Source organism: Aythya ferina (genome assembly GCF_964211825.1).
Source record: "Aythya ferina genome assembly, chromosome: Z".
In the NCBI taxonomy this organism is placed as follows: domain Eukaryota; kingdom Metazoa; phylum Chordata; class Aves; order Anseriformes; family Anatidae; genus Aythya; species Aythya ferina.
Window position 1 is genome coordinate 66,903,260 of NC_140299.1, and position 72,089 is coordinate 66,975,348.

Sequence of the window (72,089 nt, forward strand, 5' to 3'; positions counted from 1 at the left end):
GAGCTGTTTCTTTTTAATCTAAAAGTTATAACCTAAAATGTTACCTGATTTAAATTTCAAATTCACAGGTCACTATAAACTTTTATAGTGGTGAACAGATGTTCATGTGAGCTGTACTTAACTGTAAAGCATGTTAAAAAATAAATAAATAACATTGTGGAATGTCAAAATTAAATCTCTATAGGAAATGCCAGGGGGATTTCAAAATATTTCAAAAATATTGAAGTTTGCTATTAGTTTTGCCGTAACCCCTTTATTCTTTGTCACCCTTGCTTTTTATGAACCACAGACTACTGCTGATTGCTTCAGAAATTTGTATTCACTCAGGATAGTTTCAAGTCCCAGAGGTAAAGCAGAATTGCAACACGTGTGACTATACTTATGCTATGTGTTTCTGCACATCTGTATAGGCAATATCTTGCTTAAATGTACATACTGGTATCTGCTAAGATGTCACTGCGACCATATTTTTACCTGATTCAATGTCTTCTGAGGAGACATTTAATTGTCAAGAGATTAATGTCTCCAGACATTGCTGTCTCCTGACAGCAATGATCACAAATAAATCAATGAACAAAAATAAATAAATAAATACAAAGTAAATTGTCAGTATCTCACTTTTTAGGGGCAAATGCAGATGTTTCTTAGTTTTTCATATAAAAAGTGAAAATAGAAAACTATGTGAAAATGTATCCTGAAAGTTAGTTACAGCTCTTCAATTTAAAAGCAAAACAATTAGCTACAAGACCTTGTGTCCAAATTCTTCCTTCAAGATTAGTGTAACCTTAAGTAACTTCATAAATGTCTGTCATGAGACTTAGGGTTTATTCCAGTATTCAGTAGATCAGAGTCAAGTCCTCAGGGTTTGGTTCATTCATTTGGCTACAGGTATTTTTGGTCTCAAAACTATGCATAATTTCACAACTTGAGCTGGAGTATCACAGATTACTCTTATCTCTCACTGAAACATGCAGGTTCAAAATTATGCTTTGTTTCAAAGTCTTTGTATACATAGTGGTTTATAAAACCAGTCTGATCAACACTTCCATATGTTGAGAATTACTTAGGGCCTCAACATTCCTCATTAGAGGAGAAAAGTTTGGCTTTGACAGTCTTGAGTGCAGATTCAGAACTCCCTCCCTCACACCACAGCCTACTTAGAGGAGAGCAGACTAGCACTCAAGTCAGCAGCATTATCACACCTTCTCTGTCTTTGTCTTTTCAGATTGAGCAGGAAAATATCACAAGGAATGTGCAAGGATTTGTGAAGGAATAACAGAAGGAATAGAGAGCATTTTTCTTGGGCCCAGTGATGTGCATGCGCAGTGCAGGGCTGCCTGACTGTAGCATGCTCATTCCATCTGGAAGGTTTCCGAGAACAAGCTTGGATTTTGTTTGGAACGAGAATATTCCAGCATATGAAACATCTTCACAATGTGCTCCTCCTAATGGATAAAATTCCTAATGGACAAAATTCAAGTATTTCTGAACTAGCATTCCTTTTAAATTCTGTTCAGTCCAAATCAACGTGTATTTGGGTGGCCAGAGCCAGATGGAAGTCACTGGTTATAGAAGGCGAGCTCATGTTCCTACTTCAGTGAAAGCAGTGTGCAGGCTCTAAAGTAGCAGAACCTACACTGCCAACTCACAGTGTCTTCTCTGGCTCAAGGTTGTTCCCTGCACACACTAGGTAAAATAAAATGTTATTTCTTATCTCAGCATATTTTTGTGTGTTAGTTTTAGGGCTGTAAACCTTCTTATTTTCAATTCCTGAAGTCGCCGTTTTTTAATGTTAGCGTTGGAATACAGGTAGCATTCTCCCATTCCTAATTCTGAGATGCTGCATCATCATCTTTCTAAACCATTTTGTACCATTGCAGCTTGCCTCCTTGCGTATTGATTTTATCCTATAGAGTTTACATGGGAATCACAGTCCAAATATCATTTGATTCTAGGTGTATTAAGCACAGGCACACTGCTGTTTAGATTCTGTAATGATGGGGGCAACGCTTCAATTATTCTACTGACATTTTTCCTGTGATCAGCATCATCTCTTAGACTCCATTTACTGCCTGATCACCAAACATTTGTGCCATTGGGAGGAGAGGGTAGTATAGAGAAAATAATGACTAGTGGTTGACAGTGTTACACCATGACACTGAAACACTTTTCATACTGTGATAATTGTTAAATAGAATTATATTGCTTAGTAACATCATAGGCAAATGAATTAGCAAAGGCCTGTTGACATGATCCAAAGAGGTATAGCAACACATGTAGCACTGCTGTCCTCTGAAGATTTTATTCTAGATTTTATTTTAGGCCTTTTTCCCATTTTGCGTTTGCTTTTAGGTCTTTTTTGAAGTAGCTTTTTCTCTACAAGAAGTAAAGGAGAAAAACAGAACTGTCCCCTTCAGGTATGTATATGCTGCTGTCTGGCTTCTCACTGTTATTAATCATCACGTCATCATTCTGTGCATATAGCTCCTTTAACTGTTTCAGTTTCTGACCATTTTATTTATTTTCTCCTCTTTCCTCAAGTCTCCCCTGTCCATCACATTTTATTTATTTATTTATTTATTTATTTTATGAGTAATGCTCAAAAGCACTGTATGGTATGCACACTAGAGCTTAACATTAAGGATTGTTTGGTATTTGAGTACACAATTTTGCTTTTAAGCTGACATTTGCAACTTTTCATCTGAACAAGTCCTGACTCTCCTTTTTAACACGTGCTGACAAGGGGAGCAAAACCACAAATGAGGCCAATAAAACAGGCGTTTCTTTAGAAATGATTGGCCTTGAACTCTGTCACCTCGTCCCCTCTTTATTTCTGCCTACAGCAAATATTGTAGAGAAGATCACACTTCCAATCAGTTGCTCAGAGTGGTTCTTGACTTTAGGTTGCAGGTCAGAAATAACCTCTCATTTACAAGAAATGTCTTTCATTATTCTAGTAGACACCAGTTTTGGTGTCACCGAATAATGGGACACTGAAACTCCAGTGTGCCTATATGTAGTACGTTATGGTTGGCATTTTTCATTAGGGTTGTAAATTGCTCTGATGGGAAAGGCTGCCACAGGCCTGCATATACAACCAGCATCAGCACTATATTAACTAGTGAACTCTGCATGAGCATCTTAAAAGTTACTGCTCCATTTCTTGTGCTCTAGACACTAGTATCAGATGCTTGGTGGCATCAGCACCCTTGAGCACTACAACATACCTCTTTTAACCAGACTTCTTGAGGGAGAAGAATTTTATTATATAACATCTGTTTTCTCTTCTCTGTGCGTCTTCCTGAAAAGGTAATGCTACCATTTTTCACTAAGACGAACCACTCTGGAGACAGTGCTCAGATATATTTTCTAGATGTAGGATTAGTTTATTTTCTAGTTTATTTAATGATATCTTCCAGACCAGGGTGTGTGTGTTTTTCAGGGTATGTACTCAGGGGGTTAAACTACGCTGGAATGATCTCCTGCATAACAAACAGCAGGTAGCCTGAGGAGAAAAGATGAGTAAAGATATGTACCTGCCACTTTCCTTTCTCTGCTGCCACAGGGCTCATGGCATTAACAAAAACACCTTAGGGACCAGTCTCAGTTACAGTAGTCTGCTAAGTGTGTTGGAGATTGTTCAGACAGATCAAGTCAAACCAAATGTTGAAATCACAGCTGACTCCTAGTCTGCTAGCTACAGCTTGCCTCCAGAAAGTCCTGTTCTGGTTATGTTTGTGTTTCTTGGGCCAGTTTCCACTCTTGGATTAACAGGACACTCCTCCCAGACAAAACATTAAGCCCCCTTCAGCCAGGACACAGACATTCCTACCTTGCTTTCATGATGCACCTCACATGTTCTGCTGTACCTGGCACAGCTCTGCCTGGTCTCTCCACACCATGACTATGTGACAAGGTCACTCTGGTGCTGCTCCAAACAAAGGGATCTTCAGGAAACAGTTTTGCAGCAACTTTGCATGATCTCTTTATTAGAGGGTCATTTTCTTAATTAGCAAAGCTTGCAGATTTTTACATATTATTAAAACATTCTTCCTACTAAAAGACACTGAGCAGAGCAAATATACCATTCTTTTTCTCAACACATTTCTTTTAGAACTGCAGAAGAACTAATAAGGTCTAATGTGTTAGTAGGAGGCTGGAACCAAATTCTCTACTCATAAAAGGCTTTAATCAACATGTCAGACATGTCAGGAGTTGAGTCTGCATAGTCTTCTTTCTACAATCCTTCCCCATGTAAGGAGCAGTGTTTTCTCATGCAAATAACCTCCAAAGTCTATTTGTTTTCCTGAATGAAGTAATACCATTCAAGACTGGCCGTGATTCCTCTCACAGAAATCATGACTCATATACCAAGATAAACTTTTACCACTTTAATGAATAAAAGGCACAAGTTTCAAAATAACTTATGCCAGACTCATATGCTGAGATAAACTTTTACCTCTTTAATGAATAAAAGGCACATTTTTCAAAATACCCTATTCCAGTTCTACAAACATTTGAGTCATAAAGAAGGATGTAATTATGTACTTATACACACTTGCTAACAGCTATTAATCTCTAACTTAAAAAAAAAAAAAAAAAAAAAAAAAAAAAAAAAGCAAACTGAACAAGTGCAGAATTGTTATATTCAACCATAGATTTCTGAAAATTGGTTAAGGCTAGAAAAATAATCTAATTTAATTAAAGCACATGGAAGCGATTATAAATCAGACATAAATTGTGAAAAAGAACTTGTCAATAGATGGAAAGGTAAATTCTGACCAATTGCAGTGCAATAAAATGGACTGATAGCCAGGTAATGGAATCATAAAACACTAGCTCTATTTTTCTAGACATTTCCAGGAAAGGAAGTATATCTTTTTTTTTTTTTTTTTTTTTTTTTTTTTTTAACCAGATTCCCAATTTTTATATTTTTAATAGTTTCTGTCAGTTGGCAAAAGAGCTTTAGAAGAAAAAAATATCTGAATTCTGCCTTTCTTCCTCATGCAAGTTCATTCAGTGATTAAGACAGAATCTAGTAAGGTAAGATGTAGAATAATTAACACAAGCTGCATGGGTCAGGTCACTCGGTTCAAGAGAACAGGACTATGACTTATTTTTTAATCAAAGGATAGCATTCATTCCTGATCATATTGGCGATGAGGAGCGATTGTATGCTATTTAAACAGTATCTGGACTTTACTCAGAATTTACTGTCTTTTGAAGTAAACTTCTGAATGGAATTTGAATTTAGATTAGCACATTTTGTTAATTTAAATAAATAAATAAATGAAACAGCTTATTTAAACTACCTACCAAATAATGGAAAATAATAATAACTGCATGGTTCACTGAAGCACTAATTCTCAGAGAAATTATCTCATAACTCATTTCAGTCAACTCATCATACTGTTACAGAAGTGTCACTGTCACAACCTTGCACTATGACACACACACACCTAGCACACTGAAACAACAATATTAAGGCTGTGAGCTTAAAGGGTACTGGGCTTACTTCAGTCATTCACACCTGAAGTGCTGGAAGTCTTAAGATAATTTCCATACATTGCGCTTTTGTTGTTGTTGTTTGTTTGTTTGTTTTTGTTTTGTTTTGTTTTGTTCTTTTGTGGATATTTTTAGACTGCTTATGTATTGGTTATATGCAGACACATGCATCAACTCACCTACTCAGCAAGTGTCAGCTTAGAATGAGGATCATTTGTTTTAGTTCAATCTAAATTAATCTGCACTGGTATTAACTGAGAGAGGGAATATAAGCAAGGAATCTCTTGTAATCTGTTAGTCTCACCAAACAATAACAAAGAATTCTAAATATCTATTTAAAAATAAAAATATAAAAAAAAAATTTTTGGAAAGGGAAGATAAAGTATTTTGCCCAAGGGATATGACTTGACACCATCTTTAGATAATATGAAAGAAAAGTACAAATATCCAGTCTATAACAATGAAATTTTTGATCTGATTAATTTTGACTGTATGGTAGCTAGTTTTTAACTTTTCTTCTACTCCCAAATACCTAAGATTTCTCAGAGATCAATTTTTCTCTAGGGTTTTGTTTGTTTGCTTGCTTCTTTTAGGCTAATATATTATAAAGATATTTTTTTCAGGCAGGATAATTTTTTCTAGCTCTTTATTTAATATTTTCTAGAATGGAAAAAGTTCAAACTGTAAATCATAGTACTAAATTGGGAATGAGAATTCATCTCTTTTGTAGGATCACAGCTTCACTTTTCAAACTTTAAGATCTGGAATTCCACCTATCAAACATAATGCCTTAGTGCTAAGAAAGCAATTCATAATTCAGCTTATCTTGTTTTAATAATTACTGAAGTTTATAGAGGAAAATTATGGTTTTGTCAAACAAAATATTCATCAACAACAACAGTGAAGAACTAGAGGAATTTTTCTCCCCTACAGACTTTTTTTTTTTTTTTTCCCCTAATATCAAGTCTTACTTTTTCACATGCATTAAAGCTTATATTTTATGTTTACCATATATAAAAACCTTAAATACCAAATATAAAAACCATATATACCTTAGTGGAGTAGCTTATTTTACAATATGACAATAGTTTTCTGGAGAAGACTGTAAGATTTTGGTCACTGAGTCTGCAGAATCTTTTAGCACCCAACTTGAAATCTGCTGTAGTGAGTGGGAAAAAAAAATTGAGTTAGTCAAAGCATGGAACTGCAAGTAATGTTGTATGGGATCTAGACGTATTCTGATGGTACCAGAGTCATCTTTCTCTGTAAGTAATTGTGAGAAGCACCTTTGGTTCCATTGTTCATGAATGTCAGAGAGACAGCAATGCATGGAGAACATGGATTGTGTCAGTCGTGCTCTGATTTTTGTGTCAGTCACCACCACAGACCAGCCAGCTCCTGCCAGACACCTCTTCTGTGTTCCTTGCCATATTTTCTTTAGGCATTGCTCAGCCCATGCACACAGAAACAGCAGCAGGAGGATAACAACACTAGGTGTAGTATTTCCTGCTCTATCGTTTGCACTACAATAATAAGAAAATTTATCCAAGTAGAGAGGTACCACATTTTTTCACAGCTTTTGGTGAAGAAAGTCACCAAGACAACATGTGAACTGCCAACTAGAAAACATTCTGTTCAGAGCAAATAAAAGGTAACAAAAATTGTGGAAGACACAAGCTGAAATAGCATTGGTACAGTCATTTGTTATGAAGCATAAGGGGCTTTGATTTTGACAGAAAAAAAAAAAAATAATGAGGATCACATCTTGTTCACATTTATTTTAGGAAAATTCCACAGACTTTTAGAGGAATAAAAACCAGTAATTTTCCAAGGAAATGTTCCATGATTCTATAACAACTGAAGATTTCAGTAAGTATGGCTTCATTTCAGTAGGTTTTGAATCTTTTAGAATTTACAGAGCATAAATATGATGCTTTAAAGAATTTTATTTTTCTAATTTACTATAAAGTGATTAAGAAGCAGTGGGAAACCATTATATATAAACACAGACAAGATTTGACCCTATGTTTTGATTTAAATGAGTATTTTAAAAACCACATACATAGTTTTTAAAATAGAATGAAAAGAAAACAATACATATATACTTTTAAAACATTAAAATATACCCTTGAGATAAAAGTTTGCCAGCCCAGTCCTGTAAAGAACCCACATCTCCCACTAAAATCAAATGGGCACGTGCTTAAACACTTTCCAGGAGAGAGACTTTTTCCTGAATTAGTCATAATGAGAATGAATTAATTTTGGTCTTCTTCCCAGTACCCTCCTAGAGTCATGGGTTTTACATTTTCTTCACAACTGCAGTTGGAGTGAGATGTTGTGCCTGGAGTTCTTGAGCTGTAATGTTTAGTAGTCATTAAAGCCAATTTCTGCTCGGTGCCACCTCCAGCTTTGCCAGACCAGTCTTAAAGAAGGGAAAAAAAATAACTGTACCACAATACTAGAGGAAATGTTTTCACGTGGATATGCACATGAAAATCAGTCTGAAACAGTTAATGTCTCAAAGTATATTTTCTAATTTCTGTGTACCTCTTATAAGGTTGTTATATTAATAAAGATGCAGCATTCCTAGAATGAATGATATAGGAACAGCACTGCCACCTTGCTGAAGGAACAAAATAATGTGATTTGTGTTACTCTACATTGTTTGGATAGCCTAGAATTACCAGAATTAAGTATGGTAATAATGTGGTAATTAACAGTAATTTTTTCTATCAATGTGGAAATGACATTACAGAAGCCGCACTGACCTATATTTTTTATGAGTTCTGCAGTTATTGTCACTATATTTCTAATTGCGCTTGCAGTCACTGAAATTATTTTAGAGTAGTTACTGAGATGATGCAAGAGAAATCCCTGATCGTGTTATTTTCTTGATCCATTGATTAAAAGGTCATAAACAGGGTAAAAAATAAATAAATAACCATGATGTGACAAACATGGTGCATTGAAGAGGTAATTAGAACTAACATCTGCCGTTAAATAACTTTTGGGAATATAAATGTATGTGAATAGGCAGAATTTTAAAAAGAAAAAAAGTCAGAAGATGAGAGAGTGAGAGAAAGAAGGAAAAAGGGAGAAAAGAGAGGAGAGGAAAGAGGGATGGAAGAGAAAGCAGAAAGAGAGAGAAAAAAGAGAGAAGAAATAAAAAGTCAAAGAAACCAGAGAGAAATAAACTATAGGGGTGGAAAGAAAAGAGAAGGACAGAAAGAAAAGAAAACAGAAAGAAAGAGGTGAAAAGAGAAAGAGTGTATAATCACCTTAGACTGCTCATCTGTCATTAAAACCATAATTAAATAAAAAAAAAAAAAAATAGTGAAGAGTGAAAATATAGAACAGAATGCAAAACAACTGCATAAGTGATTTGACCTGTGCATTAATACCTATTACCATCAGTACTTTAAGTGTCTTCCCCACAATAGAGGAGAGAACGAAATCTTAGAAGTTCGGGCAATAGCTGGTAGCAATTCCATTTTGATCAATAATTTTCCATTCCTTCTCAGCACATAAATGCTGGGAGTATCCTTGCAACTGCAGATATTGGAGACTGAATACTTCCCACCAGAGGCACAGAGGACAGGCACACCAGGAACTGAACAAACACACACCTCCACATGGTCCTTTGGGAACTACGGGAAGCTAATAGAAATTTGTCCCTAAACACAGAAAAGAGAAAACTGTGAGAGTAGCTAAAATGGTCTTTCTTTCCTCCCTGCCCATGTTTTGTGCCAATGACAGATAAGCAGGAACATATGTCCTGACTATGGTAGAAACTAAGGGAGAATAAACAGTTTCAGCTCAGGGTATTTCAACACAAGACTGTCAGTGCCACAATGGGGTAGTCACTTTGATAACCTATCCTATTAAAATGTGTTTTGGTGTTGAGTTGAAGGTCACTTTGCATAGAACTTTTTAATACTTCAGAAAAATTTGACCATAAAGTGTTTGTATTCTCCTAGAAATGGACTGTCCTTCCCGTCATTTGGAGAGTAAGTCCTACTTAGAAAGGATCTGATGGGTGCATCAGGAAAGGTTATAAAGGGTCCAGTCAGCTAGTATGCTTGAGTGGGATTAGATACTTGGGGCATAAATTAGTGTGTGAACATGTAACAGGGAAAAAAAAAAAAAAAAAAAAAAAGTAATAGGGAAAACAGAAGTGGCAGAGAAATAAAATGGCTGAGTATTTTTTTTTTTTTTTTAAAGGCTCTTGTTTCATCACTTTGTCAGACCCTTGCCTCTGTGGTTTTCTACCCCATTCTTTGCCTCCTCCCACTCTCTTCTTCTTTCCACCCCTACACTTCTCTTTTTCATCTGGAAAGACAGATGATTCTCAGCACTGGCCTGTGAATCCCAGGATAAAATCCCAAGCTGTCTCTGGCCCTTCAGTATGAGTGGGTTCTGGTTTAAAGATGCTCAATGGGTAGTTTTGGAGATCTCATGGCTCTAAGGGACCTTTCTGTTCCTGGTGTCAACAAAAATTAACTTTTAATATGGGTTGAATGCAATAGAAATTGTTATGCCTATGAAATCTGTAATAGTAGGCTTGCAGTTTCAACTGCAGCAAGATGAAGAGATTCAGTATTCATAAATTAAGATGATTGTGTACTAGCTGTACTTGGAAAGCAGTGTTAAACCTGTGATTTAGTTATATCTGCATGGGTTGATTTCATTAAGCTTCTTCCAAAGACTCGTCTTGCAACCTGTTCTTCTTTCAAATTCTTTAAAGGTTACTATGGCCAACTTAAATACTAGACGTTGTTAGAATGCCTGTAACATATGGCTGGCTTCATAGCTGTCACTTCCCAGCACAGTCCCATTTTATGAAATGTAGTCCTGTACTGTTTTTATTTGGAGTTTTCAGACTCTTTAAGGACATAGGTCATCTTTAAATACAGGTTTTCTTGCCAACACTTCTCCTCCCCTACATGATCACACAGACCAGACCTTCCATGTGGAAATGATAAAACATTTTTTTAAAAACACTTTCTTCCTTTTAAAAAGAAAGATAAAATTATTTTTATACAAAAAAAAAAAAAAAAAAAAAAAAAAAAGCAGCTGGAAAAAAGGCAGCTGGATTTCAGTGCAATCAGGAAGAGACATATGAATGTACCCCCACACGCATCTCAGTAAGTCGTAGACACTGCTTGGTGGAGAGAGCCTATGCAGGGAATCTCTGCTTTAATTTTATCAAAAATAGTTGGCTTTCTAGGAGAAATTCATAACAAGAAAGGCATGAACATTTAGGTTAAACATTTTTTTCTCAGTTCTTGCTTACATAATGGTGCTTTACATTGCTCTCTATCTTCAAAGCCAGTGCAGGTAGCCAGGAGAGGAATTATCTATAAGTGGGAGGTCATCATCAGAGAGCACTATATCACCCAAATAGTAGCTTCTGCCTCCTGTGCCCTGAGACATTTCAGAAAAAAAAAATAAAAAAATCTGTTTCTGGCAACCCTACCATGTTGCATGGGCCCAGCAAGGCTGAATGTTGATGTCTTAAATTAGAACAGCCATTACACTTTCCTAATTTATGCTAGTTTCCTAGCAGCCCCTGGATCAAGAGGTCACAGCACTAACTGGGCTGTGAATTCTTCTTTCTGCTTTGAGTGTCTCTTTGCATTTGCTGAACAAACTACCCAGAATATGAATTTTTTCTCATCTTGGTTAAGCACACCTGCAGAGAAGACAGTGAAATTACATTTGTGAGACGTGAAGCAGAGTATCTGCATCTTGTGTGTGAACTTTTTTATTTACAGCACATCTATAAGTGGTTAAGATTGTAACATCAACATGCCTGAAGATGATTCTTTTATTTACTTTTGCTTATAGCTGTTCATGTATTTAAAACATTTTTTGTAACAACTAGGGGAAAAATATTACATAGTTAGTGTCTCACCACATGGAAGACTTAAGTAGCCTATGATTTCTTGAGGTTTTGTTTTTTCCATATTTTTGGGGTGGGGAGGGGGAGAAGGAGAGGGAGGATATTTTGCATCTTAATCATTCACAGATAATATGAGAACACATGACAATCATTCTCAAAGAATGCAAATACACATTGCTGCTTAACAAATGAGTGTACAGATCTTAGGTAGAGTTCTAATTGAATTCTGCAGGCAAAATTAGCAGGGTTTTTTTCATCTGTGACACCTTATACATTTCCTCACATAGAATTTTTATACCTCCCCTCCCACCAAGACACAGGTTTTGCCCTTTATTTTCCCTTGTGGAATTAAAAACATGAATTTGGAAAAAAAAAATACTACTGTTGGAAAAATATGATAATGAATGTCAACGTTGCAGTGGCCTATTGAGTATATTGATTAATATTTATACCCATTCATTGTAGAATGTCACACAATGGTTATTATAGTTTTCACAAGTCTCAGTCTAATTATATGGTCTCTAATTTTTCAAATACAAATACAACAATTCTAGCGCCTGTTGCTTTGTTATGATAAACTTCATATTTAGTTCAAGATTTATTACTTTTTTACTTCTTGATCTAACGACACTTTCTGTTATATTTGAGAGAACAGTGGGACATGTAGGAACTAGTTCTCATTCCTGAAAATAATATTTATTTGCACACATATAAATTTCTTATGAAGTCTCTAATGTTACAGACACATGAACTTTATTTGGTTTAGACAATTAACTTCAGAGAAGAGGTTAAAAGTAATTAAGCATGATAGAGGCTCCTCAGTCTGGAGAAAGAGAGGCTGAGGGAGATCCCATCACTCTCTACAAGTTACTGAAAAGAGATTGCAATGAGAAGAGGGATGATTTCTTTTCTCAGGTGACAAGTGATTGGGTGTGAGAAAACAGTCTTATGTTGCTCAAAGGGAGGTTTAGACAGGGAATTAGGAAAAAATTCTTCACAAACAAGGTGGTCAAGCATTGGAACAGGCTGCAAGGGGAAGTGTTGGAGTCCCCATCCCTGGAGACAAGTGACAAGGCAAGAGACAAGTGCCACTAAGGGACTTGTTTTAGTGATGGGATTTGGCAGATCATATTAATTGCTAGACTTGGTGACCTTGAAGATCTTTTCCAAGCTAAATGATTTTATGATTCTATGAACAAATATTTTAAATGTTAAGCATAGCTTAGAGTTCTTGATTTTATGATCAAGATCTTGTATTTGTGACCTGTAAATGAGGCATAGCCTGTATGTGCCTCAGTTTCTTTGTCTGTAATGAAAAATTCAGAGGTAAGATTTTTTTATATGTCTCATAAAACTGTTGAGGATTCTACATTTGCACAGGTCCAAATCAGTAATCCAAAAATCAGCCTAAATTTATATTTTGTCTAGTTGTTGCATGAAAGGTTAAAGCAGCCTGTTAGTGATGCCCAATTTGTTGCTATTAGTCCAGTCGTGGTCAGTGTACAGAACCATCATGATTACAGATGCACAAATGACATAATACACCCTCAGTCTACTCACGTTCCATGAACTAACACAGCCACACTTACAGAGTTTGGTTTTATTCAATGAGAAATACCATGGCTAGATTAATGAGTAGGGCATGACCTGTGCAATTTATTAAAGCATATACACAGATTCTTTGGATTACTGGTGCTAAATTCAGTCTGTAAAGCACATACAAATAACAAGAGTATGGGTAAGAGAGCCTGGGTAGAAATGCATTAAAAGATATAAAGTATCTGTATAGAAATTTCTAACATTCCTGGGGAGGCACTTGGCATAACCAAATGTTCAAATCTTACCCAAAGACATTCCAGTTAGGGGGAAGAGAGGCTCAGCATGTCGACTGATCCCAGAAGTCAGAAGGTGTCTTCTCTAACACAGTAACATCTTTGCTAATATTTTCTCTCCGTTAAGCTAATTTTACCTTTTAGGTGGACCTGGAGTACTCCATATCATTCCTCTTAGAGTCAGCACACCAAGTTCCCCTGGTGTGGTCACCATCTAAGGTTGGAGGCCTAGGGAACTTTGTAATGCAGCTACACCCCACCCTGAAAGTTTCTTCAATGCTGTACCTTTTCTTATAAAATGTGAATATAAGTTTAGTTTCTATGCCACCACAGCAATTATTCTACTGTTCTGAGGAGACAAAATAATAATAATAATAATAATAATAATAATAATAATAATAATAATAATAATAATAATAATAAATAATAATAATAGTAATAATAATAAATCTGGTTCTGCATCTACTGCTCATGGAAACAAGTTTAAAGGCTGACTAGAAACTGATTCAAGATTTCCCCGAAATTACACAGATTTGTTTAAATCGTGTTGAATCTTTCAGGCTAAAAGAGTAAGTGTGAGAAAAACAAAATGAACAAACAAAAAAAGACTTCAGAATTTTATTTGCTTTATGTTCATTACAAAAAATGCAATGAGATTTGTAAGCAAAGTGGAAAGCTTTCCTCTAAATGCTGGATCACCTTGTACGCTGCTTCAGCATATAATGTATGTCTTTGAGTCTCCAGAAGTTTAAAAAAAAAAAAAAAAAAAAGGAAATGGAGAAAATGGAACTGACTAATCTTGGATATCATCAGTTTAAAGTTATTATTTTGATAGGACTTTTCCCAGCTATGAGTTCATGTATGCTTTTCAATAACAGTGTCTAGTATATAGTGGTTAGTTTTGTATAGTAATAAAAATGTTTGGAGATAAATCTTTGGCTAATTCAAATCCCTGTTGACTCAAGAAGAACTACACTTCCGCTTAAGTCTCTCATATCTCTTTTCTCTATTGTATGTCAAAATGCATTATTAAAAAAAAAAAAAATGCTCTCAACACTTCTGCATGAAATGACTTGTTATACATCATAGAAAGTCATCCATTTACTTAAATTTTTTGTCCATATAAGTTAAGCCTATACACTTACATTAACCTCATAAAGGGATGACTTTCTCCAGGTTGGTAAACAGAAGGCAAAGAGTTAAAATCCTATTATCTCTATCCAGAACATCTGCAGCTGCTACCTGAAATCCCACATTTGTGTTTAATAGTTATTGGGAGAGCCTTTCAGAATATGGGCTCATCTAATTGGTTCCAGGTGCTTGATTCCCTGGAGGGCAAGTAAAGTAAGGAGAGTAGCAGGCAGAAGGAAAACAGAGGAAAATGAGTTTCTTCTACATGTATATGGACTTTAAGCTGTGAAAAATTGGTTGTCTGTGGGTAAGCATGCTGCCAGAAGCTTACTGACTTCTGGAGCCACCTGGTTAAAGGGTGTCCTCATTCTCTGCTATAAAGTTGATATCTGATCTCATATGCTGTTCCTATGTGTTGTAATGAAGGGCCTAGGCAGCATCTAGGTGGGACCACAACAGTTTGAGCATCAAAGGAACTCTTGTGAAAAAGTAGGGTCTGGTGAAACTGGAAGCTGGTCAGAATTTTCCCCATGAAATTCTAACTTAAGAAAAAGAATTACTGTTCTTAAGGAGGTATTTTTTTTTTTTGTGCATTACAGAACTAAAGTAGTAGATTGTTTTTAGATTGTTTTTAGAAACAGATAGAATCTTGGTTTTCTCCTGGTAGTGTTCCAGAAACATATGTTCCAAGATTGTGCCTTTGTATAATTTAGGCATTTGAAATTATAACAGGGGAGGATGTTTCATTCCCCTCCTTGCGCTGCTTGGTATATGTTGATCTTCATGATGTTTAGCCTGTCTTAGAGGTGTGCAACAAGAAACTGAAACAAGAATTTCAACTTCTGGTGTTGGTGAGGAGTCTGAGGGTGTGGTTGGGGGGGAAAAAAAAAAAAGCAGCTGGAACAGGGATGACACCAACAGAAACAGCCAGGTGTAAGTCTACTACAATCTTAAATGAAGATATACTGTGGTGTTTTGTTGTTGTTGTTGTTGTTGTTGTTTCGTTGTTGTTTGTTTGTTTTCTTTTGTTTTTGTTTTTACCTGATTTTAACCTTTATTAAGAGGCTACCATAAGTGTATGTGAAGCTAAGATTTTTTTTTTTTAATTAAGTTGAAGAGAAATAAAAAATAAATGCATAAGAAATTCTTACTGTCCCTTATAAATGACCGTAATGATATCTCACATTTTGCTGCATGTTCTAGAGTTGTTTCATTCTTGAGAAAATTTAGGGTCACTTCTGAGAAGTCCTGAGATAGTTCTTAAACTCCCTGTGGACAACCTAGGCAAGTTCTTGGGGTACGAGTGATTTGTCAGAGTTTGTGTATTCTCACATTTCCAGAGAGTGACCCAAAGTCATTGAAATTGTAGAGAATTCCACTTCTGCTATAGAAGGGTTTAGGTAGCTAATTTTCTATAGGAATTTGACCCCTATGTGAAGATATTCCATATATAAACGTTACTTCAATATTATAAAGTTCTGCCTAAAATTGTGTGCTTTGTGCTAGATTGTTGGGGTATGATGCCTACCAATTCTTAGAGAAAACATACATCATACATCAGAAATATATCTGTAGTGTACAGTAAAAGGCATCCTCAAGAACTTATATTTGCAATGCCAGAGATTTATTTGGCTGAACATAGATAGACTCAAGCATAAATTTCAAATACAAAAAAAAAAAATCTCTCCAGCTGTTGTGTCGCATCTGTTATCAGAACATCTTGCCATGCTAGTGAATGTATTTAGGCATTTGCTACAAGAAACAACTTCTTGCTCTTCATGGGTAGAGGAGAAAGAGATCCATAGGAGGCGATCCATAGGAGTGAGATGTTAGCCTTTTGATGAAGAATACCAGAAGTGGAATTAAATCTTAATGGGAGATAAGGTACTGGGAAATCAATATAAGACTGAGGAAAAAATTACTGAAGTCCTAAAATAGGTACAAAATAATATGTTTGAAAATGTAAATACAGTATTAGGAAAATTTATGTGAAGTCATTTTGATAAGCAGAACGACAGACCTTCAGCTGAGAACAAAGAGTCATATATGTAAATTGGCATGCGTCACTGATTTGAATTCACACCTGTTACCTCTACCTGGCCAAGAATTCTGAAAATTTTAACACTACATTTTTATGTTTGTAGATGTATGTATTCTCACAAGTTCTGTCTTGTTGCACTATGGAAGTGAGAAGTAAGGAAGTTCTCTAAAAACATAATTAACTTAAATAAGTGTACATGGAGACATGAGCATCACCTTAACAACTGTGCATAATTTTGCCCGAGAACCATCTTGTATAAGAAATATATATTTATTTTTTTTAAAAAAAAAGGGGGGGGGGGGGAAGGGAGAGTTAAAGACAAAACAAAAAAAAAGTTACTGTTTTGTAAAAGAAATTGCAGTGACAAGCAAAGATACCCACAGTATTACAAACTTGTTTTTATGTTTGTAGCAGACTGGATAGTTTTTGTGCCTGTTATTGTTTTGACTGCTCAATCAGTAAAGATTGCCTCTACAAACAACTCTCTTTGATTTTGTTTTCAAGTCAGTTCTCTCATCATGAATTTGCTTTTTGGCATCTTTCTTACTGTATGTTCATCCTACTAGTCAAACAAATGTAGTGCCATAGTGTCTGAGCTGGAGTCACCTTTTCCCTGCAGCAGCCCACACAGTGCTCTGCTCTGCACTTGCGGCTGGAACAGCACTGATATCACTCCAGTGTTGTGTCTATAGCTGCATAGTGCTAGCACAACATCAGGACTCCTTCCAAGCCCCCAAGAGTCAGCAGGCTGGGGGTGGGCAAGTGATGGGGAGGGGACATTGCCAGGGCAGCTGACCTAAACCAACCAAAGGGATATTCCATAACACCTGATGTCACACTCAGCAATAAAAAGGGGGGCTTTCGTGGGGGAGGGGGCTGTACCTCCTGAACAACCGCTACGCGTTTTGAGGCCCTGCTTCCCAGGACGTGGCCAAACATCGCTCATTGATGGAAAGTAGAGAATAATATTTTTTTTCCCTCTCTCTGTGCTTCCGTGAGGACTTGTTTCTTTTTTCTCCCCGTTCCCTTTCCCTTTAATTAAACCTTTCTCATCTCAAACCTCAAGTTCTCTGTGTTGTATTTTCTCCCCCTTCCTCTTCGAGGATAGGGGAAGTGAGAGAGCGGTTGTGGTGGAGCTTGGCTGCCCACCTGAGTAAAACCACCACACATAGCCATCATAAAAGTCATCAAACATCCCAAGCTGAACAAATTATTCTGCACGTGCCAAATAGTGGCCAATCATTATTTTGGTACATTGTACATTAAATCAAAATCCATCAACAGAATAGTTAGATAGAAAGTAAAAAGTCTTACCTTCTGGAGAGACCTAAAAGATGAGCTGTAGTGGGGGTGACATTTCTGTACCATGATTTAATTTAAAAAGAACTTTGTTTTACTTTCTCAGTACTAGATTTTAAGTCATAAAGTCTTCTGGAGAGATAGAGATAGTAGTCTAAATACTAAAATAACAAATGTAGCTGTTTTTCCTATGCAACTATTTCTGCACTTTAGTTCTTCTTCTGGGGACTGAGGCCCTCCTTGTGTTATGCACTGTCCATATGTACAATAAACTGATAGTCCTAACTCCAAAAAGATGGTTGTTATCTCTGTAGAGCAGGAAGCACAGGAGTTCAAAGTAACCGTATCAAAAGGTTAACATTTAACAGACCTTTCCCCTTCCTCTTTCCTGGACTCTCTTTTTCAGTAAGGCATTGCTTTGTACCTTATTTTTACTTAGCATCCCAAATTCTAATCAGCATCTTTCCTGCTGAAAAGGAAAGTGGAATGCAATTTCCACTGGAGATTGTAAATCCACCTGTGCTACAGAATTGATATGACACACTTCTATCTTGCATAAACACTTGCTGCTCTATTTTAGACACCTGAATTTGACATTTCAAAAGCCACATGTCCTTGTTTGTGGGTTTTCTTAAACATATACATGTATGTGCAATGTATGTGTATGTTTAGCTGTCAATTTCTTTGACTTGCACAGTGTGGACTTAAACTACCTAATCTGATATTTTATAGCTGTCTGTCTTTGTGAGTTTAGAGCAATTTTTTGTATCATTACAATAGAATCAGCAACTTTACTATTAAGAATTTTGCATTCATTCTCATTAAAATAAGAATCCTTATGTTTCAGAAAGTGAAGGATTTTTATTTCATTTCTTCTTTACTCTTATGCTGTTGTTCCAAATGGAGTGGATGCAAAATCTTAGGATACAGAAAGCAGTAAGGTACATAACACTAGGAATGGCCTGTTCTCTGCCTGCAAATGTGAAACATGTAGTTCATAAAAAATTGAATGGCATAGTGAGTTCTTTGGAGCCTGAACTACAGCGCATATAATTCTGTAGAACTTACCTTTCCTCAACAGAACTCCAAACTGCAATTGGGCTTTTGGGTTTGCTTATAAGGCTTAAGATGTGAGTTTTACCTTCCACTCAAGGGGATGCTCATTCCAACAGCAAATGGAGAATGCCTGTTTTACAATAGATTAGTTTGCCCCTAGTTGTCAGTGGAGTTAAAAATATGAAAAATGAAGTGTGATCAATATTAAACTTACTTTAGAAATTTGTTGTCTGGGGCTGTTTTGAATTGATGCAATGAAACTGCAAACCACACAGTGTGGCTGTTACAATTTACAGTTATATTTCAAAAACATAAACTGTAGCCTGTCTTGCATTTTTCCTTTGGACCTAGAGATTGAAGTAATAACAATGAGATGTTTCTTTTCCCTTTCTACACGGCTGGGCTCACTTTCTCTTGAAGCTTATTGTTGATGGATAAGTTAAGCACAGTTGAAATCTAGCCCTTCCTACCCAAAAGTTTATTTGACTGAAGACATTTCTCTTTTTTTTTTTTTTTTTTTTTTTTTTTTTTTTTTTTTTAACATTAGATTTCCTTTAGCATTTCAGCAATCACAGGTACTTACAAATAATTAGTAAAAGCAAAATTTTGCTATTTTGCTTTGCTCGTTAGTTTTTCTCTCTTGTATCTTGGCAAATGTGCCAGTCCGGATTTTTCTAATGGCAGCCTCAAAAGTGTTCCCATATATTGTGCCAATTTTATTTATTTATTTATTTATTTATTTATTTATTTTTATGGTTGATATATCTTCATAAGACAGCAACACAGCATAATAATTCTATTTTTAAGTAGAACAGATTTTTGCAGTGTTACAAACAACACAATAGCACAAGCTCTGTGCTTGATTGTGTTAATTATATGAACATTCTAAAACAAATTCCACTTCTCACAAAAAATATGCATGTGTCTGTGTCTAACTCCTATCTATTCACTCTTTCCTATTTGGCAGTTGACTGCAACTAAAGATATTTTTCTAGGATTTATATCCAGAACTTTAGTTGGCCAGAGACAGAATCTGACTCTGGCTATGAACAGAAACCCAAATGTTTTGCATTTATAGTACATTTATCTTTCAATTACTGATCCTAAAAGTACACCTAGATGTCTCAAATAAGCGCTCCTTTAAACTCTTAGTTTTTATGGGTAGAGAGAAATAATTGTACTAGGAGTCCGGTGCAAATAATGCCATCCACAGGTAGATCCTGCCTTCCTCACTATGATGCCAGGTGAAGTTATGCATTTTGTTCATGCTCAGAGGTGCACATGGGAAAAGGAAGAATGAGTCCCAGTCTTGTAGTCTTATTCAAGATCAGAATTTCTTCTGAAACAGCATTTCCATTTGTACATTATTACTAGACACAGACGTGGGAGTTGTATGAAAGGTGTCATGGTTAATCCAGTAGTATTTTCTGCCAAGGAACAAGAGGAAGACCCAGAAAATGAAGGCGCTGGTGTGGAGAAACAAGGCTTCTTGTTTCTACTTCTTGTTTGTGCCCTGAGCCTCAAGTACATCCTGCAATAACCCTGTTTCATGGTCTTAGGAGAAGCAAACCCTCTATTCCTAATACATATGGGAATGGAGACCATGTCTGTGCCATTCATGGAGTAATCAAAGGGGTCAATTTCTCTGTGGTTATTATTTTCAGAAGAAATTGTCTTCATTTTTAATAAGCAGAAAGCATTTCTCTATTTGCGACGTGAATACCCTATAAAGAGAGATACATTTTGATTGCAAGCAGCTGTTGCCATCTGATCAGAGATGTACGGCAAATATTTTAGCAACTGTTTCTCCTCCTCTGGTTTTTCTCCTAAGACCCTGACAAAGTTGATGCATGACAGGGAAATCTATTCTTATGAGAATAAATTCCCCAGACAGCTGGCAGTACTATGCCACAAATATGTGCATCAAATGTCACCTGTTAGAGTTTAAACTTTATTCTCTAAAGCCTTGGTTAGATAGAGTAGTGAGATGGGTGTGTACTTTAGCCTGTGAACCGTGGAGGTGCCCAGGAAGTCTGACTTCTGTTGACTGAATCTGAACCCATAAGCTCACAGATCTATGTTACATCTGTACCTGTGAAATTCCCTATGAGCTTCTCTGAGAACAGCAGTATTAAAATCAGGGAGACTTAATAATACAATGAGGCTACCCCAGAAACAGGATCTTCAAAAGTATTATTATGAATGCCAGAAAATATTTCCTACTGCAGGGCAAGGAGAGTGAAAGACCTTTAATCTCTTCTGGGTAAGAGGGAGAAAAAGGGATTGTTTAAAAAAAAGGGGCAACACTGAAGTCCCTGACTTAGATTGCTTTTTTCCCAATAAATCTACAAGGACAGAGCTACTAACCCCCAGTTACTACAACCCATCACATCCATAACAATCACTGTGTAACCAAGTTCAACATGAACAAGATGAGAAGAATGTGAATTGTGCCATTACACCATTGAACAGTTGTTTGCTTATATTCAGTTTAAATCCAAAAAAATTTCTACTTTAACATATGCTCACATTCCCGTTCAGAGCTGGAATATACTACACAATAGCTTATTTATTATATATGTTAAATGGGAAGTAAATCTAATAAGCTTCCTGGAGAAAAACAAATAAATAAATAAAAGGGTAGATTTTGATTTGATACATACAGTAGTACCCAGCAAGGTGCTGAGTATTCCCAAATTGTGTCTGCAGTCTGTCAGCTGACCATAAATCCAACAGAGATGGCAGATGTTGATCTCTTTCTAGGAAGTATTCTCTGTCATCCAGACTGAATGAAAAAAGCAAATGCCCACTGGCTCATTTGATGTCCCTAGGCGGTTTGCTGTAAGACTTATTTTAAGTTTTACTGAAAATAAATAATACCGATCTAATGGAGCTTTTAATTAGAAGATATGCAGTCATTCTGTACATTATACTGAAGTCCTAGGTGGCTTCAAAAAGTAAATCAGGACAATCGCCAAGGATATCCATCTTGATTATTCTAGAAAATTGTAAAACTTCATGCTGTGTACATTAAAAATTATACCACAATTTTTCTAGCATTTATGGCCAGATAGTGTGCTTGCACACAAGGCATGCATAGCCATGTTAGAATCATCTGTCTATCTGGTGTCACCTGTCATTAATATCAGAAAATAGCCCATTGAAAAGCGTCACTGTGTGCAGTATTTATGCACCTTTCAGTCAGTCTGAATCTTGATCTCCATATGTAACTTCTGTTTACTTCATTACTCAGGAGCTGATTTGTATGGTGTAATTTCTATAACTCTGAGCGTGAGGCATAATATCAAGTTGTTCCGGAAGAAAAAGTTATCCTTGCTACAACATCTTTTTTTCTTAAACCACTCTGTCACTGTCTCAGCTTTTATGATTCACATTGGAAAAGTCATCCTTATAGTTTCTTCTTGGTTTTCATTTCTTTTGCTGCTAAACTGTTCAGATGATGTAAAGAAGCTAAGAACATTTGTGCCAATTACATTTGACCATACAGAACAATTCTGATCACTAATAAGTATCACAGGCTATTCTTTAAAGTATAAGATTATTTCTGGGATTTGCTATTAGAAAAGCCAAATCCCTTTCTCCTTGGTAGTTCTGTGCAAACTTAAAGCTCCACAATGAACGTTTTCAAGTTTAAAAAAATTTACAACATGGTAAAGTCTTTAATATATTCTTTATCACCATGGATAAACTAGAAAATTTACTCTTGTGAGATTAGGAGGTACTGAGCATGTTTAATGCATATGTCATCAGGAGTTTCACAACAATAAAAATAAATAAAATAAATTAAGTAATTAAATAAAAAACAAAGGAGAGAAGCAGCACTATGAAATGCAAACTGGCTTCTACAACACCATTTTAACGCTTCTAGAAAAACAGAAAGTATTTCTAACCTCTTTTTCCTAAATGCAATATTTTTATTAAAAACACTCATTTCAGATTATGAAATAGACTTACAAACTGAAAAATAAACATAAATCTAAAAAACATACCTCACAAAAGTGATTTTCATGGCTGGGTAAAAAGCAGAGATTAATGTATAGAGTATAGGCAATTCTGATGTCTGAATAATCTCCACTAAAAAGAGTTCAAAGCAGTATGAAAGAAATACACATAAATATCACTCTCAAGAGTGGTGAGGAGAAAGTGTCTTATGATTGATGACTTGAAATATGTCTAATTGTAAATGGAATGAAAAGTAAGCTTTCATGAAAGAAAACATTAGAGTTACGGTCTGTATATAATGATTTCTAACTTTGTTTCCTTTTTATACCAGGAAATACATTTTATTTGTTACTTTATAGAGAGAGCACAGTGGCTGATTAATATTTAATGCAGCATGTAACCTTTAAAGATGGTAGGCTTTACCTTGAGCACCAGAATTCTCATGCTGCAGAGGATTCCCTCTGATTTTCTCTGCATGGCAGAGTTCTAGGAAAAATAAGTAAGAATCCCTGCTTTTATTGAAAGAGTAGTTCTAGCTGACTGCCCTATTAAAATAGGGCTTGGAAATGTAAACCAATGCACAGTACGTTATTTTTGTTACTGCATTTTTCTTACAAATGGCTGGAGACCAGGGAATCAGGCCAATAAATGGCTCATACACAAAAATGTACAAATGAATGGACACAAGTTATTCAGACAGAAACTGTTTACATTTCTAGTTAACCTAAAGTAATCTTCCCGGTTAGTTCTCCAAATCTGTAGGCTGGATCTTTGCTTTGTGGACAATAATAGGTTACATTTTTGTGGGGGAGGATGGACATGTTTTGCAGGCTCAGACAAGCTCTGAATACTAACTTATGGGTGCAGCCTATATATATATATATTGCAATACTATCTTTTTCTATCTATTTGTGGGTAAAATAGTGTTATTTCCTATGCATTGTGGCAGCGTTTCCTAAGATTTAGTTTTAATACTTTGTTTGTGTGAAGATAGCATTTTTATGGAATACCAGTGAATCTTTGGGAAAAGGGTTAGAGTCACATCAGAGTGCTTTTATTGAGGCTGGTGATGAGGGACATATCTTGCTCCTGGTAGAATGTTGTGTCATTAATGCCACTTTAGAGCTACTTTTTAAAATTTCTAAAAAAGAAAAATGATCTTAAATACTGCAGAGTGAAGCTACTTATGATGTCTTGATTTGTTTCTGTGTTAATTTATGGGTTTTGTAAGGTCTGTGGAGGTTATATTTTATTTCTTTTAACTAAGTACCAATAATATTCTCATGCCATCAGCATCATTGTAAAGCCAGCAAACGCAGTCATGATCTACTGACAAGCACTTCAGCTCTTTCCATTCAGGAATGCTACAAGGCCACTTTTTTCATGACTTTCTTCGCAATGCTTCTAAAGGCCTGATGCTTCTTACATCCCTGTGTCCCAAGGGCTACTCACTGAGCCCATCAGATGCTGCAACATTTCCTTTGTTACTGCTGGCAACACCAGAACATGCCTGTGCATTGAAGTTATTTTTGATGTTTAATAAGGTACTGTGATTATGCTGGAATTTCTAGTGTTTGCTGTGGTGTTAAAGAGTCACCTTGTCTGACATTGTTAATGAAATGTATTTACAAAGGAAATGTTTTCTCAAAGATTTCAGTCCCTTAAGAATAACTTTGAAAGCATCTAGTGTTCAGATGTTCCTGAATGTCATTTATGATTGCTATCCAAAGCACTCTGCAACATTGCTCTAACACAGACAAAATTTTAGTTCCTGCCATGTGTCCCCTAGATGACACCTGATAACTGCAACATTTATCTCATTCCCTAGTAATGGATACTATAAATGTTGTATTCTGTGCATATATCATTCAGTCCACATTCAACAGGTCTTTAGAGTCTAAAGTTTACCACTTGGTAAAAAGAGTATGATGAAGATTAAAAGGTTGGGCTGGGTTATATGAGAGCTGCATCCTAATCCCAAGAGCTGAACTAGCCTTGAGGCAGGAAGGTGCAGCTGACACCTATTCAGGGAGCCCACACAAAGGGTGCAAGTAGAGGGTGGTGGACCATGCAAAGAAGTGAGCTTTATCCAAGTTATCTTATTTTCCCACCTGTCAGATTAGGAAAATAAACAGCTTTGTTCAGTGTTATTGTGAAATAAAAGTATTATTTGGCTCTAAGGTACTTGTAAATCCTCTGATTTAAGATACTGTTGAAGTGTAAAATATTTATTATGACTACAAATTGTATGTATCTGTGGCCTTGGCTTGCACAAAATAAATGATATGTTACTAGCACAGGCCAGTTAAAAGATTTTAAAGGTATAAAATAGATAAAGTACACTGCCTTTAATTTATGCTAAAATAATTTCATTTCTGCCTGATTTTTCTCTGTGCTTTAAAATGACTGGGTGATATGATGCTGTAATGTTTTATCCCTCTATGATACATGTCTTTCTAATCATTCTTCTTTAAGTATTTAGTGCCTTCTTTGTGAAGAAAAACTTACTCAACACCTTTCTGGAAGCACAGTCAACTCTTTATGCTGCTTTGGGCAAACATCAACAGGTGCATGTTACAGCTTTCAAATTTGCTGCACATGGTACGGATTACGTTGGTGTTATGGTAAACTAATCACAACTTGGAGAGAGTCTTTTCATTAAGCCAGTTCCACCCGATTAAAAAGAGTTTTTTCATATAAATCCTTTTAAAGAAATCTTCTTCCATGTGAGAGTATAAACCCTGTAATCTGGGCAAGCTGAGTTGTGGAAGAGATGATAGCAGTTCCTGTTTTCCAAATGAGTTTCTTTTATTCACAAAGCACAGAAATTTCCCTAGAAACATGCTATCATCAATTAATACGAATTGTGGCTGTTACTTTTCACATAAGACCCAATAACATATCCTCAGTTGCATTAAGGCTGTAGAGATGCCTGGAGTATGGAAGCTCCTCCTTGACTTCTTCCAGTATTTCATAGCTAAGCAGAGAATAGGCAAGTTCTCAAACACCAGCAAATAAGTAGCAAAAACAAAGTATACTAAAGGTAAGGGTAAGCAGAAGACTTTTTGTGGTATGAACTGGCAGATTCTGAACTCAGCAAGTGTTCTTAAGTTAGCCAACCTTGGTGTGTATATTTCATATCATGACCCCATGTATTAAACACTGTTTCACTGTTAAGATTCTGTTTAAAGATAACATTCCTTGTGTAGGCTTTAAATTTTAAAGAGCAAACTCGGCACATATTTTACTGAATTGTACTGCCTGTTCATATGTTTCAACATAGAGTAGACCTTGAAAAACATAAACTGTTTATTTTTACGGTATCTTAGACATTTACATACTTTACAGAAAGAGTAAAGTTGACAGGATACATCCTTTCATATATTTTAATTTTAATAACATTAAATTTAAAGGGAACAGAAAAGAATGAGGAATAATGGATTTTGAAGCCTCTGATACTCTTCAGTAAGTGCCACTGGTGCTGCCTTTTTAATACTTAAATCTAGATAACTACAGAAATTAAACATAAAGGGTCATTAAACATAGTGGATTGGGGGATGTCTGCAGTTCTGAAACCTTACTTGTTTCTCTTTCAAGAGAACCTTTCTTTCTTTATCCAGCAGAGCCGTTCAGTTTTTAGCATTCAGCAGAAGTCATACCCTAACACTGGGGGAGTGTCAGAGTATCTAAGCACAACATTGCCATGGTTGCAGATCTTGTCTGCCTTCCTGCTTCTGGCAGATGTGCAACTCCATATCTCTGTCCAAGTTTTGAAGTCAGCATGAGGATTCATCTGTTCTTGCGGATTTCAGCAGTAAGAAGGGTATGAGAGAGGTGACTATAATAGACCAGTCTCAACCTCTTGATCCCTAAACATAGAGGATAAGGGCTACCAAAATTTGTATATCCATTCAGTATGGAACAGTGTCCAGTGACTCTACTAGATACTGTTACAGAGCTCCCAAGTCTTTTTGTTGTTGTTTCCCAGTAGACTACAGCCTTTTGTCCCATTCATCTGAGAAATCTGTCTTAGTGTTTTTTCTGGCTCCAGGATCAGGGCATATGGGATTTCTTCTTACAAAGTGATTTGTGCAAGTTAAGAGCTAGCCCTGGCACCAACATGTCTAAACACTCTTTAGTCTCCCTGACTTTTCTCATCATTTAGATTATGCAAATTTGTGTTCCACAGACTTTCTTTAGAGCCACAAATTTATGCAAATATTTTTCTCTTTTCTGGGAGTTAGTTGTTTGGTTTTAGTGTCCATCTTTCTCAGATTTTCTATTCATTTTTTGCAACTCATCGTGAGAACTTCTTGGGGCTGCCTTGAAACCATTAAATGTATTGCTACAGCGACTAGACAAATACCAGTAAAAGCAAAAATAAATCCAATTACCAACCCAGTGTGAAACCTTAAGGAGTCAGTACTGGTTTTGAAGAGTTTCTAAGCACATCAGAGATGTTATGATTTTTGTTTTGTTTTGTTTTATTTTGGGGCGGGGGGGGGCAGGGAGAAGGATACAGTGATGGACTGCTGTGGGAAGGGTTCCCACATATTATTCTTATGGGACAAAAGTAAAATATTTGATTATATGATAGTTTAAATAAAGATTCTGCCTAAGAGTTGAGAAGGCAGGCAGCAGCACTTGGCAAGCACAAACGCTAGTAACACTTTCTGCATAGCTCTTATTTTGCTGTAGAAAAATTGATTCCGTGATTTCACTGTTTAAGATATCAGCATGGGAAACTCTAAGAAATAGGTCTAAATATTTTTCCCCATTTGTGTATTGTACTTCATCAAGGATTCTATTAGCTTCAGGAAACTTCAGAGACAATATAACAATATCAGTTATACTACGGAAGGAGCAAACCTCAGCAGAGGACTTAAGAAGCCCCATTCTTATTTTACTAGAGGTAAGAAAGTCCTTGCAGGATTTTATGGAATTAGGTGCTTTCTTATTCATGCATGTTAGTAATGAATAACAAAAATGTCTTTGAATTATGGAATTTTGCTGTTGTATTTTGTTTCTTTCTGGGGTAATAGATTAGGAGATTTGCAAGGACACTTGTTAAAATTGTACACTGAAAATTCCATTAAATTTTTATAAGTGAATATGATCAGCAGTGACAGACCCCTCATTATCTCGCAGCAGACACACAGTTCCAGTGGAGAGAAAAAAGAGAGGAAGAACTGGATCATCCTCTCTTACCATGAAATGGTTAAATCTCACCTTCTAAGCAGATTATCTGGAGGAATTCTGCCAGGGATGCCCTAGTGACCACCTGCCATCAAATATAGAAAAACTTGCAGTGAGGGTGAATATTCATGCCACCAGAAACTAAGGAAATGTTGACTACTCCGAGTTGCTAGGAAAATCAATGAGATCTGTGTTGTGTACCTTGTAATATGATCTAGCAAAACTAATCATTTTGAGAAAGTCAGCTCCACCCTCAATTAAAATAGACACCTACAATTACTGCACTCTTATGAACACTTTGATTTTACCATGACTTATCTCTCCCCGACTGTTAGATGAGGGAAATAACACTTCATCTGATGGAGATTATAAGGATAAAGCCAATGCTTACAAAGCTCTTGGACAATGTAGTGAGGAGAACTAAAAAAAAAAAAAAAAAATTCTATGTGAACACAAGAATTGACTATCATATATTAAAAGTAAGGCTGGTGACTAGGTGTGAATTCAGTGATTTCCATCCACCCTGTGAAATAAAGATAGATTGTTGTAACCAGGAAGACTGTACAGTTATGTCATCAAAACTATGCAAAGGCAGAGTGATTGCTCTTCTACCCTGTTAAAATCTTACCATGTTTGTCAAAATAAAAATAAATAAGTAAATAAGAGTTGCTTCCAACTTCAGAAAACCAATTTCAAGAACAGGGGATCAAGCCCAGGATTCTAAACGAGCTTTTCCAAGTAAGATGGCAAAGTGCAGTGTTGCCAGAGGGTCCACTTAGTGGGGTTTCATGGTGAGCAGAAAACAGTACTGAAGCTTTGACCTCACAAAGAAATTTCTATCCCTTCTCTTTGCCTTTTGGTGGATATGTCCAGACGGAATAAGTGTGTGAATATGGCTACTGTAAAAGTACCATGAATTCAAAAGAAATATAGTCTTTGGAACTTATTGGACCACTTTGTGTTTCACTCAAGAAAAAAAATGTTGAAAAGATTATGTCCAAAGACTGTGGGGAGGGAAGGAAGGGAGGGAGGGAGGAAAAAGTAACCCTTCTAGGTTACAAGATTCATCCTTAACTGTCAGTAATGGTTTACAAATGAAAGCTCATATAAATAGTTTGTATATATCTTACTTAACCCAAAAAGCTTTTGAAACAATAGTAGGGAGAGGCAGACAAAACAGAGACACATGCTCATATCAACTCTTGCTCCTGGCATCAGCAAAGGTCAACAGACTTGCCCTTCTGAGTATCAGCAACAAGAAAAGTCAAGCTGCAATTTTGTTAAGGCATATTAAAAAAGGAATTTACAGCCTGTAGTGATGCATATTTTATCTCATGCTGGAGAAAAGCTGCCACAGCCCCATACCACTATGATGTGCAAAAAGATTCATTCAATAAGTACCAAAAATAAAATAGAGCTAATTAAAACTCTGGTAGAAACATCACGCTGTGAATTTTAGTTAGAATGAAGGATAAAGTAAAAGTTTTAAATAGAAATGAAATATTCTAAAAATATATTAGATGATACTGAGAAGTCAGGTGTGTTTAATGTATAGTGAAAATAGCATGATATTTGGAGAGAGGGCATAATCTCATTGAGCTCAGGTCAGAGGAGCAGACAGTGCCTTACACTCACAGTACTTAGAACATGGTTTGCCAGTCATCTTGTTCACATCAGTTTTTGTTTTCCCTTCTCCAGTTCACCTTGTCCTTTATGGAAACATATGTAGGGAACAGCTCCTTGGCTCCAGTTGCACTCAAGACTGGAAATTCTCATGCAAAAGGAGAAGTAAAATTACTAGTTTCCCCAGGAAGGAGGGGAAGAAGAACAGTTCTGATTGTGGGGGATAGACTGCAATTCTTTTTAAAGGGTCATGCCACTAATACTGCTGTTACTGTTACTAATGTACTTATTGTAACTTACATGTTACTAATACATGCTACTAATACTGTCACAGGGCCATGATGCCACAAGCCTTCCAGCTTTCTGAATCTATTATTTCAAAGACTGTAACCACTGATATTTTCCTGAGGCTGAAATTTGTCCTTTGGAGGTGTGCTTTGGAGTAGAATCCTTTTGATATACACATATAATGCCTACATGAAGTAAAAACAGAAGAAAAACAGGAAGGACCAAAATATGACAATGTCCACCTTCCACTTTTATATGTGCAAAATTGACTGTGTGGAACAGTCTAATATTATCAAAATAAAATAATTAAATTAAATGACTAATATTTTGGTCCATACATCCAAAAAAAAAAAAAAAAAAAAAAAAAAAGGTTTCTTACATCAAACAGGAACCAATTAAATTCTGTACATTTTAGCAAGCACTGTTATCAATAAGGCATAAGTTGTAAAAGGCATATGTTTCATCTTTTATACCCAAGTAATGCTGATGAGAGCTTCACAGATATACAGAGACAAAAGACCACAAAGTTTCAGTATATGGATGAAATATTTCATGAATAGAATTTCATTGTCTGACCTATTTTGAAACATTTTAAAGAAAACTTTAGGCTTCCAATTTATTTAATTTTTGTTGTTGTTTGTTTCATTTCATTTCAGCTTAGAAAATTCAAAAATAGTTATATATTTTTAAAAAATATATAATTTGGAGTTAATTGTTCCCAAATGTTCCTCGTTTGGAAAAATATAAAACAGATTGTGTTCCTTCACTTATAAAAATATATATTGTTCATGTTTTTAATTTTATTTCATATGTTTATATTGGGTATGGAATAATTGAAATCTCCTTGAAAGTCTTTCAATAGGCCTTTTCGACAGTGTCAATCCTAATGAAGCCATAAAAATCAGTGCAGTTTACTATTATTAATGATTTTAATCAGTGGTCATCAGACATGATGCCTGAGTCTTGAGACATAAAGAATGCTTAGTGAAAGAATTCAGAGCTGAATGAAAAATTAACTAAATATATTTAAGGTTTTAATTTGTGAAAGTCACCATTTCTCATTTACTACCCCTTGTTTTTTTGAAGCACGGCCTATTGTTCGCACTCTTCTGCTGTCATTTAACATAAGTTTAGAATATATTTATTGTCTTTTCTGTAATCAAAATGTTTATATCTGTTTGGAACCTACCTTTAGAAATAATCTTCATATGGAGGAACAAAGCATGACTGACATTCCAGAAAATACTATTTGCTTCTTCTGTATTCCTTCTTCAGAGGTCAAAATCTTCATGGTAACAAAGAAAGTGAGAATTGTTGTGGATTTTTCTTTTGTTTTGATTTATTTTGTTTTGTTTTTCATAATATTCTTACAAAATGTACAGAATCCCTTTGTTCAAAGGGTGAACCTGACTTCAAAGGGTGCCTTTACCAACCTTGTCTCAAAGGGCTTTTGAGACATAACAGGATGAAAACCTTCCTTTTGGGAAAATATGGTTGTGCAAGAAAGGAGGGAGTTTCAGTAGTCTCTTCCATATATGACTAGGACTCTGAGAGAACAGGTTCTGTGTTTTCCCTACTGTACCACACAGACACAGCCATTCAGATCAGCTTTACTGTTCAGAGATGGGGCAGGGCAAGAATATGTTGGAAAGATAAACTCCTCCAAGTCTGTTCATTGCAGTCTGACCAACATTTTATTTTTTTCTGACCCTAGTGTGCAGTGTTTACTCAGTATGAAGAAGGCATTGCCCACCTGAGTCCAAGTGTTGTATTAGGATTCCCTTAGAACTCAATATAAAGGAGTTGAGGTGTTAGAAGGTTCATTGATATTGTGTTAGTTTATAATATAAGAAATTAAAATGTTGAATTCTCAAGTTTATAAATGTTTTAGGAAATCATCTATCATGTGCAAGCTGGAAAATTTTTTGACTCAGCATGTGAGGGCAATGAGTTTATCTCAGCATCACGGATTGAATTGGTGGTTTGGGACTGATTACTCTGAGCAATCCATTTGCAGATTTGAATGAAATAAGTGATTTGTGACTTGTGACAACATCAATAAAGCAATTCCCTATAGCAAAAGTAAGTTAACACAGAGACCACAAACTTATTCTACAATTTCTTTATCAGAAAATATACAATACAAAATATACAATTATACAATGGTAGAAAAATGCTAATAAATTGAAGTAACTGCTGTATTTCAAAATAAACTCCAAAATAATTAAGTGTTATGATATCATATTAAAGTGAGGTTTCTTGCTCAAGAAAAGATAACATACAAGTCCTTTTATATTCCAGTCAACAAATGCTGTGTTTTGGAGTGTGGCAAAACTCACTTGCTTGAGTTATTAATGAATTAGAACATCCTTGACAATGGGATTCAAATGTGAAAAAGGTAGTGATAAGAAAGAAGACATGTTAATTAATGGTGTCTTCCTCAGAATATATTGCTTTTCTCCATCAGCATTATAAATAATTGAGTAACTTCTTGAGGCAATCATCCAGAGACTGTTTGTAACAGCAGTAACTTTAAAAAAAATCTGAATAAATGGCTATTGTAAGTGGAGTGGGAGTGTTCAAGTGTAAACCAAAGGTCAATAAAGCTAAATATAATACACAGCTTATGTTCTGCTTTATCAAAACTTGTATCATTGTTATGTAGTAATTGGTTTTGCTAGGAGATTAAAGTACATTCAATCTCCTCTTCTTTCCAACATTCAATTTTAGATTTAATATGCCAAAATGTAGTTAGTTGTTAAATAAAATTACTTTGGAAAAAGTATTAGTTGAGTCAAAGCTCACTGTCATGGGTTATACATCTGTCATTTCCTTCTCATTATCATATTGCATGTAACTACGTTCTTCCAGATGTCAAAGGGTTAAATTATCTTTTTACATAAAATGTCACCACTGACGTCCAGACAGCATGGACTGTGATTTTGAGTTACAGAAGATGGTGCTATGCAACAAAGACAAAAAGCCATGGAGGTCAAATGATGTCAGAAAAGTTTAGGTAAGGAGTATGTGTGTGTGTTTGTTTCATTTGAGGAAACAAGGTCAATGCAATTACTTTGCCTCTCATCATCCCCCACTGTTCATTGTTAGATTCCTTTCTGGTCAATTTCACTGAATTTGACAGAGGAAAGAGGTAATGAAGCTCCCATATGTTTAAAACATTTAACAGCTTAGATTTTTTTTTATTATTATTATTATTATTTATTCTAATAATGTCCCCACTAGTTTTAGAGAGAAAAGTAGAGAAAACAACCATATCCATCTTGTCTGACAGCTGCCTGCTGGCTGGGATGACTGCATGCATCTAGCCCCAGCCAGTGCTACCATTCTCTCTGTTGCTGTGCCAAGGAAGAGGAAGAAAGAGCCTGAAAGGGGCGACATGGGTGCCTTGATAGCTGTCAGGGATGGCCAAATTACTGCATTGTACATTACATATAAGCCATGGAAAAGCTGGGATGGCAGTGAGGATAAGGGACATAAAGGTCTCTCTCCTGCAAGCACATCTTTGTCATATTTTTTTAAGACCAGTTTTGCTTTGTTATACTTTATATACTCTGACTATGGAGAAAGAGGATTGTTTCCATGTGTGGAAGAATCCATTGAATTCATAGGTCAAGAAGATGGGGAGACAAAAATGAAGAGAGAGGATAAGAAATGGCTTTCTAGATGTTGCAGATAGAAAACTGTAAGTGTATGGCCACACCTTCATGAAGGCAGGGTGGGGCAGCTTGGCACAGCAGTCCAGGAGATAAAGCAGCTCCCTTGGCAGTGCCAGAATAACGGAAAGGAGGCACATAAGGGCAGGGCAGGTGAGAAAGCATAGGAAGCAGATTATACAAGACAGTAGGAAAAAACTGAGGATGCTGTTGAAGAAAAGCTTCTGTGGAGACTTTCCTCTCTTGATGAGGCATCAAATCTCCTCCAGTGGAGCAGAATGGAGTGATCCGCCTCCAAGAACTGTCATAGGAAATCTGGTAATCCTATTGCAGATAAACCACAACTGCTGTTACTTCTATTTCCACTCTCATTTGGGCACAGTCCAGCAAAATGACACATGCAGAAGAAAAGCTTAGTAGTAGTTGTTTGCCAGCCCAAGCAAGGAACGAGACTCTTGGGCATTACAAAAGGGTTATTTTGCCTTTCTTTGTCATATTCTACAGAATACAAAAAGGTATTATTTGAAAAGACCAAAACTTTCTTGAGCACAATGAAGAACTGTTGCTTACTGCAATACAGCTGCATGTTTTACCAGCACAAGATAGGTGTGCAAATAAAGCAAATGATTTAAACAGAGGCTTGACGTGAGAGCACAAGGGAAACAATAGCTAGGTGGCATCTTGGTCCATCCAAGTACAAAATCATGAACTTGGCTGTAGTCATTCCATTTCATCATTGCTTAATTTACTGGAATGATTCACCTTCTTAAAGATAAACATATGTCTGTGTGCTTTGCTGAAGGAGGTGTGTTTAAGCGGTGTGCTGCATTCTCTGTTACCCTATTTATGCTGATTAAAAAGATATATCACTTAAGTGAAACACATCTTTACCAAGTGAAAAAAATAAACTGAAGCACGGTGAGAGTAAAACGTTGTGAAGTTTATTTTTGTGTGGCAGCCAGTCAGTTTGCTCAGTATGTCCTGGAACTCTCTGTGGCAAACCATGACAAAACTAAAATCATTGAAGGATATCTGGTTGCTGAAGTATTTTAGTGGTGAAATTTTTCTGCGATATGGCTCCCCATGTCTCAGGCATTTGTTTGCTTTGGGGACATGTTAAAGAAAAGCTTATGAAGAGTTAAATGTTTTTCCTCTATTCATTCTGTTTTTCTTTTATTTCTGACCAGTATTTCTAGGCAATTTTGGGGTGTTTTTTGCTGTTGGTGGTGGTGGTTATTTTTTGTTGTTGTTGATGTTGATGAAGTTATTAGTGTCTACTGTGCTAGTAGTCCTAAATACTAGTTATTTTCAGCCATTTGTTTCAACTCTAGGAACTCATCCCTAGTGAATTACTGTAAAATATGAAATTAGTGTAACAAGTATATTTTACACTCTCCTTGAATCAGATGGGTGAGTGAAAATTAAATTTTGCACTAACCTGCTCAAAACAGTACACAATTAGTATCTGAATGTTTAGGCTGATATGGAAAGACATTAATTTTACCTGTTTGAACAATTCACTCTGCTAAAATGATATTAATTTGAGCCCTATATTATTTTATACAGGTTTCAAAACTGCTCGGGACCTGTTACCAGGGGAGTAAGCAGAGATCTCCAAGAAATGTATTGCCTAAGAGGATAGAAGGCACTGTGACCTAGCACTCTGAGCATAAGAAATGAGGAATTTATTTCTACTCTGTCACTGATTAGCTATACAAACTCATATAAATTCTATTGTCTTTTTGTTTCCCTTAGTCTCCCATATTATGTTGAGCAATCATGATCTCTTGTCAATCTGTCAGTCACTAAAAACTGTGGGTTGCTGTTGTTTTGTTCTGCTTTGTTTTTTCCCTTCCTGTGTTAATACTGCTTATTAGTGGTCTATCCCATCCCTGAATCTTGCAATGTGTTTCTTTGGCACTCTGAAAACTATTGTTTCTGAAGGTAACCACCCAAAAAATGTTGTTAGTCTACACATAGCTTTTCATGCAGGTGTGGCTTATCCCATAGAAGAGAGCCATCTTTTCTGCTGATAGACCTCACCACTTCATGCCAGAAACAACCACAGAAATGCTAGCATGGAAAAACTGACAACAGCGTCATCACCTGCCTCCCACTGGGTCTGCTTAAGTGACCTGTAAGTACACCCAGATCCCCAGATTCTGCAAATTCACATGTGCAGAAACATTTCATTCATCTGTGTGGCTCTTCTTTAATTGTGGTTGTACCTGAATTCAATCTTCTGCCTCACGGTACCCCTTTGCAGAGAAGGCTGGCATAAATGTAGAACATCTCAGGTCTGTTTTGCGCACCTCTGGCTAGTCACACCAACACTTGGTGACTTTGGGATTTCAGTAGAGCACACACTGCATGCTGTGGGAATCTGCTGTATCAGACAGTTTCTCTTCAGGAAAAACCTGCTAGACAGCATTTGTTCTTTATCAGCATGCAACAGGGAACAGTTTCAGGGCTGAGACATGCCCTGGGATGCTGTGGAAGAGTGCTCTATCTAGCACTGTGTCATCATATTTGGGAGAAGAGGGACATCTGTAAAAATATTTAGTAAAATTCCCCTTGGCAAAAATGCATGATGCATGCTATGTGGAGCAAACATGAAATTTCTCTCTCACTTGCAAAAAAAAATAATGGTGAAAAAGCAGACATGAAAAATTATTTGTTGAAGCAGCATCTTCTAAATCTACCTTTGTACCTTTATATTGCAGGAGACAACCACAGCACACAACAGGGTTCACAGATGCCAGCGCAACCTCTATTTCAAATGTCATGTTTGAATGCCTCAGGCCTAATTGTTGGTTCAGCTGTCATAAACCATGGGGAAAGTTGACTGAAGGTCTCATGGCAAAGGAGGATAGGGGCATTGTATTTTAAGTTGCCTGGGGCATAAGGGACAATGGCTTCCTTGTTTCAAGCAGAGTAAACTCATCAAGTCCACATTTTTTTCAAGTTGGGTTTTGCCCTGGGACCAGAAATGGTTAGAATGAGTGAAAGGACAAAAAGGCAAGTGATTTACAACCCAGTGGGGAAAAATTGCATTAAATGCAATAATAAACTGAGAAACAAAACATCTTTCTTTGATTATTTTTCTTCAAGACTCATCTATATGTGCTGAATTTTGTCATCACAGCTTTATGAAGACAAACTGAATTTTTATCACTGCCTAGTTAGGGTATATTTCTTGTTTTCTGGGGTGGACAATGATTTTTTTTCTTTGTTTTTCTGTTGTGCTTGTGTTTTTCTTCCTTTTTTTTTGGGGGGGGGGGAGTGGGTTGTTTTTACTTTGGAAGGAAACACAAACAAAACTGAACGAATAATATACTGTGACTGCTTGATTTTTTTTATTTATTTACTTTTATTTAATCTAGAAATAAAAAGGCTCAGACAAAATCTGAATCCTGAAATAGAAAATAGAAAGTGTTTTGCATTGTTCATTCATGACTCTTTCTGCTGTAATTAAGCAGCTAATGCTCCAGATGGTTTAGTTTTCAAAATTAATAAATTTCAGCTCTGCTGAACACTTTATTTCAAAATGTGCAAAATTCTAACCAGAAGATTTAGCAACTTCCATTGTAATTGTCCCATAACACTGGAAGCTTTGTGGCATTTGCAACATGGGGCAGATATAGTGTCCCCTACTGACACTTTGGGCTCCGTGTATCAAGCACTGTGCCACATGGCTCACACAGTTCCCAGGATCCAGCCCACGCTCTGAAGCCCCTTTGCTGCAGATTCAGCATTTCTCCCATTAGACATTTCCTGCCCTCATTGCAGTAGTTTTCAGGGTTGGACTGTGTCTATGGCAATGGATATTTAAAAGGAGACATCTGTCCCTAACCCTTCAGTCAAAATGAAAGTCCTGCTTGTTGCTCAGGACAAATATGTGCAATATTACCAGCAACAGCATTAAAGAAATTTGCTACAATTGCTTGTGGAGGTCAACCAAACCAAGTTTCTATTTCTTCTCCAACTGTGGCAGCCATCTGCTTGCTTCAGAAGGGAGTCTGAAGATACATGGCATGTCCTGTGCACTCCAGCCCATTGTATAGCTGACCTGTGCTGGGATTTACAAAAGGTTAATACTGCATTGTATGTTTCTACAGACCAAATCCAATGCAGCCTTTAAGTTCAAACTTCTTTATCTAAAATTTAATGTGTCTCTAGAAAATAAACTAATACTTTGACTGTTCTGTGCTGCCTTTTCTTATAATGGTATGTATGTGTGAATGCATTTCTTAATGGATGATACATTATATCCTGTTCTCTTTCTGTTTGTTCCTAAGGTTGAAATCAGTTTACAATAATACTGCATTAAATTTGTAGAAATCTTCAGGCATTATAAACCCTTCTTTCATTTTCTGCACTGCTCCTTTTTGTTGGGTCACTTTTCAGCAACCTCTGTCATGCAGCTCCAGACTTAAAACATCTCAGAAGTCTGAGGACACAAAATGGTACATTGCTTATTCATTTCAACATCATTGTTATAGACAGGGCACGTAGTACTACAGCCAGTGCAAAAGTAAGCACACCTTCTTCCACAGAGTTTACAGGGTGAATGGAAAGGCATTTCAGGGGAGTGCAGGAGACTAGTACTTAGGAGACTAGGTGGAGAGCAAGAAATAGCCCATAATGTGATTCTGGAAGGTTTCATGAATGGGAGAATTTTTAAGCCTACTAAAGGTTTGTAACCTGATTGACCTGGCATCTCATATAGATATTCCTTTTTCTAGGTCATAGAAGACAGTGAGAATTCTCATTGTTGCTAGTTTCTTTGCAGAAACTCTCACATACTTTTGGGTCACAGCCAGTTATTTGCATTCTTGCATTCCTGAATTGATGGTACTGAATGATTGCAAATATCTCACACAAAAAAGAGAAATTCACTTTGTAGAAGTGATTCTGGGCAAAGTGCAGCCCATGTTCACCTTCCCTCCGTATAGTCACAGCCTGACTGCCCACTCAGAGCTCTGAATGGAGCAGAGATGATGCACGGTTGCTTTCCTGTGTGTCAGCATCCAGAGGCCTCCAAACACCACCACAGCAGCACAGGTTTGTCTTTTCCTCAGCTCTCACAGCAGCTAGAAGAAAGATATCCTATGAGAAGGCATGGGAAACCAGCATCACTTTAGGATTTGATTTTGCAGGAAAAGCTCTCAGGGTTTGGATTTGTGGCTCCTACATGCTGGTCTCCAGATTGAAGTTGCTACAACACAGCCAATATCATGTTTCTATTTGTGGCTTTTTGTACCTTTTCATATGAAGACTGTTCTCACTATTCTCACTATTAGACCAAGCTGACTAACAGCCAGCTTGGGTTATGCCTTCTGTTTTTATCTCACGTTTTCTTATGCAGGTCAGTCATAGTCATTTTACCATATTTCATCTGAAGAAGCATTCATAAAAGAGTTTTGAGTTTTATTCACACCCTCAACCACCTGTTTCTGCCTCTGAAAACAGGCTTATTGTAAACTATTCAAACCACAAATGAGAGCACAGGGAAAGAGATCATTTGATTTACTGTAGGGCTAACATGAGATTTCTTTCAAGCTCTGATAAACAGGCTTCTCAAAGATCTGAAAAAGTATATCCAGGGCCAGAACCTCTGTTTACCCATTAGACTCTTAACCCACTTATGAAAGCCTACATGTAAAAGAAAACAATTCCATTCTGAGGTCATGGCCCCTCGTGGTGGGTTTAACATCCAGCACAAGGAATGGTCTGTGTGGCCAGAGCTGCAAGCTGGGGGTTACCGAGTAGTCACAGAAACTGGAAGACTGTGGGAGTAGTGTAGGAGTAACTTCATGTTGTATGGAAGAAATAATAGTTGATACTTGATGTTGGCAGCACTGTGAGCTGAGAGTGGGAGCAGGGAATGAAAAAGGCAGTTCTCTAAAGGATTCCCCTCCAAAAACATCATCAGCAAAGGCTGCCAGAAGAAAAGTGTCAGGGATGTAAAGACTACATCAGTAACAGCAGCAAGTGGTAACATTAGGCACTGATAGTAGGCTGAGAGTTCCGGTCAGGTCGTTCCTCCCAGATGCTGCAAAAGATGTAAGAACTGAGACTCAAGAGGGTCTCTGCATCCACACGTCAGGAAGCCTGCACCACAGCACCAGGGCAGCTCAGGAGACTCCAGCTCCCAGACCTGCATCTTGCTTGCTGTTCTTGGTTGGGTCTCATCACATTTACCACCAGCACTTGCAAGGCCAGGAGCAGAACCCGCCAGCTGGAGCAGCTGGTGGAAAGGGAGGCCCAGGAGCTCTTCTGCACCCAGCTCACCCCTCTGGGCACATATCAACAGCTTGTGTTGTGGTGAACACCATGATAACCTTCATATACTGCACTCTTTCTGTTTCACTGCCTTTTTGTTCCTCACTTGATTTTGTTTTCTTGGTAGAAGGACTGCTCCTATAATCCCACACTTCTGGGGCAGCTTCAAACAGTTCTCTTTTTGCTGATAGAAAAAGAGAAAGAAAGGAAAAAAAAAAATCCTCCTTCAAGATAAATTAGGAACAGAACAGTCAGAGTCAATACAAGAAACAGAGCAGCATTAAACTTTTGTGATATAATGTAAAACACCTTAGCTAGAAACATCTGTTTAATTATTGCATTGGGGAGCCAAGACTCAAGTTTAGGAAGATTTGTTTCTAGATCGGGTCAAGCATAAAATAGTTGATTTTAAAGTATATTGCTCTTATTGCTATTTTTTTTTAATTTATTTATTATTGTTATTATTTTTATTTGAGAATATTCTTAGGATCATCATCTATGTCTTTTTCTTTTTTTATAGTTCTCTTATACAGAGAATTTGCAGTGAATTTCTCACATATTTACTGAAATTCAAAATTACCAAAGTTTGATAACATATAATGGATTTAAGTAGTAACACATAGGAATTGCTTTTATGGTTCTTTTACAGTGTCACCTTTTGTAAGCAGCAACACCAAATTGACTTTAAATATGAAGTGGTCAACAAAGTTGCTTGGCAAATACCTTAACCATTTCACATCTCTTGTGAGTCACTCAGACATCTAAATCTGTTACACTTCAGCCATCACCAGTTAAGATAAGCTAATGAACCCAAAAGTATCTGGACAAACTTTGATATTGTAAATGTTAACAATAGTATCTTTCAAGATTTCAGTACAGACAAGAACCTAAAAGAAACTGAAGATCTGCTGCCTCAGATAGAAAATGCATTTGTTCCATGCTGAACCACTGAGACATTCAGTGGGTTGTATACTATTCTGTAGTTTGGGTAGTTCTCAACGCAACAAGCACACTTAAAAAAAAAAAATAAATAAATAAATAAATAATCGTACTGAAATCCTGTGTGTTATTTGTTAACACTTATCTCTTTCCAAGCTTCAATCTAATTTTGTTCCAAGGATTATCATAAAAGTATTCTTGTTACAAAGACATAAAATGAAACCCACAGGTGCTGTGTTGTATGATTTGATTCCTTTTATAAAATCCATTTAACATATCCAGATTTCAACATACTTAAGGCTCTGATTTATCATCAGTCCATTTCAACAGTATATGTTGATTATTATAGCTTTGGGCTAAGAAGAAACAGTTAATATTCACAACAATGAAAGCATTGGGGCAAGTTACTCAGGCAAGCCTGATATTTATTTTTTTTAGTCTTCCACCTTCATGTGCAATGCACAGCTCTCTGACAGGTCTGGTGATCATTTGGCTCTTTTCAGGTGAGCCTGACAGAAGATCATGCCTGAAAGAGAGGCTGAGTTTTCCTTCAATCTTCTGAACAGCAAGGAAGCTGTCCATTCCCAACTCTAGTCAGAAAATGAAGTACTGCCTTCACTGTGTGCTCAGATACTTTCAGATGAGTGCTTTGATGAATCAGCCCTGCTTCAAGGTCACCCAAGACCTGAAGGAACATGACTAAACCTTGCTGCTGATCTGGGTACTTTATTTTTGTGCCCTGTATTTATCTAGATAGTGGTATGGATGCAATCTGGATGTATTAAAAAAAAAAAAAAATAGCTGCAGAACACGTGTTTAAAAGCAGCAATTAAATGCTGAGAAATCACATAGAAGAACTTGTTAGAGGATGATTTTCCACCCATCTTTTCTTTTTATTTCTTAATACAGAGTGGAAGTTGACATTCAGAAATGATGCATGAGGTTCATTTGGGAGGGAAAACTGTTTGGGTAAAAAAGCTGTGGTCACATTCCAATCCTCAAAATATTTGTATAAACATTGCAATATTTTAACATTACTGAAAGGCTTTTTCAAAGTAAAAATAAATAAAATGGTGCAATATGACATTTTGATATTTTAAAAACAATTCTGTTTCTAAAACAAATGCTGATCTATGAAATGCTATTTGAAAGATGTCAACTTTACTGAAATGCTGGTTTCCGGGGCAACCCTGTTTGATTTACACATTCTGACCAGATTTGCTCTGTAGTACTTTCTTGCTATTAGCCTCTATTGCACTCTGCAGTCAGAGCCTCTTCAGTACCTATTAGTCTCTTACCCTTCCTAAAGTGTTCTGTAGTAAGTCAAAGTAAATGGGTAGGGAGAAATGGCCTTTAATATTCTACTGAGCAAACCTGGTTATAACCAGCCTCCTGTCACGCAGCCTTGGTTCTTGAAGTGTGTTTCATTAATTCTTCGGTATGTCCTGTGATATCCTTTCTGATCATCGTAAGATAAAGTTCATTTCCTTCAAAGTTATTTGGAGCTCTTTGAGGTGGTCTTCATTTTAGTTTCCAGATGCACCAACAGTTTTGTGCTTCTAAGCCAAATGTGGTTTAAATTTCCCTTCCACTCAGGAAATGAGCAAAGTAATCCATGACTATGTTCATGTAAAGCACATCATTTGTCTCCCAAGTGCTTGCAATTGAGTCAGGAAAAGCAACTGCACACTGGCTGTCCTTAACAATGAAACTTTCTCATTTCCAGCCTAAGACCCATTATGGGACAGGAGGCCATTCTCCAAAGTGCCTTCAAAACATTTTATGTGAAATTGTGCCAGCTATATCAGTTGATTAAGTTAAAAGAGAACAGAGATATCTGAGGGAGGTGGAAATTGCTTTAGTGCTTCCTGACACTTGCAAACATTTGGTCTTGTAGCACAAAGGCAAATGTGATTTCATCTTGAAGTTTAGAGATGGGTCTGGTCCCAAACTGTGTCGGCATAGTTCTGCCCTCCCAATAACTCTATCTGGCAGTGTAGGGCAAATTCCTGCTAAGGCCTGGGAAAGCAAGGTCTAGCAGAAATATCCTTTAGCTGGCTTGGGAAGGATGAGGCTGGAGAGGTGGTGGTTGTGGAAACACAGCCACCCCATGCATGAATGATCCTGTAGATGCTGCAGCCGTGTTAACAGCTGACGTCTGATGAATTACTTTCTAACCCAGTAAAATTTGCAAACACTGTGTAACCTGTGTGAAACCCAGTCTGGATCTGACCTGAGCATCAGAAGAATCTATTAATCTTTTCTTCTTTAACATATATGTATGGACACCTCATTCATAAGAAGCTCTAACTTACCTTGAGGAGAAAAGAAACACTAATTTCCCTAAAACAAGAAGAAGCTGGTCTCAGAAGAATAGGTTTAAAGTCAGGTTTAGAGGAATTCACTGTGTGTATCAATAAGTGCCATTGAAAATGTGGATATTGATATTTGCTGTCCAGTAAATTTAATTACTCTTTCTGACATCCCATACATGTACACATATGCTCACTATCCAGCATGGTCATCTGTCACTGTCTGGGGTTTGTATGCTGGAAAAAAGAGGAAGGAGTCTTTTGTTTAAACAAAGAAACAAACAATAAATCTTTGGCTTCTGGTCCAGTGGCCTGAAGCCAAAACCAATAGAAATATATTAGTCCACATGTTTCAGATTAGCATGGGAGCTCACATATAGGGAAAAGAAATGTCCCTTCAAAGCCACCTGCATATGGTAGAATTAAAATCTAAACTGCTGTGATTAGCAGGGCCAGTCTGGCAGTTTTTACTCTCATGTTTAGTACCATGACCTAATCTAGCCTGGTATCTTTGGACTACTGGTGTCATTAAAGCCTGAATAAGTGATCAGAGTATCTCAAACTGCCTCCAGACCTGGAAGGTATCTTTTCCAGCAAGTCTGAGTTGCCTCTGACATGTTTGGCACAATATGAGTATGAAAGTCTGACTTGAGAAAGTGGTGAACATCCAACTCCTTATTGAGAAAAAGCATCAACAATTTCAACATAGTAAACAAACAAGGCAGTAACAAAAATAAAACACTACAGAATCCAGCATCTGTGACAGAATGTGCTGCTGAATTTTGAAATGCCCTTTTGCTCACCACTGCCTTGGACTCTGCTTATGGGAGTGCCCAGAGGAGTTCTCTGAAGCAGTGGAGGTCTCCAGTACTCAAAACAGTTTAAAACAGGTGTATTCCTAATTTAATTCTGGAAAACCTAAAGTATGAGTAGGATTTCAGGATGCAATCTCTAACAGACAAAATGCCTCTAAAAACAAGCAAATATTCAGACAGGTATAATGTTCTTGTCCTAACTTCAATAGTCATCAACCAGCCAAAATGAAACTTCTGGTGAGAATTTTATGGTACAATTTTATGGTCCAATGGTACAATTTTATGGTCCAAGAAACAGAGAGAGCTACCTAATAAAAATCTCAAGATTCATATGAGATACAAATTATTATGTTGCGTATGGTTAGAAAAGGAGAATCTTTCCTGTAAACAACCCTATACTCTGTGGGCAATACTCACTTCCTGTAATATGTCACCTTTTCCTGGATCTCACCTCAAATGATAAAAAAGTAGAGTGGGCTCATACAGTGATCACCCAGTACCTCCACCATGTGCAAGAGTTTCTGAGAATATGCCTGCCCTTCCCACTTCACTTCTTCAGGATGCCATCCAATTTTTCACCCCATCCCCTGCTTCTGGAGCAAGATGTGTAGCAAGTGTGTCTGAAAATGAATAGGTGCAGTTGATTTAAATCATTATAGATCTCAAAAAAAGCAGTGGAGAGATGCTCATACTGTATAGTTCCACCTTGCTACGGCTTATTGCAATGCATGTAACTCTGGACCATGAAAGATAAGTTCAGATAATTCCATACTACTAAGATGACTCATGTCCTGATGAGTATTTTAGGCAGCAAGGTCAGAGTTAACAAATCTCAGTTTCCCTCTTAAAATTTTTATCCCAATATCAGTACAAAAATATAAAGAGGATATTCCCTTCTAAAGTATTACAAAATATTTAGTCATTATTATGTGTGAAAGGGAAATTGTCATTAAGCATTTAACAAAACAAAACCAAAATAAATAAATAAATAAATAAATAAACATGGCTGCTAGATACATATATCACTAAAATAAGATATTATATTAAAGCTGATAAAGCAAATATAAACTGTAAGGCTTCGCTGCTTCTTAAATGAGACACATTTTAAAAGACTATTTCTTTCAAAACTTGAAAAGCTTTCAATTGATTTTGGCAGATGGGCAGATATAGAATATTGATTACAGTAGAAGTAGTCATAATCAAACATACTCACAAGTACTGATTTAATTAACTTTGAGTCCCACACAACTTCCTTGAAAAATCAACAGTATGGCTTTAACCATTAAAATGTGTGGAACTGGCCAGGAAAACCCCATCTAAACCTCCCCAAAACTTCAGTTGCTCTCTGCAGTCTCTAGGTCAATCAATGGCTTAAGTTTCTTATTTTTAACTTTGGATATTTGATTTTAGCATTTAACCAGTCATGTTTTTAAAGAGAACTCATTAGATGACCAAATTGATTGACTGATCATTTGAATCTATTTTGCACATTATAAGTTCTGGGTCAGATTTTTTTCTTTTAATTAGGGAAGTGGTAGGTGTACCAGGCAGTCTGACTGAATGTTAACTTAGTTTAATTGTACTCTGTATAAGCCCTCATTCTCTCAATAAACTGGGAAATATTTATCTGTTTCACCTCCACTTTGCACAAATACACATGATGTTCCTGTGCAGTAGCAAATACATTGCATCTTTATAATTTTTGACAGGCTACTTTCTCCACTGAGAGCATGTCTCAGACCACAGAAAACATCTGTCTGTTGGAGCCTACTCTGTAAAGAAGTATTTGTATACATTGTAATTCCTGGTCTTTGTTGATACAGAGTACTCTGTTCTGTGAGAAAATTTCTTTCCCTATGACTTGCAAAATTAAATCTCTCGGCCCATGGAAATGAATCTGTGAAAGCCAGTATCTTTTGTATATTTTCTCAAGTAGTTACTGCCCCTGTCCATCCATACTCTGAAAACAACACAAAGGTGGGAAATATGTTAAGCTGCACTAGTTTTTGTCCTATATTCCATTCCTTCAGGTAAGGACAAGGAAATTACTTGAAAATTTTACCTGAATTTTGGGTATCCTTGACAAGATACATTGACATTATGAATATTTAAAAATCTGATTGTGTTTGGCACCCCTCCTAGTCAGGAAAAATATTGTCCCCACTGGAACAAGTTAAACACAGGACCAAATAACGCTGTCAGTCTGCTCGTCTCTACTACAGCTCTACTCCAAAGGCTGTAGGATGCACAGCGCTTCATATATCCATCTATGACCAAATGTAGTGATTTTTCCAGAGCCTGGGAGAGGCTTTTCCAGTAAAGACATAGCTGAAGAATTAGAAAGTTGCTCCATTTTGTTAAACAATTAGGTGATTTTGCACTGAGATAAAGAAACATCTGTGCTTACTGTACCTGATCATTTTCTGGTCTGTGTTATGCACAAAGAAATGGACTCCTAACTGTAAATGTAAATCACCATTTTTTAACCACGATCAACTTTTATATATAAGAGCTTGTAGATAAGCAAATAGAAAGTTTAATTAAAACAGAGCTTAGACAAGTTGAACCTGCAACCTTTGAAATAAGAAGTAGGGCTGTTATCCACTTGCTACCTGTTCTCTATGGAGTATATATATATATGTGCAGGAGTTTACTAGCTGCACTTTTGTTCCTTCAGTATAATAGAAATCTGGAGAGAATACAACATTAAAAAGCATTTTAAAAATCAAATATAAATAGTATTCAGTTCAAACAAACCGTATTCCCCAAATCATACAAAGATCTAAGTGCACAGAAAATTTAATGAAGGTTAGATTTGAAGTAATAGTCTGTTATTTTGCTTGAACCAGAAATATTAGAATAGTTTTAAGGGCCAAATACTACCATCATTCAGTACATTAGCTACTGATTTCAATGGGATCAAGGTTTGGCCTCTGATGCCCCATTTTGGCATTCTAATGAATTTATTGTTTGACTGCTTTGAAAAGTCTCTTCACAAAGAGCTGCTGCAAATATAATGGTTCAGTAATATAGAGTCTTTTTTTTTTTTTTTTTTCTTTATGCTGAACTGGCTGTACTTTCAGCAATTGTGGAATAGGAATATTATTCAGCAGAACTATATTAAAAATAATAGAGAAAAGTTAATTAAAAGTCAGCAGTGAGTGCTGATTTCAAAAAACCTGATTCTTTACTTCATAGCTTTATGTGTAAACAAACTATAATAAAAAAGTTAGGTTAATCTGCTATTTAAAAAAAAAAAAAAAAAATCTGAAAAAGAATTACATACTTCTTTAATACTTAATCCATAAATATATGCAGAAGGACGGTATTCATAAAATGACTTTGTGATATGGGAGTGATTGGGCCTGTGTGAAGCCATCAAGGGACTAATAATTAAGAGTTTGGTATTAAAGTTCACATCTGAATATGAATTATCCCTGAGATGTCATTCAATACTTATGGAATATATGCATCCATATATATCTTGACTTGTTCATGCAAGTTCTGTGAGACCAAAGCATTTTTCCTCTCTGAGTAGTGTTGTTGGAGGTTTTCTTTGGTGATGGTTGTGGGTTTTTTTCACATGTGGATGACATTCAGTTTCACTTTACTAAGTTTTCTCTTGAAGATAGAACGATTATGCGCTTTTTGCCAACTGTGTATTAACACGTGTCTGGTCCCAAGCCTTGTCATTGAGCTATATCCTACTGGTATCTACGTTCAGTATATGTATCTGGAATCTGCGTTACTTACCTCAACTATTCTGTTCTGTAGATGTGAGTTTCCTGGTAGAGGTAATTGAAGTCACCTAGTGGTTCAGGATAAATTTATGAATAAATTTAAAAAATAAATAAATAAATAGTTATGGGCATTCTTAATATGCAGAAATAGATAATGGAGTATGACTTTTTAACAGGAGTCTGTGATGTTCCTCTCAATCACAATAAATAAGTAAATAAATAAATAAGATTAGAAAATCTTACTAAGTGTAATCAATCTGGGAACAAACTAAAGATTTTGTAGATGGCCACAGCAATGCTGATTAGAGCTACAAAGTCATGCCCCTTAGTTAGCATACCAACCGGGTACTCCATCAAGTATCATCTTGCATATATGACATTCATGAAACTATTTAGCTGAGATCAATCATACCTGTGATTAGGCAGATATGTGTTAAAGTTCAGTGTATGCTGGAGACTATTATCCTCAAGTAACTGCTGCATTTTATTGTCATGTGTTTAACCAGTGAATTTGACTTTCACAGCAAGATCATCTAGAGCCACAGTATATGTATAGTTAAACATTTCACTTTGTGCAAAATGGGGACCAATCCATGAATAAATGTTCCGTGTCTCACTCTGCTAACAGAGGATATTACTCTTGCTATGCAAGTTTCTTCCAGCTGTTATAGCAAAACTTCTAGTCATCTATGTTTACTGACTGTTTTAATAAGCAAGCTTAATTTTATTTATTAATTTATCTATTTATTTTTTTTGGTGTGTGTGTGTACATATGATAGTGCTCTGCAACGAGTAAAAAAAGAAACAGAAACTCAGTGGAAAAAACAGAACAGAGCCAAACTGGTGTTGCTACGCTTTGCACTACTGTAGAGATAGCTAAGAGTATTGATGCTTCTCAGTTACATATACCATGAAGAAAGTATGTCATTGTGGTCAGGTCTTGAAACACTAATAAAGGAGTCAAAGAACAGATATTTGTGTGGTTTCATGATTTCAATAGCCCATATCACTGCAACATTTCCATTGTAGCATACAGGCTATTCTCACTGTCCCTCTCTAAGAGATGGATTTTATCTGCCCCTATCTTCACCCTTCACTTATTTGAAATCTAGATATTTTTGACAGTACGCTGATTAAATAAGTTTCAGGCAGGCTGAAAAAGCCACTGCTTGTAGCTAGAATAGTGATCTTATTTTGACACACACTTTGGTATATCATTATTGCTGCTGGCAATGCTAGGACAAGTCAGCAACAGAATTTCTCCGCTCTTTGCATCTCTCCTAAAGTGTACTCAGTGATGGTGGGTGGAGGAGCATAGACATAGACATGTCATGGATTTTAAGTGTATAAACAAGTAAGTATATTCTTGACACACAGCAGTGTCACCATTATAGTTCAGAGAGGGGACATAAACCCCAGCAGAAGAGCTCCATTTCTATATTTCTTTAATGGTAACACTCAGAGAATAAAGATGTAGTTATATATACAACCTTTGCTTCCTATAAGTAGGAGTGTAGTGTAAAAAAAAAAAAAAAAAAAAAAAAAAAAAAGTAGCAAGTTGTTCTTGTGAGTAAATTTTGACAGTCCCAGGACTGCAAAAAATAGCCTGTCATCAGGTAGGCCAGTTATAGTTACTGTCTCCATTTTCTGCTATTGGTTTTCTGCACCTCCATCTCTCAACAAAATAGTCTTGGAGTATTTGTGGAGTTTACAGCTTTTAAAGAAAAACATACAAGGGGAGAAAAATGCTGTGACTTTCATTTTCTTAAAGAGTGTGCTTCTAAGCTTATGAGCTACCTTATGATCATTTTTAAAGAGCATTTTAAAGAGGAAAAAAATAAAAATAAAAATAAAAATAAAGACACATGATCATGGGCAGAAGGAGTAGTTAGAATTGTCCAAGAGTCACATGCTGTAAAATGCTGCCTTGAGCTTTTCAAGAAATGTCTGTGCAATAAAGCAGCAATGTACAGATTCCTTTTACTATTGGGAGAAAATGAGAGGTAAAGCACCTTGGTAATCACACATCTTAATGGTGCTTATTGAGATGCCCTAAATACGTGTGCAAGTTTTCCTCATGTATTTTAATACAGCCAAAATAAATAAGAAAACATCAGGGGAAAATAAGAATCAGTGTGCAGAAACCTCCCAGTTAGCTGTAATCTTGAAGTAAATTACACATTTTTATGCAGAAGGTCAGTCACTTCTGTAACAGAGAGAAGCTAAATATCTGGCTAGTCAAGCATAACAATTGTACCCTGAACACTTGGCAATATATGGAATTCACCATTAGATAAAACTGTTTACTCTAATGCACTCAGTAGGAAGAGTAGCCAATAGTTAAGTGAGGCTATATCTCACAAGAGTATAATCTATGGAAATGCATGTAGCATCCCATGAATACTAAACAAATTCATTATGATCAGCAGTATTTCCAATGAATCTGTAATGATGAAACCTTTAAATTAATTTGTCTCTCTTGATTTTTCAGTGTAATCATGTTCATCAGCCCATTCCTATTTTTCCCCTTTTTTTTCATCAAACCTATGAGCTCGTCCACATGTGAAAGCATATTTGAGCTGCTCAGTGTAAGAACAAAACAGAGGGAAAAAAATAAAGGATTCATTCTTCACATCATGGAATTCCAAATTCTTTGTTGTAAAAAGTATCATAATATATATATATATATATATATATATATATATATATATATATATGTATGTATATAATAGAGAGGGATTAAGAAATACAGAACAAAATACCCTGGCTAAAGAAACTGCAAGGGCTCAATTTCCTAATCTCTACTCCATAAAGATGTTGTAAGGCCTAAGAGGCATAAGATACTCACTGACATTTGGATCAGTAAGGAGGATTTCTAAAAGACAGTTGTAACAAAGCTTAAACCTACTAATGTGACAAACTCCTAAAACACATTTGTTTCTACCTGCATTTCAGATTCTTACCAGGAGTATCTTAGTGGTGCCATCCAAGACTGTCTGTGCCAGCAGCATATAACGAAGTGTTGTTTTTGGTTGGTTGGTTAGTTGGTTTTGTTTTTTTGTTTTACTCTGGGTGAACTACCTGTTAGGATAACAGGTTTCCAAATGGGAACCAACTGTTTTCATTTCTTCAGCATCAGCATTTGAGAAACAACAGCTGATCATTTTATTGACTCTCTTATTGTAAGAAATCTTGGGTTCTTCCATTTACTAGTGACAGTCTATTAGTGAAACCATCTTCTGAACCGTGCAGATCTCCAGCTGCATTATTTGCTCCTCTAGTGCTCAACATATGTGTACAGTCACTAAAAAGAAAATGTCTAACAGCTCTGGGTTTATATCCTCATATTTCTGTGTTGATCCCAGCAAAATACTAGAACAAATCACTATCAAGACTATTGCTTTTAACCGATACAGGGAATATATATAGGAAAACCTCAAACTTTAGTATCTTATATATTCTTTAAACAATATAGCCAGCTGGACTGTACATTTTCAAGCCAAATGCTCTTCTATACCTAGTAGAATTGTAGAAAAAGAGCCTTTACTAGAAGTAAATGACAGTGTATACAAATTTAATTTCCCCAGTAAATCCATATATTTTCAATATTTATTTCAATTAATATCATCTCAGCTTCTTTATTTCTTTGTCAGGAATTAGTTTGAGTCCTTTCAAACATGGGAAAGAGGGAGGACCCAGGTAACTACAGGTCCATCAGCCTCACCTCCAGCCCTAGAAAGGTGATGGAATATCTCATCCTGGAGGTCATCTCCAAGCATGTGGAGGATAAGAAGGAACAAGGAACAGTCAGCATGGATTCACCAAGGGGAAATCATGCTTAATCAGTCTTCTTTGATGAGATGAGTAGCTGAGTAGATGAGTGGAGAGTGGTGGATGTGGTCTACCTTGACTTCATAAAGGTTTTTGACACTGTCTCTTGTAACACCCCCATAGGAAACATCAGGAAGTGCGGACTAGATGAGTGGACAGTGAGGTGGATTGATAATTGGCTGGATGGCAGAGCTTAGATTGTTGTGCTTAGTGCTGAGGAGTCTAGTTGGAGGCCTGTAGCTAGCGGTGTCTCCCAGGGGTCAGTACTGGGTCCAATCTGGTTCAATTTACTCATCAAAGACCTGGACAATGGAACAAAGTGCACCCTCAGCAAGTTTGCTGGTAACTCAAAGCTGCAAGGAGTGGCTGATACCCCAGAGGGCCGTTCTACCATTCAGAGGAACCTCAACAGGCTGGAGGGTTGGGCCAGGAAGAACCTTATGAAGTTGAACAAAGGCAAGCTCGGGGTCATGCACCTAGGGAGAAATAACCCCAAGCACCAGTATTGGCTGGGGGCTGACCTGCTGGAAAGCAGCTCTGCAGAGAGAACTGGGAGTCCTGGTGGACAGCAGGCTTATCATGAGCCGGCAATGTGCCCTTGTACGCACACTGGCCTTGTAGGCCAATGGTATCTGGGGTACATTCAGAAGAGCATTGCCTTCTGTTCTGGTTGAGGGAGGTGATCCTCCACTTCTGTTCAGCCTTGGTGAGGCCACACCTGAAGAACTGTGTCCAGTTCTGGACTTCCCATTACAAGAAGGACATGGAACTACTGGTGTGAGCCCAGAGGAGGGCTACTAAGATGATTACAGGACTGGAGCACCTGTCGTACAAAGGACAGGCTGAGAGAACTGGGCCTGTTTAGCCTGGAAAAGAGAAGACTGAAAGAAGACATCATTAATATGTATAAATATCTGAGGGGAGGGTGTCAAGAGGATGGAGCTGGTCTGTTTTCAGCTGTGCCCAGAGACAGGATGAGAGGCAATGAGTACAAACAGAAGCACAGGAAGTTCTGGTTGAATTTGAGGGGGCATTTCTTTACTGTGAGGGTGACAGAGCACTGAAACAGGTTGCCCAGATAGGTTGTGGAGTCTTCTTCTCTGGAGATACTCAAACCCTGCCTGGATGCCATTCTGTGCAATGTGCTCTAGGTGATCCTGCCTGGCGGAGGTGTTGGACTAGATGACCTTCAGAGGTCCCTTCCAACCTTGGCCATTCTATGATTCTGTGATAAAAAGTATCTCTCTATCCAGTGCATATATATAGTTTAAAGTACATCATCTTGCTATAACATGCATGAATTAGAATTAACTAATTAGTTCATATAATCAGAGAAACTCACTGCTGCTGTTGACAAATGGTCTTGATCATTTTTAACTGGTCACAAATAAATTGCATTATTCTTATTTGTTGACTAGGTCAAAGCTCATTCACTTTTCTGTGTAAGCATTTGAAAAAAAAACTGTAAGCTGTTTCTCACCACTGGATTTTTCATCTGTGAAAATACAGAGGTGATTATTATTTTTTTTCATTGAAGGTACTTAAATTTCTCATCAACTGTCTCTGTTATGTATGTAAAACACACAAAACTATCAGCATGGTTGAATCAAATTCCTTTGAAAATGAAAATGAATCTTTCAATAATCCTTTTATTTTGCAACATTTATTTATGCTTCTCAGAGACTTGAAGTACCTTCCTATTTTTTCATGTATCTAGTTTCCTGTTCAGTACAGATTCACAGGACAACGTTTGTGATGTCCAATCAGGTCCGTCAAGCAGTGCATGTCTCCTTTCGCTGATCATCAAAGTTGCATGCTGCAAAGAAAGTTTCAGGCCAAAGCAGAACACAATTTCCTTTCATTTCTGCTAGTAGAGACTGACTAAAACTTAAGGACCAAAGATAATATCCCTTCAAAATTTTGTAGCCACTTTAAAGTTCAATGACTGACTCAACTATTCAAATAACTCTTCCCTTCAAAGTAACCCAGTACAAATTCCTGAAAAGCACTTCATATTTCACAACAATTTCACAATTGCACAAACAAAAGGTTTCTAATGTGCTTGCCATATCACTGGAACCAACACCTGCTCTCTCCTAAGTTCATTGAACACCCTTCAAACACTCATGCTTGTACATCTCTGATTTGTTTTAGTCTGTTGCATCTCCATAGCAGAACTAATAGGATAAAAAGTGTTGTGTGCAATGTGTGACCTTTCTCTTTAACTGTATAGTGACTGCAGTAAACACATATTTACAGAAAGAAGGTAATACAACAACAGAGCAGAAATATGTTACTGGAAATAAAACAGCTTCATAAAATTACTTCTCACTTTCCAATGCCCTGTAAAACACTGTTTCAACACAGTTAGATTGCTCATCAGCATTGCACTGATGTAGGTGTATCTTTATTTTTACAAGCTTTCTCAGTTTGGGCAGATGTATGTTTCTGCCAACACTATATTCATGTATTGAAGTCCTTAAACATGTGGCAGCATTGCAGTATCTAGGCTGCATGTCCCTAATTCTACACATAATCCTGGATTTATATTGCTGGCACAGAAAACCTCCTTTTGATTATGTAAGGAAAGCAAAGCAAATCTTAACAGACTTAGCAGTTTCTATTAGCATTTATTAAAGGTCTCTTTCAAAATCCATACAAGTCAACAACAATTTTTCTTTTCTTGCATGTCAATAAGCATTTGGGTTAGTCCTCAACGCAGCTGTTCATCTCTTCTCAAAATCATTAATTAATATATCAAAGAATTGAAAGTACTTAGTAATTTTGTTTATAGTGCTACACTATTAATATCTGCAGCAGTGCCATGGTGTACTTGACGTGGCCCAAACATAATGGACAATACAGAATGTGTTCAGCAAAACTCAGATACACAATAAATTTTCATAGTAATTAAAAATAAATAAATAAATAATAATGATTGCATTAACCTTGCTCAAGGCTCCCTCGCATTTACTATACAGATACATTCAGACAGTCTTGTCATGATTATTTGTTGCAGATGCAAAGGAGCTGAATCTTTTAAAAAGGTTTATATAGTTATCACTAAGAGTGAGGTAAGCATTCAGGAAGTTCTACTTGATGGAAGATGAAAAAACTACTTTGACTAGTGGCAACTAATCAACACTTTAAAACAGTGAGCACCAAATGTCTGTTCAGATAATGATGGAGCAACAAAATGTGATATGAACTAAAATATAAAAACTAACTGAAAGACCTTTATACAATCTCTTTAGAAAATTTTGTGTGTTACATTTTGCTTGGTTCAGACTCCACCAGAGTATCTGCTATCAGAATATAGGAACCTTTCACAGGCACTTCTTTCAAGTTAGAAGCATTGTGTGGTTTTTGTTTTGTTTTGTGTTGTTTTGGTTTTTGCTTGTTCAAAACAAACAAACAAACAAACAAAACCAAGTTATACCTAAGGAAGATGTGTCTAATAAAAAAAAAAAAAAAAAAAAAAAAAAGAGAGAGAGAGAGAGAGAGATAAGCTTTAAGGTCAATGGCTTTAAGGTTAAAGTTAAAGAAATGTTTCCATGATGAACCCATGACAATCTGTGATTCCTTTGAAGGGATCCATAAAAGCTAGATAGGAAGGCAAGTATCCACAAGTGAGGTATCTTCTAATCACAGAAATAGTCCCCTGAGTCTTGACTTTTTTCTACCCTTCTGAATGCCAGATCTCCTGCATTTTTAAGGAAATCCTAGCAACACCAAATATTTATGTACACACAACTGTCTTGGAAAAGCTCTAACTGAACATTTCTGGAGGCTAAATGTTTGTCTACTGTTGTAGTTGTACTGTTTTGTTATTGTTTGTTTGTTTCCCTGTCCAGTTATCTTGAAAATTAACCATGTTTTCCACATAGCTAACCTTGTTATTTTCATCTCATTCAATAACCACAGTTTCAGAAGGCAAGGTGAGAACATGCCTATCACAAAAATGAAGGTTTCACCAAAAGGCTTTTGGGTTTGTTAAGTAAGAGAAAATATCTTTGGCATACTTAGAACCTGTGACAATTTCTTAGCTGAAAGCAAGTTGACACTTGATTATATAAAAAGCAAAATAGAAGAACATTGTTAGTGCCTCAATGTCAGTTTCTCTAGTGCTTCCCTGAAATAAGTAAGAACAATGACTGGATGTAAAATCTATTTACAGAAAATGTCAGCTCTCTTGCCAGTGTAACAGCGAAGGTAGCACCACAGTAGATTAGCCAGTGATAACAGTCGGATGTTTGAACAGAACTTATAACTTCTTTCCCAATTCTGATTAAATAAATAAATAAATAAATAAAAGAATTTGGTGACAAACCTACCACCGGGATCATCCTGATGCTTCTTCTCCTGATCACACCCTTACACAAATATTTCAGCCTTAGCAGCAATAAAGGTGTAAATTCAACATAAACTATATGGATAACGAGTACTGCTATTGAAACAGTGAAATAACCATAGATTGCTCATGCTAACCATTAATCCAACTCATCTGAGTAAAGCTCACTGAAAAAAAATAAAAATAAATATGTATTTATGCATAATGCCTTGAGTTACATTGTGCACAGTGCTTTTTAACTTTTTTTTTTTTTTTTTTTTATTTATTGTCTGCACACCTAAAAGTGCTACACTGCCATCCAGAAATGCAAAATTTCAAACAGGGTTTGAATGTCTCTTTTAAAAACATAAGCCATTCTTCAAAGTCTACCCAATGCATCCAGTTACACTGAAATCACAAATACCCAGATATTTTTTACAGGATGACCAAAAGACTGAAAGTAGCTGAACTGGTTTTCCTTTGAGTGAACACAACTGTATGAACAGTGTAAGACAAAAACAGGATTCTGTAATACTGCTTTCTAAATAATTTTTAGTCACAGAATCACAGAATCACAGAATTGTCTAGGTTGAAAGAGACCTCAAGATCATCAAGTCCAACCTCTGACCTAACACTAACAAGTCTTCCACTAAGCCATATCGCTAAGTTCAACATCTAAATGTCTTTTAAAGACCTCCAGGGATGGTGACTCCACCACTCCCCTGGGCAGCCCATTCCAATGCCTCACAACCCTCTCAGTAAAGAAGTTCTTCCTAATATTCAACCTAAAACACCCCTGGTGCAACTTTATCCTGTTCCCCCTCGTCCTGTCACCAGGCACATGGGAGAATAGACCAACCCCCACCTCACTACAGCCTCCTTTAATGTACTCATAAAGAGTGATAAGGTCGCCCCTGAGCCTCCTCTTCTCCAGGCTGAACAACCCCAGCTCCCTCAGCCGCTCCTCGTAGGACTTGTTCTCCAGACCCCTCACCAGCTTCATTGCCCTTCTCTGGACTTGCTCAAGCACCTTGATGTCCTTCTTGTAGCGAGGGGCCCAAAACTGAACACAGTACTCAAGGTGCAGCCTCTCCAGAGCCAAGTACAGGGGGACAATCACCTCCCTAGACCTGCTGGCCACACTGCTTCTTATGCAAGCCAGCAAGTTAACAGCATCATGCTGTTGGCCTTCTTGGCCACCTGAGCGAGCACACTGCTGGCTCATATTCAGCTAACTATCCACCAATACTCCCAGGTCCTTCTCCGCCTGGCAGCTTTCCAACCACTCCTCTCCCAGCCTGTAGCTCCACTTGGGGTTATTGCGCCCCAGGTGCAGGACCCGACACTTGGCCTTTTGAGCTTCATACAGTTGACCTCAGCCCATCAGTCCAACCTATCCAGTCAAGCTATCTAGTCAAGCAAACATTTAAGCAAAGTCTTAGTTTTTAGGACCCCGGCACCTGCCAACTGCATGAGGTTTCAAACATCTCATGGAAAGAAGAGATCAATCTACTGTATCTTTTCAGCTGGTCATGCTTTGAGGAGGAATTGGTCCTCCAGAGGTACTTTTCAACCCAAGTTAGTTATATACTTCATCTCTGTTGCTGCAAACAATGGATCTTGGCTATGAAACCAGCCCTCCCATTTCTAAACTCTTGAATAGTTACTGTTGTTTGGTAGAGAGGTATGTTAGCTGTGCAGATTACAACTGGAAGAGCCAATGACTATATATCAAAGCTCTATCAAAGGTACTAGGAGTTTGATAAACTTTAATATGACTGCCTTGGTTCTACCTCTTTTAGAATGCCACAGAATTTTAAGGAGACATCAAATGTTAAAGAATCTTTCAAATGACAGTCTACTGGGATTTAACTTGACAAACAGGCCACTCAAGTGAAACAGCTTCCCCAGATTAAGTCATTTATGAGCACAGACATTTAACTTGAATCTCCACAAATTTACCTAAATGTTTAACTTCCAAGTATAGTGTCATTTACTGCAATAGGAGAATAATGGCTGTAGGAGATTAAGCAAATGAATAAATATTTATAGAATTAAAACACTGCCAAAATGATAGATACAAATACAAATAATAAACACAACATTTTTTAATTGTTAACTTCCAATATCTAGAAAAGAAAATCTATTGAAATGAAGATTCTTCTCAGTGTTTTTTTTTTTTTCTTTAATAGAAGTTGTTATTTTAATAAAAGAAAAAAATAAAGAAGAAGAAGAATGGATGAGAAGACAGAGGAGGAACTTAATTCTAATTTCATGATTTAAGATGCAAAATTGAAATACTTTTTATAACTTGTCACATACAGGGGACTGTTTTTGCAACACACACATTTAATGTGGATTGTAACAACTATAATGTAATAAAAACAGATAATAATAATAAACAGTAATACAGCATGTAATTAAATAATGGTTGCAGACTGAATTAATCTGGCCTCCACAGACACCTAGTGCTGTAAAACCTTCTTCCCCATTTCTCTCTGGCTGCTGTAGCTTCTTCTCTTCTCTTCTCTTCTCTTCTCTTCTCTTCTCTTCTCTTCTCTTCTCTTCTCTTCTCTTCTCTTCTCTTCTCTTCTCTTCTCTTCTCTTCTCTTCTCTTCTCTTCTCTTCTCTTCTCTTCTCTTCTCTTCTCTTCTCTTCTCTTCTCTTCTCTTCTCTTCTCTTCTCTTCTCTTCTCTTCTCTTCTCTTCTCTTCTCTTCTCTTCTCTTCTCTTCTCTTCTCTTCTCTTCCCTTCCCTTCCCTTCCCTTCCCTTCCCTTCCCTTCCCTTCCCTTCCCTTCCCTTCCCTTCCCTTCCCTTCCCTTCCCTTCCCTTCCCTTCCCTTCCCTTCCCTTCCCTTCCCTTCCCTTCCCTTCCCTTCCCTTCCCTTCCCTTCCCTTCCCTTCCCTTCCCTTCCCTTCCCTTCCCTTCCCTTCCCTTCCCTTCCCTTCCCTTCCCTTCCCTTCCCTTCCCTTCCCTTCCCTTCCCTTCCCTTCCCTTCCCTTCCCTTCCCTTCCCTTCCCTTCCCTTCCCTTCCCTTCCCTTCCCTTCCCTTCCCTTCCCTTCCCTTCCCTTCCCTTCCCTTCCCTTCCCTTCCCTTCCCTTCCCTTCCCTTCCCTTCCCTTCCCTTCCCTTCCCTTCCCTTCCCTTCCCTTCCCTTCCCTTCCCTTCCCTTCCCTTCCCTTCCCTTCCCTTCCCTTCCCTTCCCTTCCCTTCCCTTCCCTTCCCTTCCCTTCCCTTCCCTTCCCTTCCCTTCCCTTCCCTTCCCTTCCCTTCCCTTCCCTTCCCTTCCCTTCCCTTCCCTTCCCTTCCCTTCCCTTCCCTTCCCTTCCCTTCCCTTCCCTTCCCTTCCCTTCCCTTCCCTTCCCTTCCCTTCCCTTCCCTTCCCTTCCCTTCCCTTCCCTTTCTTTTCATTATGCTATGCTAGCCAGTCCTTCTGTATAATTTGATATATCTTATGTCAACCTTCAAAATACTGTTTTTTGCAACATTTGTTTTGAACAATAAAACTCTAAAGAAACACAGCTGATGTCTACCTCCAGATATACTTTCACTGCAATATTATAGTTTGTTTTAGCTGTGGTTAATGTAAATATCCATGAACTTGAGCTTTTAGCTAATTTCTCATTAAATTAAAGTGGTCTTAGTCAATTTCCATTGCATACATCAAATGCTACAACATTTCTAAGCATCTTTTATTTATTGTTCCGTGCTACTGTCCCCTGGGTAAAATTCATCTTTGTCCCAAAGTCTCATGGCTGCTAAGGGAAATGGCAAGAGGAAAATAGCCACAGCTAGCATTAGCCTGGGGATATCGCTTAGGGCAGAATATTGATTTGGTAAGACACTTACTCCCTACACAGGAACAACTCTGCTCTATACTTCTGTCTGTCTTTTCCCTTCTACTTTGAGGAGAAGATGTAGGAGAATAGCTTGTCAGGAGCAAGGCCCCCTAATTTGTGGAAGAAGGCTTCTTCAGGTCCTGCAGTCTGCAGATCTCCAGGGCTAACTGCTCCCAGAGGAGGAAAGCTGGTCACTGGAGAAGGGGCTTTCCTTTGTCCTGGCAAGGCACAGTTGATAGTGGGCGATCCAGGGTGAAACAGATAGGAGGGGAACACAGTGAGACTTGGGCCAGGAAATATAATTTGTTCTTCCTCCAGAGCAGTAAAATGTACCTTTTGCCTATACTGATGAGAAGGTTTTAGCCAGCAATTTCTGTACTGCATGCTGGAACAGGTATTCCCTGTACTGGTTTGAGCAGTGTCAGGTAACAGTAGCCAAAATGAGAATTACTCTCCAGAAAAGTTTTTGAGGAGAGATTTGCATTCACCATTCTTAATATACACCCGGAATGCAAAATAAATAAATAAATAAATAAATAAATAAATAAATAAATAATAATAATAATAAATCTTTCATTTAAATCTCTCTTAATAGAATGGATCTGGGTAGCTGAAGTTAACATTTGGTTATACTCTGTGTTTCTGGACTGGGAACGTGTGTGGTACAACTACCCAAATGCTGCTTGTCTCTGCAGTCATGATTACTGCTCATATTCTCAGAACTGAGGGTGGTCTAATATTTCACGTTGCAGGAAACAGTAGTAAGAGATTTCTCAGACTCTCAGGGAGTGCTGCTCCTGTTTTGGACTCTTTTATGTTCAAAGATCTGATTTAAGTTAAAAGTTTAAAGTTTAAGTTTAAATTCTGCAGAGCTTGCTATTTTAGGTAGCATCAAGTTGACTTACAATGAGCAGCTTATATTTCTTGTTTTTCAATTGCTCTTTTCATAAGGCATGGAGATTTTTGGTGGTGTTACAAATCTCTATATTTATTTATATTATTTATATTTATATTTATATTTATATTTATATTTATATTTATATTTATATTTATATTTATATTTATATTTATATTTATATTTATATTTATATTTATATTTATATTTATATTTATATTTATATTTATAAAATAAGTACAATAAAAGGGTGACAGAGAAGCCAGTGTGTATTGTGGAAGACCAAAGTAATTTTAACATAGGAGACTTGATTTCATGAGGCAATATTCTCTCAGATCTCTATTCATCCATTTCTCTTTGCAGGATTAAAGGCAAAATTTCTTATCTTTGCTGTTTATCAGTAAAGCATTATGATGTTAAGTCTTGAAACACTTTATAATATGTCAGATTATTCCATCCAACAGAACAATAGAACAAGATTTATTTCAGTCAGGGGAAAAAAAAAAAAAAAAAAAAAAAAGTGCACAGTATCTTACACAGGAAAATGCCGATAACTTTTAAATTCTACCTCTGTAAGGACAATTTTAATTATGATTTCCTTTTCCATTTTTTATTAGTATTATTATTATTATTCCTTCTCACATGGTTATTCTTCCAAAAACTCCAATTGTCTTCAGCTGTTTGTTATCATTTGTTTTTCTGTACCAACTTTAATATTTCTTTAGGACTTCCATTCTCCTCTCTGTCTTCAAGACAGATTTGATTTTCCTCATTACATTTTCATTTTCATTAAGTTCATTATATGTTGCTGTCATCATATATTTGCTTTTACTAACACAGAAGAAACGGAAAAGGGTCAAACACAGTGGCCACGTCTTCCAGAGCTGGTCTGAGAGATGTCTGTGATAGATTCAGGAGTTATCTCTGCCACACAAGCTGACCCCCAGCTATTTCCCACATGCTACCTACATAAAGCACCTTTTCTCCATAACCTGGTGTCACCACAGTGAATCTCCTCAGAAAGTCCTTCCACAGAGGCATTTTAGCCATGCATGTCTTGGAACTGCAACTACTTGATTCAAGGATAATTAGAGTAACATGTGATATAAGCATCTTCTTTTCATAATATAAAAAACCTGTGCAATCCACAAACTTAAATAGATAGTAAAAAAATCAGCTACAGCCCAAATGCCAAAATTCCTGTTTTCAATCAGACCTTTCCTGTTACTCATTTAAAGTATCCTGCAGAGGGGATTTAGGGTGGGGAAGGAACAAGGGAGGGTGTTGTGTGACTGCTGTTCCAGCCAACAGGGGCTCAGCAGTTAACAAATATGGGTTTTAGCAAAACAACTAGTTCTGCTACTTTAACCCATTTTCTTTTTCCTATCGGCAAATAACATGTATACCAAACATTCGGCCCCAGTGTTGTATTTCTCCCATCATTTTTACGCATTTCATTCAGCCCTTTTTGCAGATTGTTGCTAGAATGAAGTCAGAGCTTTTAGAGATCAAACTTCCTATTGTTCTTTGAATAAGAGATTGTATTTGAGTACAGAGATTTGCATAAGAATTAGTCCCCTTCCTTGTGTCGTCAGCTATTTTCAGCTCAGTGTAGCAATCTTCGATTTCTTGGTTGTAACTATGGCAATAAGATTAGATGATATTCAGTAAAATTCGTTTTACAAATTAGCATGGGGGGGTGCCCATGACTGTGATAGAAGGAATAACGTAAAAACAGTGAGGAATAAAAATGAAATTAATTCAGAATATTCTTCAGAATAATGATTATAAAATTAATCCAGCACCATCTGGTACTTCGTGAATGATTTACAGTTAGCCACAATAAACATGATGGTATCAATGGTCATGATGGGGGCTATAGTTCTTACTCTATGTTATTTAAAAATAAAAATAAAAATAAAAAAGTTAACCCCATTTTGGATGGATGTTGATTTCTCTGATCTATAACTTTTGTAACAGAAGCAGTCAAATCAATTTCAAACACTCTCATTACAATACAAATCTACAAAACTTGTTATGGTCTGAAAATAAATAAATAAATAAATAAATAAATAAATAAATAAATAAAGTCTTGCTCCAGGCCTCAGGTCATGTTATAATGAGGGTAAGAATGAACAGTGGTAGGCACTATCTGGAGTTCTTCCTCAGCCTTTCTGCTGCATGGTACAATCCTGTCAGTTCATCAGAACAGCAAACCTTAATTTGCACACACTAAATATGGCTTCCTGAAGTTTTGCATCTTTTCCAATAAATCTCGAGTTTGATCATATTTCATTACTAATGAGTCTCCTGTCCATACCTAACCTTTGCTGTTCTGAATGATACACGCAAACAGAGTTAGAAGGCAGACAGTTTTAGATGCCTATTTTTCAGATGTTTACCAAACATATTTTTATAGATTTATATATACAATATATATACAAATACATATATACAATATATATACAAATATATATTTATATATTTGTACTTTCCCAAGGAAATGATTATCTTAATAAAAAATGTACTGTGAAAAATAATTATCAAAAAGTATTTGAGTAGGTGATTCTAATGTTAGGCTGTGATATATGTGCTGTGATATATACATGTATATATGACATTTAATGGATGTTATGGTTCTTTCACTGTATATTAAGAAAATATGAAATTTCAAAAACAACAAATGACTTATGAACAAGAACTTATTTTTCTTCTTCCCCAAAACACAGTCTTTCACAACTTTTCTTGGTTGCAGGTCAGCATATTAGAAGGCTGTGAGAGATCAGCCCTGCAGCCTTGCACAAGAAGACAGCACAAATGTGTGAAATTTCATCTCCCACCACAGTTTAAGTTCAAATTATGTCCTTCAGTATTACACAAGGCCTTTGTTGCTGCACAAACTGAATTGTCCTCATGGAACAAATGCATGTTTGAACTGCATAAAGGAGTTTTACCTTTATAAATAATGTCCATCAGCCCCTATTCACAGTTTGACTAGATCATCTTATGAAACTGCATGCACAGATTCCAAAATCACAAGTAGCCAAACCTGACCCTTCAGGAGGAAGGTGGAGTAAGAGATTATGTAGACCCATTCAGGACTACTATTTCTCTTTGGAAGGGTCATCTTAAGGTACCTTTTCAGAGCTCAGTCCTGAAGCAGCAAAGATGTTAGCACAAACACTCAGAGACCTTCAGAATGAAGCCCTTATTTCCCACTTGACCATTGTGGGCATTCACAAAGTAAATGAACATGCAACTCTATTGACTACTTTTTCTCTCTAATACCTTCCTGTGAAGTTATTTAATTGCAAATCCTCACTGAAAACCAGGAAAATGGACATCACTTCCCAAGACACATCATGTATTATCAAAATTGCTTTGTGTCTCTTCTCAGGTAGAAAGAAAGGCTAGTGGGGTGGAATTTACTTGCTCTCACTATTGGTTATCTATAAAATTGTTTGTTGTTCTAAATGAAAACAAATGGATGCTTGCATATAAATAATCATAACCTATTTTCTTGTCAGCAAAACATATTTCGGTTGGTAGTATATAAAGCTCCAGATACACAAAGGCTCAGAAATTAGTGTGTTTTTTGTTGTTGTTTTTGTTGTTGTTTGTTTGTTTTTGTTTGTTTAATGGCTTATTCTGTAGGACAAAACAGCACATACAAGACCATGCAGTTTTAAACCCTCCATACATTTGCAAGGCTGGATTCAGCAGTATGCTTAGTTTTGCTGTGAATCTCTGAAACAGATCATACCACAGCACAAATTCACCTTATACAGGGTATGCATTACAACCAGGTTGTATAATGCAATGTGACAGTAGTATGGCAATGGTGCAGATACCAGATTACTAAAATCTGTGTAATATGTAGTTCTCAGTGCTGAGAGTTCAAATTAAAAAAAATAAATAAATAAAATAAAATAATTAAAAAAAAAAAAAACACACACACACACTAGGAAAGCTAAAATCAAATACTGTAATTTAGGAGGCAACAGGGCATCCATCCCTGTTAAAAAAAATAAAAATAAAAAATAAAAAGATCAAGTAGGTCTGTGTTGGCTGTTTCCTTCCCAGGTAGGAAGACCATCAGCCAAGGACACAGCTTGCCAGGTGGTGAGCTAGGTGAATGGAATCACACCATCTAAACCATGTGAAAGTGTAATTTAAACTCTTGACATTTACTAGAATATAAAATACAGTTCTCATAGTTTTAAATCATGTCATTTAGAAAAAAAAAAAAAAAAAAACACAGGATAGGTAGGAATCTTATAAGGACGACACATTTTCAAGAATCCCTACAAGGGATATCTGCTCCTTCATTCTTATGCAATGGAGAGATTTTCCTTGGTCTAACACCCTTGGATTTCCACCCTAAATCTCATCTCCTGTTCAGGTGCCAGAAGTTCTGCCTTTAAGCATTTCTGAGTTTCTTTTTTATGGGCAGCACAGCTCAATAAGTAACTTGTCTGATAGCAGCTGCCCAATAAAACTCTTTTCCAAGCATCAAAGTAAATAGCAGTAACAGACCCTCCAAACACACACACACCCTACCTCAGGTGTCCCTATTCCCAGACAGAAAAGACATGGCCTGTGTTATTTCATTTTTTTGAGTTGAAGGTGTGTGAGATTGGATGTGTGTGTGCACTAATAGTGGGATACAGCTGACAGTTCAGTTGAGAGCAGGTGAGTCATGGGTTAACAAAAGGTAGGTAAAAACACCTATCCTGCCTGTCTTGGGAAATGTTGCAGATTATGTTTATAAATAAAGGGAAAAGACGCCACCTTAAAAGAAAAAAATAGTTTTCGGGTACTAAACTGACCTGCAAACTTGGTTATTTCATCTGTATTTTCTTGGCCAATCAAGGCCATAAAGCCTTGAAATGCTACATAAAATCAGTTAGGTGTATCAACAGCTTTTGTAATAGATGACAGTGTTTCTGCTTTTAATTTGTGTTATAATGTTTAATAATGCCTACCTCTGATTGAAGGAAATGTCTGAGTGTAATGGGAGCCTGTGGATAAGGTTTGCTCTCCTGTCGTCCTTCACGTACTGAGAACAATGTAGAAAATGAGTCATTACTTAGCTGACAATGTAGCAGATCAGAAGTAGCTGATATTTATCTCTGATTAGGAAGACATCACTATAGTTCTTTTTACCTGAGCAACTTAAAACCTTTTCTTTAATCTGAGAAAAAGGAAGCTCCACTGTTGTACTGAGTGAAGGATATTTTTAGAGTTACTGAATACGGTAGGATCAGAATTTCCACTTGTCTTTGAAATGTGTTGGAGCTTTCCTGCTTGTGGACTAGATTTCTTTGTCTCATTATAGCCTGTCCATCCTACCCTTTCTACAGTTCTCATGAGATGTAAGAAATACATGGGGGGCATACTTGTATATGTACCACAAACAAGGCTTAATTCTTTGGGTGGGTAGCTAACCAGACAACTGTCAGCTCCTTTAGGCTGAAATTTGGAGGGCTATAAGGCCCTGTATGCTTTTTCTGTTAGTGCTGTTATAAGTGAAATGAAATAACAAAAACATCACCCATTGAAAAATTCTATATAACTTTACTTTTTGGATTTTTGCGGAATTGAGCTATCAGAGGTGGAAAGCACAGTAAAAAAAAAAAAAAAATCTACATGAAAAAGGAAAAAACAAAGTAATTTTGCAAAGTGCTTTGGGCTATATGAGGTATAGAAATATTTTTAGCAATTTTAATCAAGCTACAAGGAAAATTACACAGCGTATTCATTCTTGTAGTGTTTATATAAAGTCAGTATGCATCATCAGTATGGGTTTTGCAGTGCTAAATGGAACATTCAGCTGAAACAGTGAGACCCGCTGTGTTTCTTGATACAGCTGATATGAAGGACATTGGTTACCTTTACCACAAAAATACATGGTAATTTTTATTATATTTTTTCTACAAAGTCATGTGTAAGTTCACCATGCTTATGAAGAAATCAGAATTTGGCTTAGTTTTAGTTGGTTTTTCTCTATTTCTACTTTCAAACATTAAGGCAATAGTGTTCAATTCATGAGCAGGAAGACTGTATCTTTATGGTCTACATCAAAGCAAGAGCAGGAGGCTCTACTTCTCTACATGGCTTCTTCCTTAAATATCAGAACAAACCCTCCTCTGTAGATGGAAAAAAAAAAATAAAAGAAAGGGTTTGGGAAGGGAGGCAGGGAGAGAAAGGGGTATCGGGGGGGAATTTTCTGACAAAAGACTATGATCTGTGAGAACCCATAAGGAAGCATTATGAGCATCATCACCAGCATATATTTCATCTCTTTACGGATGACAGTGCTGCTGGTTTTGTGACTCATTCACAGCTTCTCGCTCTCTTGTGGTTGTTGCACATATGTGGACAGCGGCTGGCAGCAGCCTAGTGCAGGAAATCTTTGCCCTAGCTGGCATGTGGGAGCAGCGTGTAGGTCAGCATACTCAGAAAGGGACAGAAAGTAGGATCATCTGATCAATGTTTTGAAAAAGCTGTAGTGCAGGAGGCAAATTGACAGGGACAGGCTCTTTTCAGTGGTGTGCAGAGATAGGGCAAGGGGCAATGGCCAAAAATTGGAACACAGGAAATTCCACAGAAACATGCATAAGAACTTTACAGTGAAGGTCACAGAGCACTGGAACAGGCTTCCCAGAGAGGTTGTAGAGTCTTCTGCTCTGAAGATATTCAAGACCCACCTGGAAGTTTTCCTGCTGAACATACTACATGGAACCTGCTTTCAGCAGGGGGTTTGGACTAGATGATCTCCAGTGGTCCTTTCCAACCCCTACAATTCTGTGATTCTGTGTGATCCATCCTGAGTCCAATACCCTAAGACACTGCTGTCACAGATCACTACTGTTATTGCAGCAGATCTTGCAGTAGTGCCCCAAATCCCCATACAATAACAAGAACCTGATGTCTGAATACATACTACAGTGCAGCCAATTCCTGTAAGAAATGCAGTAGCTCAATGTGAAAATTTCCTGATTCAATCTTTGCTTGTTCTTTCTGAACCACTGGAGCTGCTCTTTGCTAGAGGGTAGTCCTACTGTGCCATTTCCTGGTGTAAATCACTTTACACTCAGCTACAACTCTCTTGCCTGTTTGCTTGCCAAATCAACAGGAAGGCTCATACTTAATTTTCAGGTATCTGCATTTGCTTGCTTCACCTATTAAACATATTGACGGACTGCTTTATTAATTGAAAGTACAAGAGAAAGAGGAGGCAGAAAGCAATGAGCAAGGAGTTTCTCACAAACTGATAAAATTTACTCACTGATTTTCTTGAAACTTGTAGTAGCTAGGTGTCTCTGAAATTGCTTACTATTTGATATGAAATACAGTCCATTGCTGGTCACTACATCTGTGTGCTACCTGTAGCCCACATGTTTGAGGAGTATGTGGAACTCAAGAGGGATAGATTTTTATTATTTATGCCCCCTGCTCAAGAGAACATTTCATTCTAACTGGGCAACACTTAGTAACACATTGAATGTATAGAACATGCCTCACTTGTCACTAGAAACAAAAACAAATTGCAGAAATGGAAACCAGTTTTCATAGACCTTGATGTGTTGGGATGCCTGCTACTGCTCTGGTCCATTTCTAATTGCCACAGAGAAGATGGAGTTGTCCAAGCAATGTGTCTTACCAGACTGTGCTGCATCTACCTGGCAACTGTCATTAACCAGCTGGAGAAAGAGATCATTTTCTCAAAGAGGCAGTCAGCTCAAAATTGACAACAATCTAGAAAACTAAATCTTGCAACTTCTTTATGTTAGGTGATACATATTGGTGAAAGAGATCAATAATGTATTTTATTAGAGGAGTTCTGATAAAGCAGCATTGTGTGGTTTTTAAACACTACAGCTTAGATATTATTGAAATAAAATGTGTTTTTGTTTTGATGAATAAAATATAACATTAACTGTAGTGAAAAAGAAAAGCCCAAGCTTTCTAACCTCATTAAAAGCAAAAATATTTCTGATCCAAATGTTCCCATTTGGATACTTTTGTTATTCTGATTTATTGAATGACTTCTTTTATCCAAAATCTTTAGTGACTTTAAAAATTCAGTGACGTATTCATAAATCAGATGAATTTTGCATAAGATACTTATCTTTCATTGGTGTGTGGTTGGGGCACATTGTGACTGCATTTCTCTAGGCATCTTCCCAGAGAAACAATACCAAAATTGTTCAGAAAACATCCCATTTTTACCAGTGAAAATCTTGACTAGAACTGGTGACCCACTGTCCCTTACAACAATGAGCTATTTGAAGGAGATGCTCCAGATGGGCATTGTATTACTTTTCCCTCATGAAAATGCTGGCTAAACACCAGCCTCAAACACAACTAAGATGATAAAAGTGAATTGTTTAAAGAGGATGTGGACATACTGAGGTAAATAACAGCACAGTTTAGACGATCAGCACATATCAGTAGCTGACTGCATATTAAACTGTTTCAATTTACAGCAAAAATAAAAATAAAAAAGCTACAGATCTGGTCAAAGTTTTTATTAACACAGATGCACATCTGATTATGAACCAAGAAAAATATTTATTTTTTTGCTGATGTCATTTTTACTGCTTGCAAATATTCATTAATTTATTCTGTTTTACTCAAGACACCATATGCAAATATGATTAAATTGATATATAGACAACAGTTTGTTTGTTTTATTCACAAACAACAGAATAAGTGCCCCAGCAGTGTATAATATCCATTATCAAAGACACTCAAAACTCACCTGGACAATGCTCTGAGCAAACTTATCAAGGCTGACACTTCTTTGAGTGAGCAGTTGGATTTCCAAAGGTCTATATTATCATACAGTGGAAGTGTTATTTATTTGTGCCTTTCTCTCAGTCATACCAAAACTTTCCTCACCTTGAGTTTCCCTCTAACTGGCCTAGTGTGAAAGGTTCAGCCTGAAAAATAAATAAATAAATAAATAAACAATTTAAGCTCTTTCATTTCGAAGTCAGCTGGGGAGCTTTATATGGGGGAGAGGGGTAATGGCCAAAAAAAAAAAAAAAAAAAAAAAAAAAAAAAGTATATATCTCTTTCTGGACATAGTTATGGTGGGGCCATCCTGGTTAGTAAGTTGCAAAATCATGCAACCTTCTGCCAGGGACTTGTGCCACAGCCAGAGCAACCTGACCAGGAAGACAAGGCCTCAGGCACAAGCCCTTAAATCAAGCAGGGGACTGAAGATAAGTGTCAGGAGTGGGAAGCATCAGGGGGAATCATCAGTGCAGTCCTACCAGTGCCACAGCCGGAGCACAGGCTGACCAAGTTGCAGGAGCCTGGACAATTCCCTCCTCCATGGGCCTGGGCCTTTCTTCCTTCCCTCCCTGGATCAGCAGTATGGGGTGGGCACCCCCTCTTAAAATGACTCAAACTTTTGCACGTTTGTAGCTTTTACTCTGCATGGTAGAAATTGCATATGTTCACATGACATTTGGCTACCTGAAATAAAGCTTTCATAGCAACAACTGGGTTAGCTCTTGCCTCTTGTTTGTTTGTTTGTTTGTTTGGGTCTTTTTAAGGCACATGTAAAGTGCTTCCACTAGCATGAGCAGAGGTCTTGTGTTTTTTGTCTTCTGCTCAGACTTGGACACACTTGCATAGGCATAAAAGACTATGCAAGGTAAAGAAGAAGCTAATTCCCTGTATAGTTACTCACAGAAAAGACTGTTTCCTACTAGTTTCTCTTGAGAAAATGATTGATGCATGAAGTAGTAAGAAATAGCCTCCAAGCTAAGCCTTTTTTACCCCTCTTCACTTAGATCTCTGAAGGATTTGTCCAGCACAGACTAAGACACTTTTTATCATAGGAAAAGCTTGGTGTTTTTTTGTGTTGTTGTTTTAGTTTTGTGTGTGTGTGTTTGTTGGTTTTGTTTTGTTTTGTTTTTTTGGGGGGAGGGCTATTAGTTTTTTTTTTTGGTTGGTTGGTTGGCTGTTTGTTTTGTGGTTTGTTTTTTAACTTCTTATAGCTTGCAGTGCCATCATCACTTTTGTGAAATATATTTTTCTTCTAAAGGTATTGTAACAGAAATCACATTTGCAATGAATTTCCATGTAATATGCATGCAGTGTTTGGCAACTGCATTCATTTTTCTCTTTTTGATTTCACACAGTCATTGCAGGTAGCATACTGTGACATCATTGTCAGTAGTAACAATCCTTCCTTTTTCTGTTTTGTTTTAATATTTTGAGACAAACTCCTGTGCATCTATTTCCTGTCAGATCCAGCTGATTTAACTGAGTACAGATGAAAAACAACTAATGAACTTCCTGTACCACTGGTTGTAAAGAGCATCCAGCAACAACCCTTAACATACACTTGCAAATTTGCTTCCTCTTCCATGACATGAAAGATTTCTTTGGAAGTGCCTTTGTCTTATCTTAGACTTGAAGCTATTTATCACTGAGAACTACGGCTTCTTTAATCAGCCAACCCTAATAGACATTGGCTCTGTTACAAGCATTAGGTATATACCTTCCATCTTAAAGTACTTGTCTTAGAATTCTCTAATTAGGCAGAAACACAATTTCTATAGAGAAAGAGGGATTATATGAAAGATTTTGAACTCACGTTGACTATATATATATATATATATATATATTATTTATCCAGCAGAAGGAGAGAATATTCTTGACATTGAATATTTTTAGGACTTGCTTTCATACTGTTATCTGAATAGATCTGAAAAAATATCTTTACAAAACCTAGTACTTTTATTTATGTTAAGATGTTTGTGGCCAAGATCAGGGGCTCTTTTTACTGCATACTCTAGAAATATATGTAAGAGAATGCCTAGCAGAGATTATTATTTGAATAGGCAACACAGGGAAAATGTGGGAAGACTGGCATTTACTATTGCTTCTGTTTGTTTGTTTGTTTGTTTGTTTGTTTGTGATTATTGCTTATGTTTTACAGACAAGGAACAGAAACACAAGGAGAGCTCTTCTGACATTTTGCAGTGTAATAATCACACTGGAAACCAAGTAATCTGTCAGAAAAGTGGTCTGCTGCCCATCTTCTATAGCTAGTGCCCATTCCCCTGTAGGACAACACCAGAAAGATGAAAATTCACTGTTGAAACAAGGATGCTCATGCATCAGAAAACACACACCACAGGCAGAGCTGTAGCTTCTTGCTTTTCTGGGAGATAATGGCAATCTTGCAATCTGAAAGCTAATGTAAAATCTTTGAATACATGCTGGTAATCTCACTCCCAAAATACTTCACTGAAGAGCTTGTCGGCTTCCAGGCATAGCTGCAGATACAGTAGGTGTTATCATCCCAAGTGTGCATGGCTGTACCTACCTGTGCCAGTCCCTGGCATTAGTCTGGTGTGACTGGATGCTCTTAATTCAACAAGGGGCTTAGCTGTAAAGAGGTATTGATAGAAAATAAAGGAAGACTAGCAAAGAAATGCTCTCACCCTTTGTGAGATGCTGTGTGCCTATTCACATTAGCTTGACCACTTCCTACCTCCAGCTCTTTCCTGAATGTTTACACCTCAAGAGAGTGATAACTTCCATCTGTAAGTGGAAGTACTGCTGG

At 36.9% G+C, this 72,089-nt stretch overlaps 1 long non-coding RNA gene across 1 annotated transcript; it reads left to right on the plus strand.

Moving 5' to 3' along the window:
* Positions 1-14,570: 14,570 nt before the first annotated feature.
* LOC311427537 lies at positions 14,571-36,587 on the plus strand. Its single transcript, XR_014687411.1, has 8 exons — positions 14,571-14,677; positions 25,205-25,330; positions 26,353-26,552; positions 27,530-27,641; positions 31,032-31,140; positions 32,708-32,852; positions 35,077-35,647; positions 36,234-36,587. It is a non-coding gene; the product is annotated as an uncharacterized lncRNA (long non-coding RNA).
* Positions 36,588-72,089: the final 35,502 nt, after the last annotated feature.